Raw genomic sequence first — 61,423 nt, 5'->3', positions numbered from 1 at the left:
ATATAGATATTAAACTGAATTAAAATTGTAAGCTTATGATTTTAGACAAAACAAAAAAACTAAAATTTGGAAATCTAAAATTGGAAAACAAAGCTGAAGCATGTGTCTGTTAAGTAAGTAGATATACACACAAATAAATACTTTTCATTACATAACAAGACCTGAAATTATGCCACACACATGCACCAGTAGTTGAAGAGAGCTCTTACTTCCTCAGAAGGAAAATGCTAGATTAGATATATACAATACTAAGAATCAATAAACATTCTTTTAAAAGACTATTCACCAGTTAGAGTACTACCTACATCATATGAAATTAATAAAAAATGGTTTGCAGCATAATGTCATCTAAGTAGAACTGAAAATTAATGGTGCATTAATAATAAAAATAAGAATAATAATGGTAAAACATGCTTACTTTATCCTAATAAAAACTTTAAAATGAAGAAGTTATTATCCTAATTTTAGAGGTAAGAAAACCAAAGCTTAGATAACCTTCATTAATGTTTCTGTTCAAATTGAGCTACAAAGTTCAGGTGCCTGAAATCAAATCCTTGTCATATTTGGATTTCAGAAGCAACAATGATTTACTTTTATTTATTTCTTATGGTCGATAATATAATCAAATTTAATTATCCAGCACTTACTTTTGCTACAGATGGATGAAATCAATATATTATTAGAAGAGTAATTTGATTAATAATTTTCAAAATACCATTCAGAGGCAAGGAGGTGAACTGGGTACTTATTTCTTCAATTGGAAAAGCTGGATCAGTTACAGATTTCACATGAGTTTTATGACCTGTACAATAAAACAGAATGGTGCCCTAAACCAAGAAACAAACAAAAATGGACCAGCTTTTAGATTAATTGGGCTTCACAGTTCTGTTTGTTTAAAGCTGATATCCTGTGATCTTGAATGGGAGATATGGGAACACTATCTGATGACTTGGCAGAATCCTAGAACATATTGTTTTACAATTTGGCCACATGGAAACACCTAGATTATTTTATGTTCTGAGACATTATATATAGTAACAGTGAAAAGAATTAATTCCTTCTCTTAAGAATGTAGTTGCTTCAATAAAACATACCTATATTTTCAGCAAGATAAGAAAATGTAATATAATTTTATTACATTTTATTACATTTGGTGATTTCGTGGGTTTAAATCAGACAATAGCTCGAATCACCCAGTTTTTCAAAGTTCAAATACTAGTTCCCTCTCACATTTATAAAAGAAATAATAGCTGGGTGAAGTGGCTCATGTTGAGTAGGAAGTGTATGTTAATTACAAAATTAGATACATCTTTAAAGTCTTATTTTTCCTCCCATATTTCTTCTTTACTACACTATAACTAGCTTGTTTACAAACAAAACCAAAATCACTAAATAAATAATATATAGCTGTTAAAATACTTAAGGCTGATCTATTTTTTTCAGGATATTAAATGAACTTTGTATCTTGCTCCTTCCCTTTGCCTGTTTTATGTTCCATCAATAAAATGCAGCTGTTTAAAGAGACCAGACCAGAATAATATTCAAGAGGAAATACGTTGTCAGGAATGTTTGAAGGGAATTGTTTATACAAAAATATTGAACAATAGAATAGGAGAGGAAGCTTGGAAACAGATCTACAAATCTATGAAAAGTTAATGGCTGGCAAAAGTAGCATTACAAATCAGTAGAAAAGATGAACTCTTTGCTGTTATTGGAGTGATTAGCTATTTATATACAATAAAATTAGATATCTACTCATAACATACATTTAAAAAGTTCCAAGTGCAGTAATGACCTGTGTATGAAAAATAAACCTGCAAATCAAAAGAAAAAAATACAAACCTTGAAAAAATTGATAAATATGATGATTTAAAATTTCTCTAGACAACAAAAATATTATTTCACAAATAAAGTGAATTGAAAGCCATATCCTGAGAGAAGATATTTACAATGCATACAAACTTATAAAAGATTTGGTTGCGTAAAAAGAAACTTCTACAAATTAATAAGAAAGTTGACAGCAAACAAATACAAAAATTATTAAAGTATGCAAAAAGATGATTCACATTAGAGGAAACATGAACATCTGATTAACAAATGAAAACATACTCAACCTCACCATTTCATGCAGATGAAAACCAGAATGAGATTCCCAATTAAAAATATTGAAAATTCACCAAAACAAAACATAACCCAACAATACCCGATCTGATGGGGGATGTAAAGCTGTAGTAATTGTCAGACACTGGTGTTCAGATAATAAATTGGTATTATTTATTTGGAGAGCAATATTACAATATTTCATAATGATGTTTAGAACCTTAGAAGCAGCAATTTTACTCATAAGGATAATCATAAGTGCTTTTTTTTTGACATGAGCATAAGGATACATGTACAGAAATATTCACTGAAGTTGATTATAGGGGAAAGTTGGCATATTATTCAAGGTTCTCCAGAGAAAGAGAACCAATAGGAAAAAAAAAAGTGAATGTATATTGTGTAGGTGTGTGTGTGTGTGTGTGTGTGTGTAAACAAAACTTGTTGGAGGTCATTGATTTGGAGTGAGCTCACGCACTAGACTCCAACAAACCAGATTAAACCACAGCAGAGTACTCATGCCAAATGTCACGTAATCATACTGCAACTTGAAGGAAGCAGATAGATCCCAAGCAGACCATTTTTTTCCCCCTGAAAACAGGAAATTTCAATCTGATTGAGTCAGCATAATAAGGAAGTCCCTCTGCTTTAACCCTTACAAAAATGTAACCTGAAGCAATCTAATGTTAACCAATCATTTTTTTTAATTGTTCCATTTCCTTGTTCCCACTTTATAAGGTCCATTGTCCTTTTATTGTCTGGTCAATGAGAATGATGAGAGTTTATTTCTTGGTGACATTTGTAAGTTGGCCTACAATAAGAGGAGTCACATCAGCCTTCAGTTACATTGCTATCCTTTCTGTTTACCAGGAGCCACAGGTCACATGTGGATTGAGTAGCTGGAGAACAAGGAGTCTCAGTTAACATAGATTAGTTGATTATTAAAAAAAAAAAAGAAAAAAAAACTGCATGAGATTTGCATCAAGTATATTCATTGACTCATTTTCTAGTCTGCGACTGCACTGGAACTTACTTCATTTTCAGGAGCCAATGTTTCTATAATAATCATAACAAACTTTTTGCTAGAATAAATTATTTAAGACTGAATTCTGATTCTTTTGATTATTTCAGATTGACAGAGCTAAAGACAATGGAAACAGTATCAATAGAAAGAAAGCTACAGGACTTTTTACAGGCCACAGTACCAGAACATCAAGCTATTTGGCTGCAGATGTGTACTACTCTTCAAGATAAGAAAAAGCAGTAATCCTGAAGGCAATTCAGAGGTCATCAGGTCTGCCTCCTTGGTTTACAGTGGGGGAGAGAGCCATTGCCTTGGTTTCAGCAGGCTAGACAATGGCAACCTAAAGCCTGGAGAATGAGAATTCCACTCAGCTGAGCCTTGGGAGTGGATGTGACTCTCACATTGCAGAGCTTTGAGGGCACAACCCCCACCCAAAAGAGCCTTGCAGGACATGGGTCTCGAAGACAGAGCATCAAACTAAAAAGAATTATTCTTGAGCCTCAAGATCTAATGGCATTTGTTTGCTAGGTTTTGAACTTGGTTTGGACATGTTACTCCTCTCTTCCTCTCAACTTCTCCATTTTGTAATGGGAAAGTCTATTCTATGCCTGTCCCACTATTATAATTTGGAAGTACATAACTTATCTGGTTTCACAGGCTCACAGTGGAAAGAAATTTTGTCTCAGGATAAATTGTACCTTGAGTCTCATTCATATCTGATTTAGATGTTTCTTAAGTGAGACTTTGAAGTTCAGAGTTGAGTTATGGATTTTGGTACTATTGGGATAGAATTAATACATTTTACGTGCAAGAAAGACATGAATGATGGGGGCCAGGGGTGGAATGTTATGAACTAAATGTTTGTGTACCTCTCCTGCCAAATTCATATGTTGAAACTCTCACCCCTAATGTGATGGTATTTGGAGTCAAGGCCTCTGGAAGTTAATTAGATTTATAAAGGTGAGGGTCTCATGATGGGATGAGTGTCCTTATAACAGGAAGAAGAGAAACCAGAGCTTGGACTCTCTGCCATGTGAGAACACAGTAAGAAGCTGGCTGTCTCCAAGACAGAAAGAGGTCCCTCACCAGAAACCAGATCTGCTGGTACTTTGATTTTGAACTTCCCAGGCTCCAGAACTATGAGAATCAAACATCTCCTGTTTAAGACAGCTTATGATATTTTGTTGTAGCAGCCTGTGCCGACTAAGACAAGACTGAAGAGATGTGGGTGTCAATGACTGGTGAGTACACAAAAGGAAGTGAGGAGCATGGTATGTATTTTCTCTAAGAAAATGTTGATCATCTTAGAGAAGATTTACATCAACATGAAGAGACCGATGGTAGAAAAATACAGAATTAAATGCACTGCAGGTGAAGGTTCAGGTGAGTGAGAAAAAAAAAACAAAACTTGTTTTTGGAAACTGGAGGAATGGAGATCTTTTCCGTATCATGGCAGACAGCTCAGCTGAATTGTATCACGCAGTAAATGTAAAGTTACTTACTATTTTATTCTTTTGAAATTAGTAAGTATCTTATAAGAAGCTACTTTGAGACAATGTAAGTAAGTACTGCATACTGCTTTTCCTTAAAGGTTCATCACTAATTTTAGCAGCCACTGATGTTTCCTTGCTGGAATAAAATTATTGTGATGATGACTGTCAAATGGTCATTTCCTACCTTCATCATTTCTTCTATATTTTTTAGTTGACTTCTACTGCAACAAACAAGCAAAATCCCCTTTTCTTTCTTCTTTCCTTTTCATTTAATCCTTCCCTTTCTTCTTTCCTGCTTTCTCCTTTACTTTTTGGAGCAGATAAGTTCTTGAGGGAGCAATGAATCATATCAAAAAAGTGTCATATTATTTTAGCTACTGGATTGATGGTGACTATTGTTTTCCTTGTCAGAAAATAATTACTAAAGAAAGTAAATATAGACACTCTCTTAACTGATCTTAATTTACCCAGCTCCTTGGGTTGACATTTCCCATTCTGTCAGTAAAACCTAATTATTAGCTCAAATTATGCTGAATACGCTTGACAATTACATCAAGAGAGTCCCTATTGATTCTCTAGTTCTAGGGTACATCTACTCTCTCAAAAGTTCTACACCAAATAAAGGTGATTTGTATTTATTTGTAAATCAGTTTATACAAAAGATTATTGTAGTTACAGAAAGTATATATTTTTACTTGCTTTGATTAAATATTAATATAAAAGATTGTTTCTATGTAAATCATAGTAAAAATTTATTGTTTTACACTAAGATACCTTTGAAAGTGTCTTAGAATTACGACTCTATTGAAACAAAAATAAACTGTGTATTTTTCTACAAGAAAGCCAATGCAGAATAGTAGACCCACACTTGGCCCTTGCCCCTACTTAAAAGACTGATAAATAAATAAATGATAATAACAAAATAATAAAATTTACCCTTAATTTATTTTAAGTATATTCATCTTTTTTATGGATATGCTTCTTCATCTTTTATTGACTTTTTTACTTACACAACTAATTACTAATACCAATCTCCTAGATAAATGAACTTTGGTTATTTTGATAGCTTTCAGGACCTGAAACGTATATCAATTCACACTGTAAATTTGAAAGATAGATAATTCAACAATTTTAGGCCATCTACCATGTGTACAAGTTTTTGGTGATGACGGAGATACCAAATCACCATGAGAAAATTTCTGTGTAGATAAAATAACTTTTCCATCTGAAAAGGATATATAGACTAGTTCCTGGAGAATAATCAGGCAAGCCATGCTGCTTGGGGGAAAAAAAAAAAAAAAAAAAAAAAAAGGAGCTTTAGAGAAGTCCGCCACTAGGATTCCTAGAGACTGAGAGAGAGCTATGAGGAGGAAAGGACACTTGATCTTTCCCACCTCAGCCTCTCAAAGTGGGATTACAGGTGTCAACCACCACGTCTGGCCCCAACCTGAACTTCTTAATGTGACTAGGACACTGTATGAGGTAGCCACTCCTCAGATGTCCCACCCCCTGCATGTCTTTCACTCATGAAGGAACACAAAACCAGTGGCCTAACCACATTCAAGACCCCTGAGGTGACTTCTGTTTATGTTCTTTCCTTTGCCTGAAATAATCTTCTCACTTCCCTTTTGTCCAGCAAGCTTTCTTAGTTTAAAAGTTACTTCCCCTAATTTCCTGACCATTAAAACTGAGTTCAGTGTCCCTACTAACCCTCTCCATAGTACTCTGAATCCTATAATCACACATTCCATAGGTATAATTGACCTTAAGCACCTTGTAGAAAATAATTTTTGTTGCTTATTGAGACATCGTACCTAGCATAACTCCTGGCCCAGTGTAGAAGCTCTGTATGTACTTGTTAAATAATTGATGAGCAGTTTCAGTGTCCTTAAATCAATCAACTTTACATTTTTTTATGTTAATTTCAATTATATAGAAAGTTTACAAATACATTTATGTGAATTATTTGAGTGAATCTATCTTATTCATAAAAACCAAAATAGATTTGCAAAAAAAAAAAAAAATTTTGTGAGTAAATTATTTTCTGCTTGTGGCTTGCGATAATGGGGAGATAATTCAGACAGTATGATTTAGCAGAAATGTGCTTAGTAGGTGCCATGGTTTAAAGGCATGTGTCCCCCCAAATTCATTTGTTGGGAACTAAGACCCATTTTGACAGTATTCAGATATGGGATCTTTAGGATGTGATTAAGTCATGAGGGCACCATTCTCACGAATTGGATCGGTGACCTTTTAAAAGGGCTCGGTTGGGTCTCTGTTGACCTTCTGCCTTCCACCATGTGAGAATGCAGCAACAAGGTGCCATCTTGGAAGCAGAGAGCAGCCCTCACTACACACCAGAATCTGTTGGTGACTTGATCTTGGACCCCTCAGCTTCATGAACTATAATTAACAAATTTTAGTCATTTGTAATTACACTGTCCCTGTCTAAGGTGTTTTGGTATAGAAGCCCGAGCGGACCGGGTAGTAGACTAAGATCTAATTAACTCTGTAAAGTCAATATAACTGAGAATTTCTCTAAGATATCTCCAGGTGGTTGCAGTCTATTGGCAATGCCTGATTAAAGCTGAAATTTTTCCTAGCAACTAACTCCTTTGCTGAAATAAATAGGTCAATGTTTGTTCCCTATCACTGCCAGACAGAATAACCTCAATGTGTTAATGATGGAAAACTCCCAGAATCCACAGGTAGAAACAAATTGTCCTTAGTAGGCAAACAGATCAATTTTCCAAATCGAGTCAGAATTCAATGTGGGTAAATTTATAATCTGCATTTTGGCATAAATCTGACGTTTCCTACCATATAAACATTAACAGTAGATTAACGTTAACTTGAATGCTCGGTGTGTGTGTATGTGTCGGGGGTTGTTAAGTGCAGAGCTCTGTGACCAGCTGTACTTGTTGCTTATCATCCTATGGCCCTCTCAGTTTGTAAATCATGAGTTCAAACCCTGTATTGTCAGTGGTTTCATCTGGTTTCAGGGACCCAGATTATTGTTCCTCCCTCTCTCTTTTATTTTCTTGAGAAGCAGTTTCACTCTTGTCACCTAGGCTGGAGTGCAACGGCGTGATCTCGGCTCATTGCAACCTCTGCCTCCCAGGTTCAATCAATTCTCCTGTCTCATCCTCCCCAGTAGCTGGGATTACAGGTGCCCGCCACCATGCCCAGCTCATTTTTGTATTTTTAATAGAGACGGGGTTTCACCATTTTGGCCAGGCTGGTCTTGAACTCCTGACCTCTGACCTCAGGTGATCCACCTGTCTTGGCCTCCCAAAGTGCTGGGTTACAGGCAAGAGCCACTGAGCCCAGCTACTGTCCCTCTCTTAAAATGGCTTGCCACATTTTGACACTATAAGGCTAAGAAAAAAAAAAGACTCTAACGCAGAAGCCAGAGACTGTGTTCGCCCCTGTGCCTTAATTTCCTTTAATCTACACTTCTGTGAGATGAACATCATTCCCTAGCTTGGCATCTTGCATAGACATCTTCTTTTTTTTTTTTTTTTTTTTTTTGAGGAGCTAGTCAGTATTCTTCCTAGGGTTTAAATGAATTTTATTTGCTATTCAAATCATAATACAGAAATTTAATTTAGCCCAAATCTTCCTCATTGGCTTTGAGACACTTCCCTGTGTTTCGAAACCCATTGATCTTTATCAACACATAGCCCTTTTCATTTTTTACACTCTGGTTCTACTGCAGGAACCTGCTCATGTCACTGAACCTGCATTAGAACACTGAATCTTCACATTGACCTTATAAGGTAGATAACATAATCAATTAACAATGATACTATTGATTATTGAGGGAAATGAAGGCACAAGGAGGAACACAGAGCTTGAAGGAGACAGTGCCAGGTGCAGGAACGTGGTCCTAGGAAACTCAGGCAGTGTATGCTGGGCTAGGGACAGGAAAGGAGAGAGGCGGGATATGGAGGGAAACCCTGTACACTTTTCTGGCACTTTAAGCACTCAGAGCACTTCATTGTGCCCAGAGACATTTTAAATCATTCCATTCTTACTGATGGCAGGGATTCTCTACAGAGTCTTTTCTAGTTACCCTAAAGTTACAGTCACTCTTTTTGAGCCCAAATGCAGTTAAAGCTTTAGTACTTATGCCTAGAGTAGCTAGCTAACTTGATGCTGGGAGCCCAGACACCGATTTTCTGGCAATTTAATTGCCTGTGGCTGGTGCTTTTTGTTTTTTCCTCTCCCAGCCTTGTCTCTGCTTTCACTTACACTCCCCTCACTCCTCAACCCTCCCCCAAGAGGTACATAGGAGAGGTACTGACATCCCTTAAATCTTGTCTTCCTCCTCCCTCCCCATTCTCCCCCTTCCTCACTGACCACCTACCTAGAACTTTCTTCCCAAGACCAAAAACACAGCTCCATGCCCCATCCATTGCAGCTTTTCCTCCTCAACATTTTCCCTAGTCAGGGACACGCAGTTTGACTTTCCATTCACTGTTATAACTCATATAGCAGAAATAAAAAATAGGCAACATTTCCTCAAATCTCATTAAGATTACAGTTAAACTTTGAAAAACAATTCCTGGTATTTTCTTAAATATCGAATTTTTCATGTGTGATTATTTTTCTCTATGTAATTATGTGATGAGAAGATATTTGTCTAGTATTTAAGTAGGTTCTGCAGAAAATATGTGGAGTTTTGCTCAGATGTTCTTTGCAGAGTTGAAGAAAAAAATGTTTAGATCAGTTTAGTTTTATTTTACTTAAAGATTCAGAATCCTGTGTAGAGAAAGACAAATAATGAAAGTAAGATGTAGCTGTCACAGAGGTAATGTCAGTACTCTAAGCCTTATTTTGGGTCAGTTTTGGCACATTATGGCCAGTTTGGAAATCCTATTTCCACCCTCTTCTGTAACTGGCATAACAATGCCATTGGGATTCAGCTATGCAAGTACCTCCACTTTTCTTGACATGCTATCTCTACCAAGCACACGCTCTGAGTGAGTTCCATGGGTACACTTCATCATTGGAATTTGGCATCTGGCGATTTGTTGAGGCTTGTGGGAACTCATCTAGACTTGGCTTTTCTTGAAGATCTCCTGCATACTAATATTCTCACCACTTGCCATTTGGAGCTATTGAGGTCTAGGGCACTAACACCATGAGGAGAGCTGCTGTTATAAGAATTCCACATGCCCTTATTGCTTAAGCACACTTTTCCATTGCATGAGGAATACTGTGGGTTGTTCATGTCATCTTTCAACTCAATCTTCATTACAAAAGAGATTACTAAATTCTTATAAGCTTCTGACAGGTGGAAAACCTAGTTTCCAACTCTGGTACAGATTTTACTACAAAGTGTCATGTACTTGCTCCTTTTTGAAGGAGATTTGAAAGGAAAAGGCAGTTAAACATGATGGAGACAGGAGGCAGAGAAATTCTAGGCAGAAAAGGCTGAGTCCCCAGTGAAAACCCTACCCTTAAGCTGAAATGCCTGAAACCCCGGCCCAAAGTGAGAATTTATATCCATGTTTTTCCCCTTGAATGTTGCCTTTTCCTAAACTGCCCATGGCCTTCCCTGCCTGCAATCCTGTGCCTATAAAGACCCCAGACTCAGTCAGAGAGGAGTGGAGACTATGGCTGGACATTGGAGAGAAGCAGCTTGACTTCAGAGGGACAGCTTGACAATGTAACTTCAGAGAAGAATCCAGCTGGAGATGGCCAGACTTCAGGGGAAGATCACCTACCCCACTGTCCCCTTTTCAGCTCCCTTTTTCCACTGAGTCACTTTCCTCAGCAATAAAATCCCCGCATTTACCATCCTTCAGTTGTTTTTGTGACCACATTTTTCCTGGACGCCGGACAAGAGCCTGGGAGCCATGAGAAGATATAAAAGGCACTCACACTCGCTCTTTGCCCTTGCTGGTGGAGGGCAGCTGTCCCACGTGACAAGACAGAGGGCTCACTGAGCTGTTAACACTTAAGCCGTCCATAGACAGCAGAGCTAAAAGAGCACTGTAACACACCTTCTGGGGCTTCAGGAATCGCAGGCAACCGCACCTGGTTGCTACCACAGGGCCTGCACGGAGTTTGCTCTTGCCTGTGCCAAAGGTCAGCCAGTTCCAGTGCTTGTGCACTCCAGTTCCTGCCTTGTTTGCCTGCGCACTCCCTCCCAGGAGGAGTTGAGAGTGGCAGGCTGAGTAAACAAGACACCCCTTCTCGAGTCCCAGGAAGGGGTCAGGGAAATATCCTGCTTCAAATGTACCATCATTTAACTGAATGAGTGTTCAAAATACCATCTGAACATATTTTGTTTAAAAAACAAGTCAAATATACAAAAAAATCAAGTTTTTATTTCAAATATTTGAATCTAATAGATCATTATTTAGGTTTATTTTCTGTGAATATATATATATAATATTATATTTAATTAACATCTGAGTAATCTCAATTACCATTTTCTAGAAAGGATAGAGTATAAAAGCTATACATTTCATATATAAATATTAACTTTCAAAAGTTATAATAGTATGAGTTTTAGAGTGAAAGAGTGTTTAAAATGTGCCTTTCTTTGGACAAGAATCATTTTGTTCTTTACTAACAATAATTTAAAAATTGGTAATTTAATATCTCATGAATATGAATGTATCATTTATGGCACAGCTTAGCTTCTGGGAGAAGTGAAGTGTAGCATAATTTCTTGAAGATTAAAAAAATACATTTAACTTTTTAAAGATAATATACATATTGAATATTATTTGAACATAAGAGTAAAGAAAATTATCTTTGAACTTTTTTGAATATATGGCATTTGCAAAATAACATTAGCTCTTATGCATGAAATAAATTGTAACTAGATTTAAAATATAATTTATATAAAAATTAATAAGGCCTTAGTTAATATTTGGTAGTAAAATGGACAGTGGATCAGAGATCATAATTCAAAGCAGTTTTTCACAGGAAGTTTCATTAATAAATGCAAAAACTCAGATGTCCTTTTTCTCAAATTCACAATAAGTATTAAAAAATGTACAAAAACCTCTATAAACAGTTATACAGATGATAAACTATAATTTGAAAAGCAAAAGTATACAATCAGAGCTACAGGCATTACAGCTTAATTCACACAGGTATGAGTTTAGATAGTCTCAATCAATTTACGGACTTCAGATTTCCTGAGGAGACTTTCACTAATCCACTACCACACTCCTGATTTTTGTTCCTGGCTGCCAGTGCTTTCAAAAAACATGAAATCCTAGATAAAAACAAAAATATACAAATGAATTTTCAGCAACAAAATAGAGATCAATTATCAGATGTAGAAATACTAAGGGATCTAGTGAAACACAATAACATATCTGTTAAAAAATTAAATGTAATAAACACAGAAAAGTTCTATAATTATATAAGTTCTACCTTTAGCTTTCCATTTTAATAATAAATTTTATAATTCTATTAATGTATTGATACCTGTATGAATTTAATTAATCTTCCGGTCATTTTCTCTAAATGTGACTTTTTCTCTATCCCCATAATTCTCATCTTTGGCTGCATATTGGAACCACCTGGAGCAGTATATGAACTTCGAAGTTTGACTCAGTTGAACTGAGGTATGGACTAGTACTTACAGTTTTTAAAGGTCCCTAAGTGATTCTAATGTGAAGACAATTTCAGAATCACTGGTATATCCAATTATCTCCTGCAATTTGGTAGTTAGGTCTACACACTTGAGTGAATGCACACTCTTACTGTAGTTCATACTCCTATATTAGATGGTTTAATTTAATTACTATGAGTCATGGTAAAGTTTCCTTGTTTCACTAAATTTTTTCCACATATGCCCACTTTCAACTTCTTCCTCAAAGTATCTAGGAGATGGCTGATTTAAGGGGAGACTAAAATCTCTCCTTAGTATGCTTCCTTAGTCCCTCTCTTGCCATGTGAATATTCATAGACTCTTCAGAAAGAAACTAGTCACCTGCGACCCCAGAGTGTCAGGATCAAATAGAATTTCAGAGCTAGGATTAAATGGGAATCCTGATTTAAAATCTATAAATTTTAAAATGTCATTTTGAAATATACACTTTACTGGATCATTTCAGAATGAACCTAGAGAAAGCATCTATAATCAAGATTAATAAGAACAGACTTACAATGAGAAAACAGGCACCAATCATTACAGCTTTCATTTTAACATCAAGGTCTAAAGGGAACTGGATTCCAAAGTTATCAGCATCTGTAAATGCCTCTCTCAAAATTCCAGTCCAGTGCTTGGAAATTTTGCCAACCACACACTGTTCATCAAGAGATTTAATCTAAATTGAAAAAATAGTATTACATATTTTTAGGAAACTTATAGCAAAAGTACTTTCAAATTTGAAGATGAAACAAATATGGTATTAAAATTATGTGCCATATGTAACCATGAACATGTAACCCTCATTAGATAACTAGAGGCTCTGGTATCTATTTATAGATATATGAAAAAAACTGTTTCATTATATAGAGAAATTATACGAAAGTAGTTTTTCTGAAATATTTAACAATTTCTATTTTATATTAATAGACATTAATAAATTATTTGAATTGACTCAAAACAAAATTTAAGCAAAAAAGGATATAAATATGAAATGTTTATGTGATGACATTTCTGGAAGCCATCAGGAAGGTAATGAACAAAACTCCTATTAGACTTCTGGTTTAGGAGAAGCACAGTTTACATACACCAAAAGATTAAATATTGATGAAAAGGCTTATTACCACCCACTATGAGTTACAAACAGGAAATGCTAAGCGCCTAGAAAAGATTAGCAGTTTGGAGTAAAGGCAAATACCAGTAAGTAACTTGATGAAATGCCCCATGCCAAGGGCTGAAGTAACAGTGGATAACTAGTGGGGTGTGAATAATAAAAGACGAAGAGTGTATAAACAAATGAGCTCCAAAGTAGCAATTTTCTAATTTTACAATTCTGCCTGAGGAAAGTTCAGGGCCATCATATAGGGTTGAATGGACTGTGCTCAGACTAAGGCAACTTCTCTAGGAGGGCAGGGGGGGACTGAATGTAGCTGAAATTCACAAAACTAGGTATATCTATAGTTGTGTTAACAGAGGAGTGTCCTTTTCAGCTAAATAAATGTGGGGAATCTAAAAACATTTGACTCATTTTATTTTGGTACAAGTGGGTAGTTTGTAAAATACCAGAAATAAACATCGAATATGAAACTGATAGCATAACACTGTTCATCAAATATTCATTTCATTCCCTCTCCTTCTGTATGGCCAGTATACTTCCTGTTCCTTCATAATTAGGCTTGGCCATGTTACTTGTTTGAACAATGGGTGTTAGCAGATATGACATGAGTAGTGTCCTTAAACTGGGCTAAGTGCTTTGGCCTGGCTTATGATCTTCAGTGACAAGCCACTAGAAAAGCATGACTCAGGTAGCTGCTGCTGCCACAGCCACAGAACAAACATACCTGGAGCAGACTGAGGTTAACATGCACCCTAAATCACTGCTTAAGTACATCCACTGAAACACAGCTGACCTGCACACCCCTAAGCAGGAGCATGAACACTTGTTGCAAGCAGCTGAGTTTTAGGGATCATGTGTAATGAAATACTACCATGGTGAAATAAACGAATACAAATCCTTTCTTGTACATGTTAGTATTTTTCTGCTAATAGCTGTCATTGAAGGATTTGAAGCTAGTAATGAAAACTCTGTTTTATTTTTTTAATTCTGAAATTTAAAAAAAATGAAAAACGCAGCTGACAACTTACTAGCCACTGTAAACCCAACACTATACAGATAAAGACATTAACATTTGCCCTTTTTGATTACTACAGCAAGAAATTTAAAGAAGTAGAGAATATATTTTTTTGTGGCAAGGACAAGAAATGCAAATAATGATCTTCAACCAATAACTTATCAGGACTAGATAATTTTTAGCTAAATTGTAGACATTTTGGAATAGAAAATCACTATAATAAAATTTCAACATTTGGAAATAATAAATTGGTATTGTATAATGTTAAACTTTTAAATCCATAAACGTAATACTATTTGGTAAAAGTATTCTATAAAGAAAACCATAGATTCATCTCACAATGCAAATATAAATGCAAAATACTGAAATATGATGACAGCATATAGGATCTAGGTATGTAGCAAAGAAATATAAAAAGTGTATCATGAGTATATTAATAGTAGCTGGTAAGCTATTTTATTTACTTACTAATGATTTATTTATTTACTATTATGCCCAATTTTTATGTAAAAAAACTAAAGCAAAGAGAAGTGAAAAAATTTGTTTAAGGTCACACAGATAAGTGTTGTGAAGATGGGTTTCAAACCTGGGTATCTGGCTCCAGTGTCTATACTCTTGACCATTACGATTGTCTGCTTTTTAAAAACATACTTATTGAATACTAATGAAAATCTAGTTGAGAGGGCAGGAAAAAAAAATCTGTGGGCTGTAGTTGACCATATAGAATTTATCACCACTCAGGATCAGTTTCTGTATTTTGAGATTCCTGAAACACAACAGTGGCAGGAATTCAGATTTCAAGCTCATAGACAGAACTGACTTGGTATATCAGTTTCGTGTGGCCATATTTTTCCCTCTACCAAGAGTCCTTGAAGGAGACAGACTCTCTTGTTATCTATATTGGATAAAAGGTCTACTAGGCTCTCTCTTACTCACCATTGAGATAACCTTCTTAGAGATTCAATTACTATCTGTTTGCTGAAAACTCTCATTCTTTTCCTCTACATAACTAAAATCCAACATGACTGTATTCAAGTCATTAACTTCCCATATATATTTTATATAATCAACTAGAGCCCATTGATTATATTTTACTGATCCCTGACCTAGATGTGTATTAATATTTGATACCTTACTTTTTAAAAAGCAGATTATCATAATGGTCAAGAGGACACAAATCAAGTGTTTTTCCTCCAAGATTCTTAACTTGGCCAATGTAATATCAGAATAATAACACATCAAGTTTATCTCCAAAATTTTTTCATCCTCAATTGACATCAAATCCATGAATTAGTTTCCACATAGTACACCGATAAAATGCCTATTGAGTTATTCTTTGTTTTAGATGACTCCTGCCCCTGCTGTGGAACAGGCTTTTATTTTTTTTATTACTTCAAGTTTCCATGCCCAGTGGCACCCTGGTGGATTTCCTGTTCCTTAGTGGTCCCTCATACAAATAATTTCTGCTTTGAGGTGTCACAGTTTCCATTGTCAGCCCTACGGAAAATTCTTCAAGTGACTATTTCTCAATTCTTTCCATGAGAGTACCTTGATATCATCATTCTGGATAAATAGAAGAAAAGTTAATTTATTACATGGAATGGATGCTTCAAGGTATCCATCAAGAAAGGCTGCTACATGAAACATAAATTCTTTAGTATCAAATATAAGGATTACACAATGCTTATCCAGTGTTTTCATTTATTTACTGAAAGTAAAATTTATGCCAGCCAAACTTCTGTTAATATTGTTCCTTGAATGAGAAATGATTTTTTACTTCTCTGGAGGTAGGATAGAGATTCCATCCCTTACATGAAGAAGTGCTATTATGCATACCCCTATATATAAAATTTTATACATCCATATTATGGACACATATACATACACACACTATACAATCCCTTTACAAGAGCCTTTTTAAAGTTTCTACATCACCTCCTCCTTAGAACTGCAAATCTCTGTCATTAGATTATTAAGTCAATGAGGGAAAGGATTCATCTTTGTATAGCTGAGGTCTGACAGAGTGAATCAAATACCATATGATTAAAGAAGGCAGACAGATCACATAAATGAATGACACTGGATATTGAAAAACCTCAGTAAGGGGTGGAGACAGTGATAAGAGTTCCCATGTCATTATTACAAGGGGCAGCCCCACACGTCTTCAGTAGATTTTTGCCCTTTCTGTGGAAAGGTAGGCCCAGTTAACCCAGTTTTCTGATTTTCCAAGAGAAACAAGAAATCAAGATTAAGTCATAAAACCTTCTGATTTTTAAACATTTGCAATGAAAAAATTTGGATTGTAAAAGTAGACCATCTGTTGTTGAAGAAGTACTGTAATGAAATTCTATATTATAGTAAATATATAAATATTAATATGTTGCAGCTTCCAGTGACCTAATTTAATATAGGGAAAAGGAGAGACCACAGAGAAGCATAATTGGGTAGTATATATTATACTAATTTTCTCAAAACTATCTTTGCATAATTGGGTTTCTTGTAGGAATTCTATTTTTTTTTTTTTTTTTTTTTTTTTTTTTTGAGACGGAGTCTCGCTCTGTCACCCGGGCTGGAGTGCTGTGGCCGGATCTCAGCTCACTGCAAGCTCCGCCTCCCGGGTTCACGCCATTCTCCTGCCTCAGCCTCCCGGGTAGCTGGGACTACAGGCGCCACTACCTCACCCAGGTAGTTTTTTGTAGTTTTTAGTAGAGACGGGGTTTCACCGTGTTAGCCAGGATGGTCTCGATCTCCTGACCTCGTGATCCACCCGTCTCGGCCTCCCAAAGTGCTGGGATTACAGGCTTGAGCCACTGCGCCCGGCCTCTCTTGTAGGAATTCAAAGATGTCAGACATTCTGAACATGGCCTTGAGCACTGGCAGCTGATATTTCAGATTTAAGAAGGATCCATATGCTTTGGCAGTTAGATTTAGATGACAAGGTTAACATTCTGTTTAAAATGGATAACATACAGTGTCATCACACAGAAACCACCACATTTATTTTTATTTAACTACATAGGTCTGCTTCTCTTTTTTCCATTTATCATGACCAACAGTGACCTTTAATCAGAGTGATAACTACCACTTTGACCAAAGTTAAATATATGAGCAAATTATCTTGCTATTGAGACATTGGCACACAATACTTATTTAATGCATTTATAACATCCTGCAAAATTACATTCTTCTTATATTAGGAAAGCAAATCTTATAAACATTATGACATCTCTTACCTCAAAATCAACATCTCCACAACAGCTGCACACAACACATGGACCACTTATTTTTAGTACATCCTCTCTTTTCTCATTTTGAATTGTAAACTTTGGTAGACATGGGTGCCAGGTCTGAATAACATAACCTACTGGTACACCAGGAGGAGCTTGGATTTCTATCTAGAAGGCAAAATAATATATGTAAACGTAATAATCCTAATGCCTATGTTTGATGAAAGGCTCAATGACAGGGTAGAAATTGTTGCTGAACTACTTTACAAAATGCCCTGGTAATTGCTCACATACCTCCTGAAGGCAGCAGGGACAACAACAGCTGCTACATCTTAGTGGTCTCTCCAGAGTTATGACTTCTTGACCCATATTATCAATAATCCTCAAGGTAAAAGGTCTAGATGGCCCACAGCAATTTCGGGTACAGCAATCAGTATCTTCTGCTGCAAAGTAAACCCTCTGTCCAAAGCTGTTCTTAATTTCATATTTGTTATTAGTTTCAAAACCTGTTAAAACTAAAAACATAAAAGACGAAATCATAATCACCTCTATGTTAAAAATATTGAATTTATCCAAAGATATTATAATATCTAGCTATGCCAGTTTTGGATGATACTCCAAGTGGCATAAGGAGAAGGAGAAGAAATGATGCTCAGAGATGATCCAGGCAGAGAAAAATGGCAAAAAAAAGGAGGAGGAGAGATTACCAATGTATAGAGAAATTAAATCCTTATGTGAGACACAGGAAACAAGTTATATTTCCCTAATTCCATAAATGTCTGTCAGAAGAGAGACTTTTCTGCTGTGGGTTGGGACAATACTGTGGGTGGGCACAGTGGTGCTAGGTGCATAGATAAAATGTCCACTAATGCACGATAGTTTTTGTGTAATGTGGAGGGGAATATAAGAGGATTGCTATTTATGTGCTAGGAAATTTTATATTAATTGGTTTGAGACTGTCTTATAAACCATACCTATGTCTTATTTTTTGCAATGCTTTTGAAAGAAGGCAATGTACATGCATAAAAACCGAGGGAGTGAAAATGAAAGGTGAATTAGAATGTCACAGTGGACCCAGGGCATCCTTATTCAACTCAGCAGTAGTTGTTCAGAGGTGGGAGGTGGGTATTAGACAAAGGGTGTTTGGCAACCAACACTTCAACTCACAGAATATCTAGACCATGGGAATCCTAAGTGAACTCTGCACCTTAGCTGGGCTAATCTCTTCATGAGGGAAACAGATGGCTGCAAAATGTTGACGCTCACATGCTTTTGTATCAAGGGCTTTCCATATCTAACCACACACTGGAAACTTCTCCGTATTTAAAGCCAGAAAGGAGCAACAACTGTCCCACTTGTACATAACCCTCAGTAACTGGGGTCATAGATGCCAGAAGCCTGACTAAAATGATGAGTGATTAAAATAAATATATGGAGGAAAAGTCACTCTACAATGCCTATGTGGAAAGACTCTTGAGTCAGAGAAAGATGGCCTTCACAAGTCTTAGCACCATGAACGCCTTTAAGAGTCCTTGGTGGGACACAGACAAACCCTGTACTCTGCATTTATAAGAACCACCTTTGATTTCAACATCTGAAATAGTCAAATGTTTAATGAGAAAAAAGTTAAGCTGATTTTGAGAGGGCATTTATTATCTAATTAATGGTTTCATTAAGTAGCTTAATCTCAAAAATCTCCAGCTTATTTGTAAAACAACATTGCTTTACATAACCTTTAAGTTTCTTTTCATTTACTTAAAAATACAAACAAATTGTTTATGTCTTTATTGTCTTCTGTGTTTTGAACTGAGAAAAAAAACCTATTTTATGCTCAGATTCTAAAAAACTGAGTAATCTTCGTCTTTTTTATACCACTCATGAAAAAATAACATAGACTTTCAATTTTGGAGAAAAAGAAACAAAAAAATCTTGAGACATTTCTTTTTTGAAAAATAAGCATAATTAAAAACTATTAGATTTGGAACTTTCTATTTCATAATTAACACATTATTTAACAAGTATTTATGAAGTCCATAAACCTACAAAAAAAGATAAATCGTGTGCTGTGTAATGTTTGGTTATATCTGTTTGGATTTTATAGCCTTATTCATATATACTATAAAACATTTAAAAATTCAGAATACAAAGCTGTTTTCCAGAGAAAGCTTTGTTTACATACACTAAAAAAAAAAAATCAAGTAAATTATAAATATCTAATAATGTGCTTTATAAATAACTTCAATGTAATAGATGGCAATCATATATTTTAGCCAAATCCATTATTTTGCTTATACAATCCATGTTCTAAGTTTTACCAGTGGAAAGAAACTTTGGAGACAGGTGAAAACGACCTAACAGACATATTCCTAAAAACTGGCAGAGTTTTTATTAAACCTTTTATATCTAGAAGGAAAACACTATTGTTCATAAATCTACCTGGGGTCTTCTTCCCCTGGCAGCCATTATAAAACATTAATTGGCTTCCTAAGTTTATTCCTGCACCTAAGGAGCTCTGGACCCAAGGAAATGCCAGGCCATTCAGCAGGAGCAGGAGTGCTCTTCTATGAAGCCAAGCCTGCAGGCTAGTTGGTCAGCATCCTGCTGACACTGCAGCGTCCTGCATCCGACCTGGTATACAAAGGTTTTATAGAGTTCATCTTAACTCCCAAGAGAAACTATGGGCACAAATGATAATTTTCCCAAACTTTCTCATCCGAATAAAAAAGATAACTTACTTTAAAATGTGGCTCTGTGCCATTCTTAAGCTGATCACAATTACGGATAAAATAGCTTAAGTGGTAGAAGTCAGATAAAAAGTGATGTATGAAGAGAGGAGCAAAATAAGGGTTTTGATTATTTTCCTTCTAAGTTAGTGTCAATATCCTGAGGGTAGGTGCCCAACATAATAGCATTTTACCTTTTGATTCCTAAATTTTAGAAATGAATTGCTGATGTTTATTATTGTAAATAACCGGCTTTACTGTCCCATATAAGTGAGAGTGTTGTATTGGTGGAGGTTGATGTGCCTTTATCTGCATAAACTTCTACTCTGTATAGAAACAGGATTAAAACAATGAATACATACCTTCCAGAAGTTCAATTTGCTGATGAATCAGTACCTGATCTATCTATCACAGGAAAAAAAAAAAAAAAATAAGTGGTAAGTATATGTCAAATGAAGGTTTTTATAAGCTAACCAAATTAAAATTCATCTATTTATATTTTTTAAAGTACATGTAATCAGTTATCAATATTTAATAGCTTATATTACTTCTTAGTATAAAACGGAAGTTAATATTTTTAATTAATAAAAGATTTATTGTGTTCATTATTAATGTGGAAAAATTCAGGTCAAATAAAATTGATTTACACTGGAGTATCTTTAACAATTAGTAAATTGAGGTGGCTCATGCCTGTAATCCCAGCATTTTGGGAGGCCAAAGTGGGCAGATCACGAGGTCAGGAGAGCGAGACCATCCTGGCTGACATAGTGAAACCCTGTCTCTATTAAAAATACAAAAAATGAGCTGGGTGTGGTGGCAGGCGCCTGTAGTCCCAGCTACATGGGAGGCTCAAGCAGGAGAATCACTTGAACCCAGGAGGCAGAGGTTGCAGTGAGCCGAGATTATGCTACTGCACTCCAGCCTGGGCAACAAGAGCGAGACTTCGTCCCAATAAATAAATAAATAAATACATACATACATACATACATACATACATACATAAATTGATACAAATGGCCAGTAAGTTTATGAAAAAATGCTCAACATCACTAATCACCAGAGAAATGAAATCCAAACCACAATGAGATATTATCTTTGTCTAGTTAAGAATGACTATTATCAAAAAGACAAAAAAAAACAAATAATGGTAAAAATGTGGAGAAGGGGAAATCTGTTGGTGCGAAAGTAAATTAGAGCAGCCATTATGGAGAACAGTGAAGAGGTTCCTCAAAAACTAAAATTACAGCCACCATATGATTCAGCAATCCCACTACTGTTTTTTTTAAACAGTATTTTTTCAAATTTTTCAAAATTTTCACAACAAAAATTTTAAAGGACAGGAAATCAATATGTCAAAGAGGTATCTGCAATCTCATGCTTATTGCAGCATTAATAGTCAACATATAGAATCAACCTAAGTGTTCAATAGTTAAAGAACAATTCATTGTTAATACACACAATGGAATAAAAATCAGCCATAAAAATGAATGAAACCCTGTCACTGGCAGCAACATGGATGAGCCTAAGGGACATATTATGTTAAGTGAAATAAGCCAGGCACAGAAAGAAAAATACTGAATGTTCTCACTCATATGTGGAAGCTTTAAAAAATTGATTTCTTAGAAGTACAGAGTAGAGGCTGGGCACGGTGATTCACGCCTGTAATCCCAGCATTTTGGGAGGCCAAGGCAGGTGGATCACAAGGTCAGGAGTTCGCGACCAGCCTGACCAATATGGTGAGACCCCGTCTCTACTAAAAATACAGAAACGAGCTGGGTGTGGTGGCGGGCGCTTGTAGCCCAGGTACTTGGGAGGCTGAGGAAGGAGAATCGCTTGAACCTGGGAGGCGGAGCTTGCAGTGAGCTGAGATCCCGCCACTGCACTCCAGCCTGGGCAACAGGGTGAGACTCCATCCAAACAACAAAAAAAAGTAGATAGTAGAATAGTGGTTACTAGAAACTGTGAAGGGTAGAGAGGAGAGGTATAAAGACAAGTTGGTTAATGAATACAAAATTATATTTAGATAGGAGGAATAAATTCTAGTGTTCTACAGCTATGTAGGCTGACTATAATTAACAACAATTTATTGTATATTTTCAAATAACTAGAAGAGAGGATTTGGAATGTTTTCAACACTAAGAAATGATAAATATTGAAAGTGATAGGTATGCTAACTATCCTCATTTTTCATTACACATAGTACATGGGCAATAAAATGCCAGACTGTACTCTATAAATATGCACAATTATTATGTGTCAAAAACAATTTGAAAAGTAGAAAACAGTCTTCCTTCTAGAGGAGGCTCAAGAAATACTGATAACTTGTTTAGCCATCAAAGAGATTTTTTTACAAGTTTCAAATTTGTATTAAGCATACTTAATATCAACCTTTGTCATATGTGATAACATCCTTTATGTATTTTATGAGACCTTGATTTTTAAAATATCTATTTCTGTGTATTTCTTGCATAATACAATAATGACCAAAAATTCCTATGATTGTGCCACTTAAGTACATTGTGGGAAATTAAGTTACTAAAGAGAGTGCAAGAAAGAAGTGATTTATGAAATGAAAACTGGCTGGACACACGGAGTTTCTTGTTTCTATTTGATCTACCTGATTTCTAACACCACATAAATGTTAAACCTCTTATTGCTGAGATTAATTATAATTTAGTGCAACAAAATCCAGGACTTTTTACTCCTTTATTAATGACATTTATAAAATTGGGTCTTCCAAAGAACAAAAGCAGCATCATAAAAATGCAGTTTTATTAGTTACAATAAAAAGGTGAGTTGTATTACACATAAAATATTAACCCCTTGTTTGGTGCCACTTATTGAAACTCAAAAATAAACTTTATTTAAATTTTCTTTCAAATTATAAAGCAATTATTCAGTATTGAGATTAAAGAGCACTTTGCTCAGTACCAAAGTTTGGGGATTAAGAAAACAGTCTCAACTCTTCAGGTTCTCACCCCAGAGTGAGCTATATAACTTCTCTGGACCTCAGTTTCTTCTTTTGAAAAATGGAGATAACTGTAGCACCTATACATCATAGACTTTCTATAAGGATTAAATGAGTTAACACATGTATCAGGCATACAACAAAGACAGGAAAACAGTGCTAATTAAATGTTTGTTATTGGCCATTATCATAGATTGTATTTAAGATCACACAAAATACAATTTTCTAAGGCATTTGTATTTTGCTTTAAAACTGAACCTGACCTAAAAGAATGAGAGTAATCTCTTAGCAGAAAATATAGTTTTGCCATTTCAGACTTTGGTGAATTATTCATTTGTTAATCTGGTTAAGCAAGCTGGAAGCACAGTTCTGTTTTTTATGAGTATTTTGTGTCTTTGAAATTACCTGACTTAAATATTCTAATCCAGGTGGACAGTTTAATGGAGGTGGTGGTGCTGGCATCCATGGTATCCCTGCAGCTCCACCTGGCTGATTATATACTGGCTGATTATACATTGGCTGATTTGGGACAGGAAAGCCAGCTGGGCCAGGACCTGAATGGCCAGTTGGTGGGGGTGGGTAGCCAACCTGGGGCCCAGGGTAGCCATTATATCCTGGAGGTCCTGAAATACAAACAAGTGAAATGATTTATAACTGCACCAAAAACAGAATCATCAACCATTTTAGGGTTACGCCATCTATCTGTAAGTTGACATTTCAGCATAGAAATCTGTATCTGTGATGTTTAAGATATGCTTTTATCTTTCTGAGATTTTTCAATGAAATATCTGTGGTTGCACATCCACTTCTATTTTGAGGATAGCAGGCAGTGAATAGCCTTACCATTACCATTCAAAACTCAGATGGAAAATATGCTTTAATATCTGAGAAAATGAAAGTAAATAAGCATGATCTACAGTCACCTACATAAAGATTCTGGCAAGCCTCAAGGGAAATAGACACGGCATTGGTAGAAGGCCCAAAATAATGGCTTTGAGTCAGCATTTCTAGGGCCAAAGTATCTTGTGAAAAATGATAATTCTGAAATTCTAGCAAATGACTTATAATATATGTATAGAACTGGGGGTAGTTTTGCCCCCTCTCTGTCAGGGATATTTGACAAGATCTGCAAACTTTTTTTGGTCACAACTGGAGGGGAAGATAATACTGCATCTGGTGGGTAGAGGTCAGGGCTACTGCTACACATCTTCAAAGACCCAGAACAGCTCCATAAAAATGAAGAATTGTCCAGCCCAAAATATTATAGTGCTACTGTTGAAGGTGAAAGCATGTCATTTCTTTCAGTACATTCCAGATATCTGCTTGGGTTAATCCTTTGCGTTACGTTTTAATCCATAATGTATTGCTTTCCTAAGTCCTTCTTCATTAAAATAAAATTTCATTGTAATATTTAGATTAGAAATTTAAATTTCACAATTTAACATCCTTTGGTCTCTGGAAAATATAATTTGAGAAACAAGGATGGCAAAAAATTGTAAGAGGCAGAGTAGAGGCAGAAATTTAATAAGAGTTAAGTGTACTTCATATTCTCTATGAATATGTGATTACGATGAAGATTTATATACCTGTTTGTATGGTCCACAGAGTAGCAATTCCATAGCAGTGGAATATAATTTCAAAAGACTGTGTTTCTCAATATTTTAATGTTAAAGCCTATGCAAAATGCAATACTTAGAATAGGAAATGTATACATTCTTTTAAATGGAACATTTGTGACAAAATTCATTTGCCTTTAAAAAATAAGGCTTAGAAAAACAGATTAAACCTCACAATAATGCATCATAAATATAGTTTTTATAATTTGTTCCTTTATGATGAATGAATATTTACAAATGATCCATAACGTGACTGGCTGAGTTGTAGAATATGAGGACACAAATCTCAAGGAGGCATCCTGCTGCCAGAGAGCTTACAGTCAACTTCTGAGAGAAAGAAAACACATTTAGAACAAAAAAAATTCATATGGATGTGATGGAGAGAATGTATGTCAGGGAGGGCAGGGCATGAGGCAGTTACTTTAGGTAAATATAACTTACATCAAGGTCTAAAAGATGAGAAAAGCTTTATTTGAAGATCTAGTGACAAATGCTTCAGGAGGAAAGAAAGGCAAATAGAATACCTCTGACTTTGTAATGAATTTGACATGCTTGTAAAAGAGAAAGGAATGTCATAAGAAAGAAGACGACTAGGAAAGGCTGTTAGCAAAGTAATAGGAAGCTGTTCATCAAAGGAGGCCTTACTCAGGAGTCTGGATTTGGTTCCAATTATGATCGTCAAGTACTGGAGGATTTTGAGCAGAAGAATGAGTCCCATGGTCTTATTTATATCTTACAAAATTTTCAAGAGTGGAAAAGTATTAGAATTTACAACGGAAAACACAGATGCAATCCCTGTTCATCATTGTTTAATGAGAGAGACAACTTTATATCCCCACTTATTCTAGGGAGCTATAATACCAGAGTAATTAATTGATTAATTAGAATCAGAGATAAATGCTTTCAAGTAAGAAACCACGATTTTATGACTAGAGATGCCAAAGGTTGCTATTGAGATGGGAAGAGAAAAAGGGAAGGAGTAGGAACAGCTGCCCTGAGGGGTCACCTTTATGCTGAGATCTGAAGGATGCACAGGAGTTCAGGAGGCCAGAGTCATAGAAAAAACATTTCAGAGCAACGTCCTGGGACAGTAACTAACATAGGTCTTTAAAAATCTGAAAAATAGCCAGTCTAACTGAATAGCAGCAAGCCAGGCTCAAGAGGAGGTTAAAGAGAGAGCATGGAAAAGGCCATCCTGGGTTTAGTGTTAGCCTTTATTCTAAAAGTAATAGGACACTAATAAAATAGGGGTTATACACTCTCTGTAATATGAGCAGATTTACATTTTTAAAGATCACTGGTGTCAGCACAGAAACCAGACCACAGGCAGACCAGTGGGTATGTGGAGATGTGATTTAATTTCTTACATTTTTAACATCATCATAATTTCCCCCAGACTCTGAAAATATGATCGATTACTCATCAAATGAATGAATTAAGCATAAAGAATTACCTGAAATTTGAACATTAGTATCATTTATGTAAAGAGCAATTGATTTAAAATATTTTAAATATGTTAGCAAATACTTGTCATTTCTTATTTGCAAGCATTGTGCTCAGTGTTTTACATACACTCTCATTTACTCTATAAAGCAACCTACATTGAAAATATCACCCTCATTTATAGATAGGAACACTGAGGCTTCGAGGTACTGCAACTTGTTTAAGACTACCACATAACTATTAGTACAGAAGGCAGAACCTAGTTTACCAGCACATTTACCTATACAAAAATTTTTTTTAAAAAAGCAGGCAGAACCTGAAGCCTGATCCAAACTCCCTATGCCTCAGCTTTCCCACATACACAATGGGGATAACTAACAGTATTTACCTCGTAAGAGTATTCTGAGAATTAAATGTGTTAATCCACATTAATTCCACATTTAAAACAATGACTAAAGCATGGTAAGCTCTCAATTTTAAATTATCCTTACTGTTAGCATCATTGTTATCTTAAGACTTGTGCTATATATAATCCTGGACTTGAGAAACAAAATAAAGCTGTAGAGTGATATATATATATATATCAGCAAACTCTCAAGTCTGATTATATCTGAACTGTATTATTTATGTATATCCACTTTTAATTTAGTGATAGGGTGGATTAAATAATTCTCTTAAGTGCCTTGGATGACTATTATAGACTTACTAATGATTTTCCAAACAGCAATCCTGTAAGAATTTAGAGCAGAGGTTCTCAACCCTGGCTTCACATTAGAATGACTTCAGGTGTTAAAAGATTACTATTCCTTGAGTCCCACCACCAGAAGCTATGATTTAATTTTTCTGGAATAGTGCCTTGGCACTACCATTTTGAAGTGGTTCTGCGTGATGATACTTCAGTGCACACATGGTTGCCATGAGCCACCACCTGAGAGTCTTTGAGCTTATCTAGCTCATATTCTTTTAGTTGCAAACATCTGGGTGAGATCCGGGACCGCAGGGAGGTTTCTTGCTAGGCAATTAAACGTGACTTTCAGCTCCTAAGCACATTTGTTTACTCAGGGAAGAGCATACAGTGGGTACATCCTTCTATCCAACCCACATTCCCTTTGATCTTAAATCCTCAGGATGCTCTTTCAAGATCTGGGTAGCCTGCCTGCTTGTAAATCCGGACATGCCATGGCCTTTGCTATTTTTAAAGTTCTAGTAGTTTGGATAACTGCATTTGCCTAAATGGAAATCTCTGAATTCTTTCAGGCATTGGTTGAAAAGAAAAAATGTACTCAATTACATACGTAGTCAAATGACTCAATTATTTTTCTTAGAAATACAGGGCTGAATCAGTATATATACAAAAATAAAGCTTTCATATATATTATAAAATTAAAATGAGAATTATTCCCAGGTAACTGAATTTCTATTACTTCCAGTTTTAAGCAGTCTTACCATTTTGATGTGACTCTCACTGAACACATGCCAAGCTACTACATGATTCAATTTATCAGAAATAAATTTCCTAAATGTGATTAAATGATCATAATTTTCAGAACAGATGGAGGATCAATAAAATATTTTACTTAACATTTGTGTTTTGGGATGTGCAGTCTTGTATTTCATTTGCTAAATTTAAACCTAATGCTGTTTTTACTAGCTTTCTTTATACCTTTACTGTACTCTATAAATAAAAATTACTTCTATGGAAAATGTATAGCCAAATAAAAATAATCAAGAACTAGGCTGCCAAAATTTCATTAATACAGTTTTTAAAAAAGAATGACTAAAATAAAAACAAATGCACAATTCTCTCTCTCTCTCTAGAGAGAGAGATCAATTAACTTTCATTTTTCTTCTTTAATCAACTACTTTACCTTGGAATGCTGTCGGTGGATACTGAGGAGGATACCCAACTGGCAAGTTTGTTTCCGGGTGAGAAGCATTCATCTGTGTGTCTGCAATTCAAGGAGAGGTAAATAGATGTCTGATTAAATAAAATATATATTAGAAAGAAACAATGTATTGTACTTAGATAATTGTCACTTGTGTGGTCTTATGCTGTACTGAAATAGGGAAAGTAAAATTTTCACTTAACATAAGCTGTGCCTATTATCAGAGCTAATTTGCGATTAGCAAATTTGTTTCAAACAAATTTCCCTCTAGATAAAATGAGACAGCTAAGTTACTGGGGCTGAATTACCAGTTTTTGAAACATCCCTGATGAATGTTCAGTTCCACATTTTGTTGACAGTAAAACAAAGACAGCTTTAAAATTACATATAGACTACGAAGAAAGAGATAAATGAAATTAATAGGATGTGAGGATGGTAGAATTATGGATGATTTTAAAGATATCTATCATCACTGCTATAAGAATTATTATTTTAAATATTTAAAATAATGAATATACTTCAGTATTTATATATTTTATGCTTACTCTGGAACTACATCAATAAAGTTGAACCATATGAAATTCCCCAAATATGACTGGTTTTGACCCACAAAAGTCATAATGTTTAATTACAATACACTAGCATACTAAACTTTGTTACTTGCTAAGAAGGCTTGAGTAACCTTAACATATGCACAAATGGTTCAACCTAAATATTAATATTCATGTCTATCTAGTCATTCAGTTACCTACTGCAGCCAGTCTCTAAATATTTACTGAGCATGTCCTATGTCACCCTTGAATTAGGCTCTGTGGCTACAATGGCTCTGCTTTCATACAGCTTAAGGTGTAGTAGACACTACACTTATCTCCTTATCTGTTTCCTGATGAATTACTAACTCTAAATTCAAAATCTTTTTTTTTTAGAATCATGGAGGCATGGCATCAATATAGAAGAACGTATAGGTCAAACTTTCACTGTAACATTTTTTTGTATGTGTCTCTATTATGAACTTTGAAAGACCACTCAACTTGCTAATCATGTGGTTTTATTAGGAAGATTGGATTGTTCTCCTCACCCCCTGCCCTGGCCTTTCTCCGTCATAAATGGCTTCATCATGACATCAGCAGAATGCAGTCCATGGTGATTGTGTAAAATCAGGCAAAAAAACCGCTCTCCTACTCGTTCAAAACTAGCCTGGCCAACATAATGAAACCCCATTTCTACTAAAAATGCAAACATTAGCCAGGCATGGTGGCGCATGCGTGTAGTCCCAGCAACTCAGGAGGCTGAGGCAGAAGAATCACTTAAACCCGGGAGGTGGAGGTTGCAGTGAGCCAAGATCGTGCCACTGCACTCCAGCCTGGGCGACAGAGGGAGACTCCGTCTCAAATAAATAAACAAACAAACACAAAACAACAACAAAAAACAAATAAGGGCTTTTCCCTGGACAAACGCTGCAACATACCCTTTGATTTCTGAATCATTACAAATCTCTGAAACTTCCCATCATTCTTTCCCATCCATTCTCTTCTATTTCTCAGCATCAAGTGACTGACCTAACTCCCTAGTTCTCTAGCTAATAAGGCCCTGCCTGCAGCCCCTACTCCAAACTTAAGTTGGAAACAACAGCATCAAACTCAGAATAGATTTCAAGAAAATATTCTGCAAGTCTGAAGTAAAGATCTAGCCTTTACAGGTATGTCACATTGTGATACCTCTTAATAAGCAACATTGTTTGAATACTAGAACATAGAACACACACACACACATACACATATCCAGGAGCAGACAGACTCAAGAAATCATGAGCTCACAATCTCTGGGCTTTTGGTACCAAAGCAATGATTCTGATTTCAGGCATTCCAGGGGAAATTCATACAAGGAGAATGAGTGAATGGGCAGGTGTTCAAGTAGAACAAAGAGTATGCTAATTATGGTTTGATTTCTGCATTTTTGAAATGTAACTTAAAATGGCTTATAAATAGTACAAGTCTATCGCATTGTCTTAAAGATATTTTATTTTTATGTCTACATGTATGTATATATACATATATACACATTTATTCACACACATATACACATTTTATTTCTATTTAGGCAAATGCATTCATACATACATACAATTATATACATACAAAACTGAAAAGTTAAAAGTTGACTATGACCATGACCAGATACATTGTTGTAAATTCAGTGCAATCAACTTAAAGCTTGTGGCAAATAAAACAGTGTCATTCTATATAAATTTACATTTAAAAAGCTTTGAGTTTTGTAAGTAAAAAGAAAACCATAAAACTTCACATGGGAAAAGCGAGGAGTCTAGTCCTGGAGATTATTTCATATATCTAATAAGGCTGACACTGTAGCAACAGATAAATATTTTTTTGTTACCTCAACAAAGATGAAAGAGAGAATAAAGAAAAGCATTTCAGAAAAACAGGATTTAATTTTTGAATTTAATTTTCCCTATGTAGTGGGAATTTTGAACATAATTTTCCCTCTGTAGTGGTGTCCCTCTTCAGAACCTTAATATCTTAATAAGACAAAGTTTTTATCACTTGCTTGATAAATATCCATCTTACTTAGAATTTTCTTGAGAGAAAAAAAGCCAGAACATAATGACTGGTATTTATTTAAACATACAAACATGTGTCTGTGATGAAATATACGTTGAGGTGTGTATCTGAGGAGTTTATACAATGAACTGAAATCTTATTATCTGTTGATTAGTATGACTGAATAATCTTTATAAATATAAAATACATAGAGAAAAAAGAATATTGTTCTGGTTTGAATATATGCTACAGAACATATTTCCCAATAAAACTAGCATTCCTTAGCTTTACAAAAGGTTTTCTTATTTTTAATGAAGAACCTAGTGGTAGTGGTATTTTTGTACATCTTCTCTATAGTCAAAATACTGAACTAGACATTGTATTCTGGAGCATAAACAACAGAAAGCAAATTATATACTTTCAGACACTGAATAAAACATTATGACAAATAACAAGTTACCAACAGATTAACATTACAGGGAGGAAAGTAAACATTTAAAATAACTTACTTTGTTTGTCCATGATTAAAACAGTTCTGAAAAAGAAGATCTGATATTAATACACTGTCTACAAGGCCACAAGTCAAATGTAACAGTTGAAACAGGATACTCCAAAACTACAGAGTCACACTCATAGGACATTCCTCTTTATTCATCCAGCCCAGCCTTACCTGGTCATTTAATCCCTTTGTGCTTGACTGCATTCCCCTTGCTGTGTTTCTGAGCAGGAATTTAGAAATTGTTGGTCAGCTCATGATGGTGAACACATTCTAAAGCCTTTTGGGAAGAGGGTCCAGTGAGGCAGAAAGCCATAAAAACACACTATGAGCTAAGACTACAAATAGTAACCAAGCTAATAACATCAACCTTCACAACTTGCACAATCTAAAGGAAATGCGTGGTTCAGTTCCCAGTCTCTGGACTTGGGCCCCAGGAATGTTCTAGCAGGAAAGCAAAAAATGTTAATTATCAGGTTACACTACTGCAATTTAGGTCTTGTGGACCTGTTCTTTGCAAATTTGAGAAGGCCTGAGACTACTCTGTGCATTCGGAGATTTTTATTTTTACTAGAAAAACCCACTCTCAGGAGTCGTCACAGCCATAGCACCTTGACCACCCAAGTGAAACGTTGTACTCGGTATTTATACAGAAACATAAATAGCAGCAAACATTCTACTCAGCATTTCTGCCTTCCAGTGCCTTGATCCGATCCTAGTTTTTCCCAGTACTATTCAGTCATTACTTTCTCCATCTCCTATAGATCCTGATGCCCTTCATCCCTTTTAGCAACAATGCATTTGGCAAAACTGTTACTCAACATTTTTATCTTGGACCCATGCACATTAACACATACTGCCCTTCCTCTTCCCAGGCCCACTCCTGTGCTGGCTACCCTTTAAATTCTCTTACTGTGCAATCCTAAGTGGTTAGTAAGTCAACCGATCCCTTTACATGCTCAACTAAAATCTAGAATTCCCTAGAAGAAATCACCTTCCTCCTTGCTGTTTCAGAATTACTTTTTGGCCAGGTGTGGTGGCTCTTGCCTATAATGCCAGTATTTTGGGAAACTGAGGCAGGAGGATCACTTGAGTCCAGAAGTTTAAGACCAGCCTGGGCAACATGAAGAGACATTGTCTCTACTAAGAAAAAATTAGCCAAGCATGGTGGCATGTGCCTGTAGTCCCAACTACTCAGGAGGTTGAGGTGGGAGGACTGCTTGAGCCTGGGATATTCAGGCTATAATGAAGTATGATGACTTCACTGCATTCCAGCCCGGGTGACAGAGCAAGACTGTGTTTTAAAATAAAAGTTTTTGTTTTGCTTTTATTATTGCCAACATTAAGCACAAAATTTTATAATCAACTTAAAGTCTTAAGAACATTCCAATTATAGTCACCTCTTAATTACACATACTCAAGATGTTCAGCAATGGTTGAATAATTCAAAATGGGTTTATGTGGTCCTGAAATAAATCAAAAGATGTGTTTGTGTTACTGATTTAACTTCCCAGATTTTCTTAGGACAACAGGAATCCCAGTTTGCATTAACCAGTCAGAAATTAATGCTGTAGGCCTCATCAAGCCAGAAAGGTAGAAATATTAAAATTTATACTTTTTTTGCCATTAATCTATAAGGTGAACAATAAGCTAATAAACACATGTAACCAAAGTAGACTAAAAGTTCTGAAGACATTTGTGTTTTAGATTCCATCATAGGAAGAACTGTATAAAGAAGACTAAATTCATACATATAAGAGGATATGATTTTTGTCAACCTCACATTTCCACCATCAAAGACTATACTTTAAAATGCCAATTTTCTTAAAATATGCTAAGAGTACTTTAACAGATATATCAGAAAAGATGAATAATTCTGGATTAGAAATAGGTAGTACCCTCTAATTAACATACTGGACTACACATCTCTAAAATCTTTACCTGCCCCTTACTTCTTATAGGATACCTCTCTTGATAACATGCTTAGCTTAAAAAAAAAAAAAAAAAAAAAAAAAAAAAAAAAAAAAAAAAATTTCTATGGCCTTTAACCAATTTTAACAGAAATTTTAAGAAACTAGTGTTTCAGTTATTCTCACTTTCCCTACAATGTCAGAAAAGCACTAAATAATGTCTAAGGGCAAATCCTAAATAAAATGTACGAGAAGAAACATAGGCAAGTTTTTATTTATTTATTTATCTATCTATTTATTTATTTATTTATTGGCAAACAGACTACTCAACTGAAAAAAATTCATAGTTCTGGACTGCAGATCTATATATCTGAAATAAAAAAATGTTGTCATAATTTTAAAAATAATTTTTCTTAGCATTTAGTTGTTTTAGGCTTTCAAGTCCCATGCAAGCCAGAAATAAAGGATGTGCTGCAAAGACAGGGAATTTATAAACCCACGCTATGTATTCTGGTAAACAGTGGTCCCCAACCTTTTTTGGCACCAGGGACCAGTTTTGTGGAAGACATGGACCGATGGAGTTGGAGATGGTTTGGGGATGATTCAAGCACATTACATTTATTGTGCACTTCATTTCTATTATTATTATATTGTAATATATAACAAAATAATTATACACTTCATTATAAGGTAGAATCAGCAGGAGCCTTGGGGTTGTTTTCCTGCAACTAGACAGTCCCATGTGGGGGTGATGGCAGACAGTGACCAATCATCAGGCATTAGATTATCATAAGGAGCACGTAACCTAGATCCCTCACACACGCAGTTCACGATATGGTTCTTGCTCCTATGACAATCTAATGCTGCTGCGGATCTGACAGGAGGTGGAGCTCAGGCGGTAATGTATGCAAGCGATGTGAAGCAGCTGTCAATACAGATGAAACTTTGCTCACTCACCAGCTGCTCACCTCCTGCTGTGCAAGCCCAATTCCTAACAGGCCATGGACTGGTACTGGTTGGTGATCCAGGGGTTGGGGAGCCCAGCTGTTAAAAATAGGTGGAGGATCTTAAGCAGGGAATTTCAAGTCCTTGCCAAATGAGTACCAACCTTGAATATACATGGTATTTGCCTTTCACAAGGTCAGAGATGATTCTCTTCTTGCACAGAAATACAGGAAAGGAAAAGAAGATTTCAAAACAATGACAATTTCTTCATATTGGCTCTTTTTCTTCCCACTTGCTTACATTGTTCTTCATCTTAAAATATAAGTTAGTGAGGATGAGACCTACTGGCAAAACTACTGCAGTATAAAATCTGGGTCTTTGCTTTACTACAGGTTTTAGAATTTTAGCATTTATGTAATACCTAAAGCATTAAAAAAAGGTATGTAATAAGCTCTGGTGCAAAATGTTAAGTGTTCCTTGTACCTGTACATGTGCCAAGTAGATAAAACACTGTGTGCCAGGTCATTAAAGTCATCCACTATGTGGATGCCTACATTCTTATTTGCTGTTATAATGATCCTTTGGGTTTTCTCAAGGTTAATGAGTCTATTACAAGATACATGTCACTCAGTTTGGGGAATAACTGGGTGTGCCCTGAATAAATTAATTAATGAGTTAATTAATTTAGCATGATAATTCATAAATAATGCCTTCTACCCCACTTATTTTGTTTTTATTTTCAGAAATACGTCAGAGAAAGAGAAAATCTTTATGCTATACCAAAAAATGCATTAAAGTTATATTGCATATTGTACCATTGGAATAATAATTACTCCAGGATGAACACAGAACTTCAAATACAATCTGATTTTTTTCTAACTCTGTTAACTAAGACTTTGGAGGAAACTGAGGCATCATACATTATTTGCATACAAGTACACCTCTTAAAATTTTTCTATCAGAAATCCTAAGTTCTCATTGTTTCTCTGGACTATTTGACAACTGTAACCTCTACTACCATGAAGAGGAAGAAACAGCACAGGGGATTTCCAGTTCTGGCTTCACAATTCATATTACAATGAAACTCTTTTGACCCATCTCTTGAGGTCCTGAAATTTTTGTCTTACTGCTTTCAAAAAGTATTAACGTAAAATCTGGAACCCAAAGGGGAAGCATACTTAATTTTGACAGTTCCTAAAACTAAAATTTGTTTACCCACACCAGATTTGGATTATTTATTTAAATTTACGTGTTAATTGGCTAAGAACAACCTCCTTCCCTCATTCCCTCAAAACAGAGGATAAAGCATTTCACATTCTCTTCAAGTCCCAAGATAGGGATATATGTTTTGAATTATTTTAGCAAAATGCTACTGCCCTGAAAACAATCACAAGAATTCTAGGTCCCTAACTTCCTCCCAATAACTGAGAATACAGATACTAGGCTAGAGGGAAGGGAGGAATTTCAAGTAGGCCAGGAGATTACACAGGTAAGTCATGAATCAAATAACTTTCATGTCATTTGGGTTATGTTTGTATGCAAACTTTGTACATTTAAAAATGTTTAGTTAACATCTAAGAAGGAAAAATATTCATCTTTTGAACTTGGGTTTTGGTAAATGTTAAGCTTAGAAAAAACTGATACATTTAAGCAAATGGGTGGGGCAGGCAGGTGGTGAGGCTTTTGAATATACAGCACATCATACCTGTAAGCTATGGAATGAAACTGAGGTGACTGAGGCTGATTATAAATGTAAAGTACCTTGTAACAAGGAGTCATTCCATAAAAATCCTCTTGCGTATTTTATGCTTAGCAAACAAAATAAATATGCTTAAAACCAGTTTAGGATAGCCTTTTATAGCATTTTATAGTAAACCTTGAATAAAAATGTAGATGATACATCAACTAGGACCAAGTGAGATGGTAGTGATCTACAAAACTAAAAAGTAAAAAAAAAAGAGACAAAGGAAACAGATATTGAATCAGTTATTCTCATTTGATTGCTTTACTACTCTGAAAAGCCTTTCCTGACAACCCAGAGCTCCCTCACAAATTTGAGTTGTTTCCTTTCCTCCTAATAAATGGTGAAACTAAACCCATAGAAATAAAAGTGACTTTAATAAATGTGATACAGCTCACTAACTAGCTGAATTAAGATGATCAATAATTCATATTCTTTGCACCGATGTCTCTAATTCACTGAAAAAAGGAAGACTGACACCTTTCAGTGAAATTTGTTAAAAGACTCTTTTAAGGTATCTTTCTTATATAAGACAGAAAAGGCTTGAATTTCAATTTACTCCTGTACCACTTAGCTTTAACTAGGCCAGGTGCTAAGTTCATGTGTTGGAAACTTAATTTCCAATGCAACTGTGTTGGGAGGTGGGGCCTAATAAAAGATGATTAGTTCATAAGCACTCTACCTTCATGAATAGATTAATGTTGTTATCTTGGGACGGGGTTAATTATTGCCAGAGTAGTTGTTAAGTTCCACTCTCTCTTGCTGTCTTGCCCTTTCACTTTCCACCATGCGATGATGCAGTAAGAAGACCCTCACTAGATGCTGGTGCCTACATACAGTCATGCACCACAACAACAGATCACATATATGATGATGGTCCTGTAAGATTATTTTTACTGTACCCTTTCTATGTTTAGATACATAAATACTTGACATTGTATTATACTTGCCTACAGTATTCAGCACAGTAACATGCTATATAGGTTTCTAGCCTAGGAGCAATACCTTATTCCACACAGTCTAGGTCTAGTAGGCTCACTGGTCATTCCTTTGCTTGAATGAGCCAAGTTTCCCCCAACCCAGGACTTCTACCTGTGAAGTTCCCTCTGTCTATAATGCCCTCCACCACTACACACACACACACACACACACACACACACACACACACACACACACACACGTCTATAGACTAATTGTTTTGAGACTTCCTTCAGCTCTCAGTCTGACTCTCCTCAACACCCCCCACCCCACCACCCCAGCCTAAATAGAAGGCTGGCTATACCATCCAGGATTGTGTAAGTAAATTCTATGATGTTCTCACAGCCACCAAATTGCCTCATGATGCATTTCTCAGAATGTATTCCTGTCCTTAAGCAACACATGATTATGTTGGACTTCCTAGCCTCCAGAACTGTAAGAAATAAATTTCTGTCCTTTATAAATTACCAAGTCTCAGGTATTCTGTTACAGCAGCAGACAACATATGGAGACATCATTTTTTTCTAATGACTTATTAAAAGAACATATGGAAAACTGAAGAGTGCAACTGTTCTGATTAACTAAAGTGTTTTGGCTTTTTAATTTAGCACTATTCAGGGTAGTGCTATAGAGTGTGTATATACACAGATACACACATATACATATAGAAATACTTCCTATATAAATATTCACTAAATATAAAGCTGGTGTGGTTTTTAAGGAATGAATTAAAGGCATAGAGCATGCAAAGCACTATACCAGGCACTAGTGCACAATACCTAGACACTAGGGAGACAGACAATTAAGAATGAAATAGATTATTAGAAACACTCTAAGTGCTATAAATAAAATTAATGTTGCTACAAGAAAGGGTTATGGGATCGAGACCATCCTGGCTAACACGGTGAAACTCTGTCTCTACTAAAAAATACAAAAAACTAGCTGGGCGAGGTGGCGGGAGCCTGTAGTCCCAGCTACACGGGAGGCTGAGGCAGGAGAATGGCATAAACCTGGGAGGCGGAGCTTTCAGTGAGCTGAGATCCTGCCACTGCACTCCAGCCCAGAGTCTGAAAAAAAAAGAAAGAAAGAAAGAAAAGTCAGACAGGGAGCTGAAGGAACTCTCAAATCAACTAGTGTACGGAGGTATGGTGGGTGGGGTGTTGGAGGGCATTATAGAGAGAGGGAACTTCATAGATAGAATTCCTGAGCTGGAGGAACTTGCCTCATTCAAGGAAAGGAAGACCAGTGAGGTTACAGAGCAGAAGAGGGAGACATTCTTAGAGATGAAGATGGAGAAGTACATAAGCGTCTGCTCACACACATTTGATGTCTCTCCACCTGTACTCTAAGCTCCTTTACAGATCTAAAGGCAGTTTGATCTATAAACCAGCTACTTTACATGCCACTTTGGTATCCAACTGCAGAAATCCACTCATTTCCCTTTATATGTCTTTTTCATTTCCCTGCATTTTCTCGTTGTTCAAAGCCCTACTATTGTTGTAAACAGGGTGGCATTAAGGGAAAGGTTTGCTCCCAGGAAAAGTTCAAGAAAGGAGGCCCCAAACTTCCTGACACGTTTAAGTGTCACTTGTAGTAACCATGTATCTCAATGTGATAAGCCAGAAAAAACAAAGACTGCCTATTTCTGGAACTGGGAAGTGGCCATGCCAAGACTTCCAGGAATAACAGTGCATGAATGAAACCACATGGGAACCAGAGAGTCAGCTTGGAGAAGCAGGAACTTTGTCAAATATTTAAAATAATAAAAGCTAACTTTCACTGAGTACTTTCTGTGGTGCCAGGCACTGCTCTAAGAACTTTACATTAACACATATAATACTTTGTGGCTCTTTTAATAGTTACACAATTTCAGAGATGAGGCAATGGAAAGAACATATATTAAGAAAGTGGCTGACAGTCCACAGATGTGAAGCAGTAGGGGCCGAATTTAAAGTCGGGGAGCCTGACTGGAGCTAATGGTCATAGGAACCGTGCCAGATACCGCCGCTATCTTTTCTAAGCTTGTATTGTAGAAGGTTTAGCATAGATGGGGGCTCCAGGCGGACTTCAGTGAATACTTACTGATAAATGACAGCTTGCAGGCTGTATTAACCGTCCCTTCTAACAGCCCCACTATGCTGGCACATGCTCCCGAGCCCAGTCTCTGCCCAGGATTCAGGGCCGCTCCTCTGCCTGTAAAGCAGCGTGGCTAAGGGGAAGCCGAGCCCCGCGAGGCGTTTTCCGGCAGGACACCCTTTGTCATTCAAATGGTTCTGGGTGAGTCCAGGTGCCGCTGGGCCGCCTGGGGCCCCTTGCCGTGCATCTGCTCCACTTACAGGGTCCCTTTCAGAGGCCTCTTGCATTTCTGGCCCCAGCCTTCACCCCACATCCTACACCCCGAGAGCAGCAAACAACCGGCTGGCCCTCGCGCCCGTTCCCCGTAAGTTGGCCTCCACACCTGACCCCGGCCCTGGCCCCAGCGCAGGCTCCGCGCAGTTCCCGCGCCCGAGCCCCCGGGAGGCGGCAGAAAAAGCCGCTCGCGCACCTGTGGCTGCCGCTGTTTCCAGAGAGCCGGGGCCAGGCGGTGGCTTCCTCTCCTGCGCCTCTAGACTACCAGGCACAGCTGCTGCGCAACCTTCTCCGAAGTCAGCCGGAGCAGGGTTTGCGAGTAACCCTTGCGCCAACACCCGCGGCTCCTGGTTTCGTTTCCTGGATCTTACGTACACAACACGGTTTCCTTTTCCTGGTTCCCGCGCTGGCGCCCGGGGACCCGCGGGACTACTGCAGGATGAAGAAACTGGAGGAGGGACTGCACCCACCACCAGGTGTGAGGCCCCTCCCCTACCCTCGACTTGCTTTCTTGCTCATTGGAGAGACTCCAGAGACTTTCGTCCGGTGGTCAAGGAGAGGAACTGGGACTCCGTCACTAACAGGAACTGGAAAGTCATCAGGTGGGGAGTGACCTCCCTCGGGAACTTTCTTTACTCTGACTTTGACCTCCATCCCTCGCAAGCCCGTGACTTTTCAAGGCGAGGGAGCAGAGGCAGCTTAGACTACAAATGAGGAGGGGTCAACACTGTTTTTCTTTATGGTGTCTTTTCTTTCTTGCTGTCTTGCTCTTTCTTTCCTTCTATTAAATTGTGATATTATTATTTTTTATTTTTAAGCAATTATTTGAATGTTTTCAAGAGCTCACCTTATTTTTAAATAAATATTGCTCCTTTTTAAACTAAAATAGCTTTTATTGTCTGTATTTAAGTTATGTGTACGACATATCCATCAACTCCTATAATTACACATTTCTCCCCTTGGGGCAAGAGCAGCTCTAATTTACTCGTTTAGCATAAATCCTGAATACCACTATCATTAACTATAGCTCTCATGTTGTACATTAGGTCTTCCCATTTGTTCATCCTACATGTTTGTAACTTTGTATTCTTTGACCTAAATTTCCCCATATCTCCTGACCCTACTCCAACCTGGATGACCCTGGATAAACCGGTGGTCCCCAACCTTTTTGGCACCAGGGACCAGTTTCACGGAAGAGGATTTTTCCATGGACCAGGGTCGGGTGGCAGACGGTTTCAGGATGATTCAAGCATATTATATGTATTCCACACTTTATTTCTATTATTGTTACATTGTAATATATAATGATGCTGTCAGTGCAGACATATTTGATGACATGGTGGCCTTCAATAATTGCTTCTATGTGTTCTTTGTGTTCATGTTTTCATGGTTTCTGTTTTTTTTTTTTTTAAACAAAACAAAAACTCCAAAGCCTTGTCTTTTAACGCGGGGTGCTTGGTCTCCATGTGGCAAAGCAGTTTTGCAGGTTTTGAGGCTTCATTGGATAGTCGGTCATCACATGTTATGCAAAGCAGGGTTGGAGAATGTGAACCACCTGTTGCAGTGAACCTGTAATTTAAGTAGGACTCTTGGCATTTTCCTTTAAATGTGGCTTTCTTTTTGTTAGCAGTCTTAGAGTCTTCTGTTGTCTCATCATTGGGTTTTTCCCCATTTTCAAAGAAGCTGTCCAGTAATGTTTGTTTTTCACTCATTTTGGCTACGCTTAGCTTGTGGGCTTAGCAAAACTGTGACTAAGACAAGTGCACAGTGTGGGAAAGAGGTGTGGATGGAAGTGGTAAAATAATGGGTGGGCCATGCACGGACTAAAATAAGTGTTGGATTCTGACTGAAAGCCTGCCACCAGATGCAGCTGTACAATTGAAGTACATCAATTTTCCACTATAAAGCCTGCCTCCAGACACGGCTTAATTGTCACTTGTCACCTGCCCCTCACTGATAGGGTTTTGATATGAGTCTGCAATCAATGTATTTATTGTGGTCTCTGTGCAGTCAAAACTCTCTGCTAATGTTAATCTGTATTTGCAGCTGCTGCCCAGTACTAGCATCACTGTCTGAGCTCTACCTAAGATAACCAGGCATTAGATTCTCATAAGGAATATGCACCTAGATCCCTCACATGTGCAGGTCTGTGGCCTGGGGCTTGGGGACCCCTGCTATAAACCGCCGCTGTATATATTTGACCTTTTCTTAATTTCATATAAATGAGAATGTACAAAATTTTTCTTTCTGTGTCTGGTTTATTTCATTTAGCATAATGCCTTCCAGGTCCATCCATGTGATAGCACCTGGCAGAATTTCCTTCTTTTATAAGGCTGAGTAATATTCCATTGTGTGTTTCTGTGTGTGTGTATACACACACAATGGAATATATGTATCTTTCTTCATACATTTGTCCATTGATGGACACCTAGATTATTTCTATTATCTTGACTATTCTGTATAATGCTGCAATGAACATGGGAGTGCAGCTATCTTCAGGAGATGGTGATTTCATTTTCTTTTGGTACATACCCAGAAGAGGGATTTCTGGGTCATATGGTAGTTCTATTTTTAATTTCTGTAGGAACCTCCATACTGTTTTCCATAATGGCTGTACCAGCCTACATTCCCACCAACAGTGTACAAGGATTCTCTTTTCTCTACACCCTTGCCGACACTTGTTATCTCTTGTCTTTTTGATAATAACAATCCTAATAGGTATGACATAGTATCTCATAGTGATTTTGATTTGCATTTTTCTGATGAATAGTGATGTTGGGCACATTTTCATATACCTGTTGACTATTTTTATGTCATTTTTGAAGAAGTATCTATTCAAGTCCATTTCCCATTTTTAAATTGGGCTATGTTTTCTTGCTATTGAGTTGTATAGTTCTTTATAAATCTTAGAAACTAAACCCTTCTCTGACAACATGGTATGCAGATATACTTTTTTCCAAACTATAGGTTGCCATTTCATTTTGTTGATTGTTTCCTTTGCCGTGCAGAAATTTTTGGTTTGATGTAGAAATAATATTGTTAAAATTTTCACGCTACCCAAAGTAATATATAGATTCAATGCAGATTTGTATGAAACCACAAAAGACCTCAAATAGCCAAAGCAATTCTGAGAAAAAAAATTGAAGTCGGAGAAATAACACTTCCTAATTAAAAATTATATTACAAATTTATATAAAACAGAATGGCACTAACATTAAAACAGACATGTAGACCAATGGAACAAAATAGCTCAGAAATAAATCCAAACATACATGGTCAACTAATTTTTCACAAGGGCCCCAAGAGAACACGATGAGGAAAGGATAGTCTCTTGAATAAATGGTGCTGGGAAGACTGGATTTTCACATACAAAACAATGACATTGGACTGTTTTCTTACACCACACAAACAAATCAAAAACAAAACGGATAAAAGACCTACATGTAAGACCTCAAACCATTAAAATCCTGGAAGAAAATATAAGAGAAAAGCTCCTTGACATTTACCTTGGCAAAGATTTCTTGACTATCACACCAAAAGCTCAGGCTACAAAAACAAAAATAAATAACCGGGACTATATCAAATGATATTTTAAATATGTTTTGGAAATCAAACCAACCAGATTTGCTTAGGATGTTTAATTTTCCAGCCCTGCAGCTGGCACAGAGACATGTAATAAATAAATATTTATTGAACTGAAGTAATAATTATTTTCCTTTAAAATTTGTTACTTGCAAAAGTAATGTGATTTTTCAAACAATAAAGCTGCAAATGCAGAAAAGAAGTGAAATCTTGTCCTTTTCACTCCCTAGTTTTATTCCCATTATCTTAAACCCACGTTTGAAGATTTACTAAGAGAAGTGAGAGGAGAGAACAGAAAGGTGGAAAAGAAATTGAGAAAACATGATGGAAAACGGTAGAAGGAAAACTGAACCACCTAGGTTTGATCTCTTTCTCTTCAATTTACCATCCCTGTGACCTCATAAAAGTTACCTGACAGCCTCCATGCCTCTTTACGAAATCTATCAATGAGGGTAGTAATAGTATCTACCTCATAGCATTTTTTGAAGCTCCAGGAAGTTAAAATACATAGAAGGTTTATGGTGGTGCCTGCCACAGGGTAAGCATTGGCTTTGGGTTTACTGATGAACTGCTGCTGCATAAGGGCAGGAGGCTGTAGAATTCCAGTAGCTTTCATTTTCTATATTTTTCAACCTCTCCTTCCCTGATGAATAGTGTATTTTTGACCCAAAACTTTTCTGTCAATTTTACACAGAAGAATTCTCCTATCCTTTGCTTAGGGTGGTACCACATTCTCTTCGTGGAGGTAGTAAGTTAGGCTGGGTGAACTGGCTTGTGAATAGACCTTCAAGCATCCTCGATTTACTTTCTAATTCATAAATTTTTTTTTTTTTATTTGACATCACTAAGTCCTCAACCTCTTTGGATTTCTGTGGTGTTAAGGTGGATCTCCTGAATCTTATGTTCCTTTTTACACACTTTAGGTTGTGATTTTCTGAGTCTTGCAAAATCAGTTTCCACTTTTGCCTCTTCCTTCCATTTTCTCAAATTTTTGCAATCTCACTCATTATAGTAAATTCTCATCTTTTCATAGTCTTTGCGGCATTTACAGCTTTTGGGTTCTTTATTTTGTTTTAACTGTTTTCATTTTCATTTTATTATAGTCTCTGAAGAAAGGTACCATGTTTAATTAGAAAACATCCAGGTACCATATAAGTTATTGTTTGCCTAAATAAAGCTCACTATTTGCTTTGACATAGTAAAATAGTGGTTCTCATATTTTAGCATGCATAAGTAGCACTTGGAAATCTAATTAGAACTAAATTTGCAGAGTCCCATCTTTAGAGTTTCTGATTCAGTGAGCACAGGTTGTGCTTTGAGAATTTGCTTTTCTAACAATTTTCCATATGATGCTGATGATTCTTTTCAACAGACCACATTTTAAGAAGCATTTGCTGAAAGAACTCTATTTTTTTCAGGTATTGTGGAACAATGCATCATAAAAGGAGGGTCATAGCACAAAGGATGAATTTTGAGTAGTAGACAGTCATAGTGATTCTATTCTCCTTTGACTGTAACTTGTATAATTGAGGGCATATAATTTATATTTAGCTAAGGGAAAATCTTCTTGAGGGCTTCTAGGAAAGGGTTTACTGCTTACATTTGTGTGTGTGTGTGTGTGTGTGTGTGTATGTGGAACTACGACAGTTATCTTCAGATGACAGAATATGAGAGAACAAGTCTTAAGGATGGTGGATCCAAGATGTTCTACATATCTTTCTAAGGACACGTGATGCACTGATGACTCACTACACTCATGGAGGACTCACATACTTCAGATGACTCATTACGTGAAAGCTGGCTTGTGGTTATAAACTCTATAGATATTTCTCTTTGCTCTTGACCTGATTTCATATTCAAGCAAGCTTCTTTATTGCTGTTCTCTTCTGCATGGTGGGGTTTCTTTTTAATTTTATTCTATGGTTGTAGTTCTTTGTGATTATGGCTTTTTGTTTGAGCTATCAAAGTTTATTTGTAGTCAAAATCATTGTACTACTGAGGGTTTTAATCGTATACCTTCTGAAATCTTTAGTGCTCTTAACTCTCTTTCTGGCTTAGAATCAATACCTCCAAGACTTCCACAGCTCCAAGGAAGAATTGATATAACAGAGCTTTATGGGAAACAGCAGCAGAAGGAAAATTTCACTTTGAATCACTGGTCCTGACAACTGGGTGCCTGAATGTCACCCAAATTACACAAAATCTTCCTTTTTTTTTTTCTTGCAGAGTCTTGCTCCATCACCAGGCTGGAATGCAGTGGTGCTATCTCGGCTCACAGCAACCTCCACCTCCCAGGTTCAACTGATTCTCCTGCCTCAGCCTCCTGAGTAGCTGGGATTCCAGGCACACGCCACCATGCCCAGCTAATTTTTGTGTTTTTAGTAGAGATGGGGTTTCACCACGTTGGCCAGGATGGTCTTGATCTCCTGACCTCGTGATCCACCCGTCTCAGCCTCCCAATTTTTTGTTAATCAACATTGGGCCATATTATATTGGGTAATGCTGGGGACATTACCATCAACCCCAAGACTTTAATAACAAATAAAATTTTAAAATTAGGCTATAAAACAATTATGTAGAAATGTTCCTCTTTGTAAGTGGAGGACTGTGCTTCACAGCGTCATTTAGGAATCCAGGTTAATGAAAACTCTGGCATCTTTAATATATGGCTTCCCAGGTGGCTCTGGGCTTTGACATTGAGTCTGTAGTCAGAAGATGGGAGAAAAGGGTTGTATATGGGAGATTTTTATGAACCACACATGAGATTGACACATATTACTTCTGGTTCCATTGTATTGGTCTGAAGTCAGTTGGATAGCAGCCACACTTCATGGAAAAGGAAGCTGGAGGATGCTGTCTCATATCTGCCCAGAAATACAAGGAAATATGTTTGTGATTAATTAAGAAATATTTACATCATCTTCTGAAGATTTTCACTAAAGAATAAGGCCAAAATAAAAGGCCCTCTTTAACAAACTGCAGCCAGATATATGATCACAAGTATTTATAAAATCTTAAATCCTAGTGCTGTAACAAAAACACTTCCAGAAGTTTGTAATAACCATCATTTTTAGTAAGCCAGATTTTCAATACTCATGTTTTTCAGGTCCCGCTGAGAAAGAGAAAATGGACATTTTAGAATAATAATGTATAGACATTACAATTGAACCTATCAAGATTTTCCAATGACCTTATTGCAAGAGAAAAATATAGAATACATAAGGAGGGTATTAATGCAAAAATAACATTTCTGTGCTGATCTTGTGAAGGAAAAGTCTTCTCAGCTAAGTTTTGAAAGAAGAGTAGAAGATATTCACAAGCAAAAGACAGCAACATAAGCAAAGGAAGGCCATGGGGTATTTTAAGAATACAAGCAGTCAGGTATGACTATAGTGCAAGATGGAGCAAGGTATGGAATTTACAAAGACTCTGGATCTTGAGGAAGAGACAATTAACTGTGGATCAAAATTAGTGTTCTCTCTTTCATGGAATAGAATTGTTGCTGAGAAGTGGCTGTCTAGCCTGGGACTGTATTTCCTTGCATAGAGGTGTGGCCACATGACTGAATTCTAGCCAATTAGAATGTGAGAAGAAACAAGGCTTTAAGTTCTAAACAAGAATTTTTAATAGGTGAGCCTTCACTGCTATTTTCCATCCGTTGGTGTGATGCAGAAGATGATGAGCTCTTAAGGGGTGGCTGAACTGCAAAACAAAGAATCCCTCCACCCTGAAATTCCACATGAATAGAAGTTGTCCATTAGCCAGAAACTCTCACCTTGATAGTCATATAAGGGATAAATAAGTTCTGTTGGAAAATTTGTTATAGCAACTAGCACTATCCAAACTAATAATCCTGGAAAGATTGAGAAGGAGTCACTGGTATAAGGCCGTATACCATAGAGAGGACATTGGCTTTTATCTTGGAGGATAGATTGAAAAATGATATAATTTTAAGTATCATAAAGACACTATTAAGCTCTTGTTTTAAAAAGACTAAATTAGTGACAGTGTGAAGAATGATTTGTATGATAGGAGAAACAAACAGCAAGATCATTTTAGTTACAACTCAAAATCAAAATAATGTAATCCTGAATTAAAATAGTGAGGTGGTGTTAAGTAAAATTAAAAAGGAGGGAGGTCTCTAAGGAATTTTTAAAAAAGAATAGACAATGCTTGGCCACTCAATCGATTTGGGGGAGAGGAAGGAAGAGAATTATCTTAAGAATGTTTCCACCTTGGGCAATTGATAGTACCCATATATATATGAGGGATTGCAGAAGCGGATTTGGGGAAACAGTCTGGTTACATTAATTTAGTTTGAGAGGCTTATGGGACATCAAAGTGGGAAAAACTGATAGCTTGTTCAGATAATCTTGCTTACCTCTTAGGAGTGAAACAGCTATATGCACAGTAATTGAACCCATGGATTAGATAGATCAACACTGCTGAAATGTTATTGCATGAAGAGGAAGTTCAAGTATGGGAAATGGGGACACTCATGTTTAAAGACCATGGGTTTGTTAATCTTTCCTAAAGCAAACTGAAAGGGAAGACCAAGAAAGATGTGTAAGACGGCAGTGTGGTTTTTCTGAAACTAAAACGTGACAGACTTACATAAGGAAGGGATGAATGCTGTCACAAATTGAAAGGAAATAAAATAAATTGCAGCTGTGGTCGTCAAGTCCTGCCTCACAGTTCACATAGTATCATGTCCTTTTGTTTGCACCTAGTGACAGTGAAAGAGTGCTTACATATACCTTGTAGTAAAACACAATGTCTAATTGACTATGCTCCCCATCCCCCCAGTTCCATAAAGAAAAAATTGTCCATAATCAGAAGATATATCCCACAATGTTATGCCACAATCTGAAGCCTACTGGGCAGATGCTATCGGAATGGAAAGAAAGCAGGATCTCACTGTGCAGTTTCTGGTTTTACTAACGTAGTTGTCATGTTTTCTTTAGGCAGGGGAGAGAAAGAGAGCATTCTTTTAGCCAGCAGGAAGGGAGTGAGCATGCTGCTGCCTCAGGTTTCTCTGGGAGGAGGCACAGGCTGAATCTATCTATGAGGCTGGACAGTTGCAGCTATGGTTTTATCAGGCACCACCTGATGAACTTGACTGCTTCATTTATTCACTTTGCAAACAATTTATCACTTACCACAAATCCAAACCTCCCAAACCAAACAAAATGGTTAGATTTATGGCCTAAAGGTTTCTACTTATTTAGCCAATTGTTGAGTGACCATCTTAAGAGACAAATATTATAGAAATTGAAGCACACACAGAAAAGAATTTTTATAGATTTCTCCTCACTTTTAGTTCAATATTTAAAAGTTTACTTGAGCTCTAACAATTAAAAGGCCATTACCAATTACAGAAAGGTCAATTTTATTTAAATGGTGGGGGTAGAAACTATATTTCAGTGGTTTGCAGAATAAAAGGGAAGATAATGAAATACAGACAATACATTTAGATTTTTTTTTAAAGTTACTTCAATTACTGTTAACCAAGCTTACTCAAAAGACATTATAGGCAAATATCATGATCACTAACCATAATATGTAATGAAAACCTAAACTTCACCATGAATCCATTGAACTCTACATTTATTAATTGGAAACATAAATTTTCCTGGAGGTATCACAAGCAAAAACAAGGAAAGAGACATTTTAATATAAAGTTCTGAGACTACTTTGAAACCCTATTAACTGAAGATCCTAAGATTCAGATATAAGGTGTATTTGTCAGGGCTCTTCAGAGAATCAGGACCAACAGGAAGCATACAGGTGATAGAAAGGATTTATTGTGAGGGATTGGCTCCTAGGATTATGGAGTCTGAGAAGCTCCATAATTTGCCACCTGGAAGCTGGAGACACAAAAAAGCCAGTAGTGTAGTTCCGATCCAAGCCTGAAGGCCTAAGAATCAAGGAAGCCAGTGGTGTGGGTTCCAGAGTCTAAATGCCTGAGAACCACAAATGCTGAGGTCTGAGGGCAGGGGAAGATGGATGCCCTAGCAGAAGAAGAGAGGGCAAAAGCATCTCTTCCTTTGCCTTTTTCTTCGATTTCGTCTGTCCTTCAGTGGATTGGATATTGCCTACTCACTTTGGTGAGACAAACCTTTACTCAGTCTGCTAATGCAAACAATAATCTCTTTGGGGGACACCCTCACAGTCTATAAGAGATAGAAAAAAACAATTTGTTTTTCCTATTCTCACACACTACTCAGCACTCACTTTCTGACAATGGATGTTTATGTATTTTTCTTCACATGCCAAAAGGACATCAACTGGGTGTTCCTATAATTCAATGTAGGTGTTCCTGTAATTCAATGTAGTTCTTACACTGTCTACCTGGAGTTAGAGTCAGATCCTACAGGTTAAGGGATCAGTCCCCAAAAAATGCCGCCCCCACTTCTCGTGCCAATCACGAGGAATAAGTTGTCACTTATACTTCTTACCAACAGGCTATAAATCGGGTTCTCATGACCCACTCCTAGGTTTGACTAATTTGCTAGGATGGCTCACAAAACTCAGGGAAATACTGGCATTTACTGATTTATTACAGAAATGAAGGATATGATAAAGGATACAGATGAACATATGAAGAGATGCACAGGGTGAGGTCTGGGGTAGGGAGAATGGAGTTCCCATAACCTCTCTGAGTATGTTACCCTCTAGGTTCCTACATGGATTCAGCAGTCCTGAAGCTCCCCAAACCCAGTCCTTTTTTTAGTGGCTTCATTATGTAGGCATGATTCACTAAATCATAGGCTGTTGCTTATCTACCCAACTTTCAGCCTCTCTCCCTGTGTTCCCAGGGGTTGGGACTTTAAAGTTCCTACCTTCTAATCACATGGTTGTCTCTCTTGATAACCGCTTCCTCCTGAGGCTATCTGGGAGCTCATCAACAGTTATCTCACTAGAACATGAAATATTCCTATCATACAGTAAATTCCAAGGGATTAATGAGGGTGTCTGCATCAAGAACCTGGATCAAAGACCAAAAATCTAGCAACAGATGCACCTAACACTCCCATCGTTTAAGAAATTAAGAGAGTTTTAGGAGTTCTGTGCTGAGATTTAGGGACAGAAACCAAATATATATTTCTTTTACCTCACAATATCACAAATCACACCCAGAAATAATGTTCAACAAGCTATTGGGCATTTCTTGGCCCAGTCAGTTTGACACATATAATTAACCATCACAAAAGGGTTCATACTTCTGAAGTACAAACATTTGCTTACTCAGTCAGAGGCTGAGGTTGGATGTGAAATTCATACTCCTTTATGAATGCTAAATTTAAACAAAGCAAAGTAAAATATCACAAAAACCCAAAAAGGGTCAATAATGCCCTTAGTTCTTTAAAATCATTATGAATCTGTCATATATAAATCTAACCTGAGTTCAATATAGGTAACATATTACATAAGGTCTATAGATAAACATCACAATTACTTACACTCTATCTTGTTTGCCCTTTGCTTGCTGTGTCCTCTGATCACTTTACTCTTTATTTGTAACACCTACACCCAGGTCACCAGTGGAATCAAAATTGAAAACAAACAGTAACATGTGGCAACCACATATGGTTTGTTAGATGTTAACTCTCCTTTCACAAGTTTGGTACTGGTGGTTGTCCAAAATTTTATCTATATTTTAGAAGGGTAATATTTTAATCTTGAATTTTCCAGTAATGATAGCTGCTAGTTATTTCTTTTGTGATATAAGAAAGTAATTACTAATGTTTATTGCAGGTTTGAAAATGCAGATGGTGACCTGAATTCATCTGCAAACTAATATAATACAAATTTATACCTGAGCAGGAATTTCATTTATAGATTGAGTCATTTATCTGCAAAGAGATAATCATAAAAAAAATTTTTCATAGCTAGCTTGATAAATATAATGTTACTTCAAAGAAAGTAACTTTCACTTGTTAGTCTGGCAAGCAGATTAAAACCTTTCCTTCACTGAGTACTGAATGTCTAATTCATTCCTTTGCAAATTGGAGTATTACCAGGTTAAATTTAGTCTGGGCTATAGTAGTTGAGAAATTCAACAATTCACGATAGATGGTTATAGATTTCATAATGCTCATCATTGTAATAAAATTTTAAAAACGGAAATAAATATCCATCATTTTTCTGTTTTTTTAACTTCTGAATCATTTCATGAAGATAAATTTCCTGGTGGGTTTCTGGGTCATAGTGCTTGAACATTTTGATACTCTTTATCATCTTGTCAAAATGCTTTCCAAAAGAATTTTATCAGATTTGCTTTTACATGAACATTGATTTATATATCTACTTCTAGGATAATATACATGAAAAATAAGATGTTTTTATTCATGAAGGCTGATATGTGCTTAGATTATTAAGCTTTAAATTAGATGGCTAAAATGATTTTGAAGAATTAAAATAGTTTTGATAAATATAGTCTCTCTTAATGTATTTGTAAACACATCTATATAATATTTTAAATAATGAACTTAATTTAAAAATTCTTCCTTACAAACATGAGGGCAAGGAACAAACACTTGGCCCACCCAGGGTGGGGAACTACTTAAGGCGTTCTTAAACCACAAACAATAGCATGAGCAATCTGTGCCTTAAGGACATGCTCCTGCTGCAGATAACTAGCCCAACCCATCCCTTTATTTTGGCCCATCCGTTTGTTTCCCGTAAGGAATACTTTTAGTAGATCTTATGACTAGCTTGCTGTCAATAAATACGTGAGTAAATCTCTGAGGCTGTCAGCTCTGAAGGCTGTGACACCCCTGATTTCCCACTCCACACTCTATATTTCTCTGTGTGTCTTTAATTCCTCTAGCACCACTGGGTTAGGGTCTCCACGACCGAGCTGGTCTTGGCATACAAATATTATTTTCATATGTATAATATTAATGCCAGGAAATAATAATAGCATGAAGAATTTGAAAAGGAAAATCACAAATAAACTACTCTATATAGACGTCATTTACATAACATGTTACTTAAAGTGAGAAATTAAGATAGCAACTTTCCAATGATTTGCCTTCTAGTTTGTACTGTCTTAACATACTCAAAATGAAGTAGTAGGATGAAAAATAAAGAAGACTTTATTTATTGTGACTTAGTAGAAGACTCACATTCAGTGTTCAGAATATGTTAATGCTTGTAATATGTAATATAGGTAACATATTACATAAGGTCTATAGATAAACATCACAATTACTTACACTCTATCTTGTTTGCCCTTCGCTTGCTGTGTCCTCTGATCACTTTACTCTTTATTTGTAACACCTACACCCAGGTCAGTACAATAGTGACATGAAGGACAGAAACAGCAAGCTGCCAAATCGAGGTGATGATTGTGGGGCAATATATCATACACTTAAGCTTTTCTTGAAGCTGCTTGCTATAGTTTGGATGTTTTTCCCCCAAAACTCATGTTAAAATTTAATCTCTAATGTTGGAGGTGGGGCCAAAAGGAGGTGCTTGGGTCATGGCAGTTGATCCTATGTGAATGGGCTTTGTGCCATCCTTGCAGTAATGAGTGAATTCTCACTCTGCACTTCCCTCCTCTCTCTCTTGCTTCTTCTCTCATCATGTGAGCTCTAGAAACACTGGCTCCCCTTCCCCTTCTGCCACGAGTGGCAGCAGCCTGTTGTCCTCACCAGAAACAGACGCTGGCACCATGCTTTTTTTTGCAACCTGCAGAACAGTAAGACAAATAAACATTTTTTTAAATATATAAATTACTCAGTCTCAAGTATTCTTTCATAGCCATGCAGTGGACTAAGTGATTTCTAAATCTGGATATTTCTAGAATGTTTGTGTTCAAACCGATGCTAGGCCTTTTAGGTCATTTTTATTTTTAAATTGCAAAATTGTTAATTTGGCAAGGAAATATGTAGAGTTAGTGATATATATATAAATAGAAGGCTAATTCTACAGATTATTGTCTTCTTAATTACCTTTTTTATTTTATAAAAGTTCTATATATTACAAAGTAATAATAAAGATAACTTTTATAAAATACACAAATAATAAGTATTTCTAAAACCTTACCACATATTAACAACCTCTCAAACATAATGTTCTTCTTTCCAGTCTTCTCTGTGTGTGCAGTTCTATTTGTATTTTTAATAAAATCGCTTCAGACTGTTGATACAATTTACTTTCCTACTTTCCAATTATACATGACAATTGGATCCCTACAAATGTATTTCAAGGTTTGCATATTATTTCTTCTAATAATTATATCATAATATATTTAAACATTATTATTATATATAACATGGTGAGCAACCTTATACATCAAATATATGAGCATCTAGAATTATTTGGGTGAGTTAAAGTCCTAGGAATAAAATTATTAGGTAATCAGTCCTATTTGTTGTTCCTAACAAGTAGTGGTTGAAAATGGAACTAGTATACATGGAGAATGAGGAGTCTGGTATCTATTTTATCCATACAGGCTTGCAGATAGAATGCAGAAATAAATACGCAACAAACAAGCTTTCTGTAATTCATCAGTTAGTTTGGCAGTACAAAAGTTGTCAGCATCAAAATGGAATCAGTAATGATTCTATTAGGAAAATCCTGACAAATAAAGCCTGGAAAGGCCATGAAGAGAAGGTTCTCATGCTTACATGCCTGATAGGAAAAAAGACTCTACAAAACCACAACCTTGCACAAAGGCCACCACAACCTTACATAAAAAGTCCTTCTGCAAGAACATCTGCCCAGCAACTGCCTGTACAACCTCAGATTGGTATCACCCATCTTATTGATCTTTGTAGCCAATGATAATTTTTAAAAAATAATTATATAATCCTAATTTTTTCTGTTAAAAACCTTTGTCTTTCTTTATATTCCTGAATATGAGCATGGTGTACTACGGTAGGGATACTCTAATTGTAATGCTGTATTCTCAAATAAACATCTTGTCTTTTAGAGAGCCTCTCTCTTTGCTATTTATGTTGACAGCAGTGCTACTAGTTTTAGGTAAAGTATTTTATGGCATAGTCTGGGCTGATATTTAACAGTTATGTGCCTGCATGCAAGTTATACAAATTGGTTGACACTTATATTAGTGTTTTTTTTTTTTTTTTTTTTTTTTCTGTCATTTGTATTGCTGCTCTAACAAATTACCACAGATTTAGCAGCATGTAACAACACAAATTTGTTGCCTCACACTTCTGTATGTCAGAAATCTGGGTAGGCTTCAGTGGTGTATTAGTCAGGGTTCTCTAGAGGGACAGATCTAATAGGGTATATGTATATATATGAGAGGGACTTTATTGAGATGAATTGACTCACATGATAACAAAGTAAAGTCCCATGATAGGTTGTCTGCAAGTTAAGGAGTAAGGAAACCATTGGTGGATCAGTCCGAGTCCCAAAATCTCAAACATAAGGAAGCTGATAGTGCAGCCTTCAGTCCTTGGCCAATGACCCGAAAGCTCCTGGAAAACCATTGGTATAAGCCAAAGAGTCCAAAAGCTGAAGAACTTGGAGCCTGAAGCTCGAGGGCAGTCCGATGCATCCAGCACAGGAGAAAGACGAAAGCTGGAAGACTCAGCAAGTCTGCTCTTCCATCTTCTCCTTCCTGCTTTATTCTAGTTGTGCTGGCAGCTGATTAGATGGTGCTTACCCAGATTGAGGGTGGGTCTGCCTCTCCCAGTCCACTGACTCAAAAGTTAATCTCCTTTGGCAACACCCTCACAGACACACTCAGGAACAATACTTTGCATCCTTCAATACAATGAAGTTGACACTCAATATTAACCATCACAAGTGGGTTCTCTGATTTGGGTCACATGAGATTGAAAGCAGGTGTTGGTCAATTGGGCTCTTAATAGTGGGAAGCCCTGGAAAGAATCCACTTCCAAACTCCTTTAGGTTGTTGGCAGAATCCATTACCTTGAGTATGTAGAACTGAGGTCCTGGCTTCCTTGCTGGTTATCAGCTGGGGAACCACCCTTAGGTCCACAGGGGCCCCTGCATCTCAGGGCCAGCGATTTGTCTGACCTCCATCTCTGATGCAACTTTTTGACTGCCTCATCTGCTGTTTAGGTCTCATGTGATTACATTAAATCCCCCCTGGATAATCCGGAATGCTATTCCCATCTTAAGGTCAACTGATTGGTAGCCTTAGTTAAATCTAGACTAATGTTTGATCAAATAACCAGGGTAAAGAAAACTTGAGGAGAAATCTTTATAATTCCATCATTCACAGCATGTATTCTAATTGCTCAGCTCCTATGCCATCCCAGTCATACTTTTGGTTATCATTCCTGAATATAATATTTTCCTGATAGCAGTAAGATATGTCGGAACCTTGGTTGTCAGCACTATTCCTCTATTCAGCATTCATGCTTGTGGGAGAACCAGTTGTAATCTTGGTATGACTAGGTATTGAACTCCATTGCAATTGCAGCTGTTTTATCATATAGATGGTTCTGAGTCACTCTCAGCATTCTATCAGAAGTTCTGCAAGCTAACTCCCTATCTGGGAGGCCAGGCCCTCAAGAATCAATCAAGTTAAACTTTACCATCTGTCCTGCCCATAAAAATGCTTGTTTGAAGTTCCAAGATTTGGAAAAATGGTGGTTTTTTGGTGCTTAACGTCGTGCTCATAGGTAATAATTTGGTACAGGTCCACAGTAGTTCCAAATGACCCCAAAAGCTGTCAGTGTCGTATGCTGTGGAAATACTTACTTTGGATTAGAGTTTGTGAAAATTCAAAGTCCATTTTTTGGAGAAGACTTGAGATCTTAAAACATCTAATGTACCCCATAAATATACCTACTATGTACCCACACACACACACAAAAAAAACCCTTGAGTCCTGGAATAACCATAGGATATGAGTTTCAGAGGGACCTCTCAAAAGAAGTGCATTTTCTCCCATTACAATAGAGCTGAATCACCTTTGCAGAGTACTTCAAGAACTCTGTATTAGTCCATTTTCACACTGCTATAAAGAACTGCTCAAGACAGAGTAATATATAAAGGGAAGAGGTTTAATTGACTCACAGTTCTGCATGGCGAGGGAGGACTCAGGAAACTTACAATCATGGAGGAAAGTAAAAGGGAAGCAAGGCATCTTGTTCACAAGGTGGCAGGAAGGAAAATGAATGCAAGAGGAACTACCAAACACTTATAAAACCATCAGATCTTGTGAGAACTCACTCATTATCATGAGAACAGTATGGGGGCAACGGCCCCCATGGCACTATTACCTCCACCTGGTCTCTCCCTTGTCATGTGGGGATTATGTGGTTTATGGAGTTCACAATTCAAGATGAGGTTTTGGCTGGGGATACAGCTAAACCGTATCATTCTACCCTTGATTCTGACCCCTCTCATATCTCATGTCCTCACATTTCAAAACACAATCACGCCTTTTCAACACTCCCGCAGAGTCTTAACTTATTCCAGCATTAACCCAAAAGATCCAAGTCCAAAGTCTCATATGAGACAAGGCAAATTCCTTCTACTTATGAGCCTGTAAAATCAAAAGCAAGTTAGTTACTTCCTAGATACAATGGGGATACAGGTATTGGGTAAATACACCCTTTTCAAATGGGAGCAACTGGCCAAAATAAAGGGGCTAGAGACTGCACGCAAGTCCCAAATCCAGAGGGGCAGTCAAATCTTAAAAGCTTCAAAGTGATCTCCTTTGATTCCATGTCTCACATCCAGGTCATGCTGATGCAAGAAGGAGATATTCACAGCCTTGGGCAGCTACACCTTTGTGGCTTTGCAGGGTACAGCCTCCCTGACAGCTACTTTCACAGGCTGGCATTGACTGCCTGTGACTTTTCCAGGTGGACAGTGCAAGTTGTCAGTAGATCTACCATTCTGGGGTCTGGAGGACAGTGGCCCTCTTCTCACAGCTCCCCTAGGCAGTGCCCCAGTTGGGGCTCTTTGTGGGGACTCCAACTCCCTTTTTTTTTTTCATACTGCCCTGGCAGAAGTATTCCATGAGGGCTCAACCCCTGCAGCAAACTTTTGCCTAGATATCCAGGTGTTTCCATACATCCTTAGAAATCTAGGTGGAGGTTCCCAAACCTCAATTCTTGACTTCTGTGTACCTGCAGGACCAACACCACATGTAAGCTTCCAAGGCTTGGGGCTTGTACTCTCTGAAGCAATGGCCTCAACTGTATGTTGGCCCCTTTTAGCTGCAGCTGGGACACAGGTAACCAGGTTTTGAGACTCCACAAAGCAGTAAGGTTCTGGGCCTGGCCCATGAAATGACTTTTTCCTCCTATTCCTCCAGACCTATGAAGGGAGTGGCTGTCATGAAAACCCTTAACATGTCCTGGAGACATTTTCACCTCTGTCTTGGTGATTAACATTTGTCTTCTTGCTACTTATGCAAATTTCTGCAGTCTGCTTAAATTTCTTCCCAGAATATGTTTTTTTTTTTTTTTCTATTGTATGATTGGTCTGCAAATTTTCCAGACTTTTATGCTCTGCTTCTTTTTTAAACATAAGTTCAATTCCAAATCATCTTTTTGTGAATGCTTGAAACTGAATGATTTTAACAGCACCCATGTCACATCTCAAACCCTTTACTGCTTAGAAGTTTCTTCTGCCAGATACCCTATATCATCCCTCTCAAATTCAAAGTACCATGGATCTCTAGGGCAGAAGCAAAATGCCACCAATCTCTTTGCTAAAGCATAGCAAGAATCACCTTTATTCCAGTTCCCAACAAGTTCCTCATCTCCATCTAAGAGCACATCAGTCTGGACTTCATTTTCCATAGCATCAGCATTTTGGTCAAAGCCATTCCACAAGTCTCTAGGAAGTTCCAAAGTTTTCAACATCTTTCTGTCTTCTGAGCCCTGCAAACTGTTTCAACCTCTGCCTATTATCCAGTTCCAAAGTTGCTTCCACATTTTCAGGTATCTTTAAGCAGTACCCCACTCCCTATGGGTACCAATTTACTGTATTAGCACATTTTCACACTTCTATAAAGAACTGTCCAAGACTAAGTAATTTATAAAATAAAGAGGTTTAATGGACTTACAGTTCTGCATAGCTTGGGAGGCTTCAAGAAACTTACAATCATGGCAGAAGCATAAAGGGGAAGCAAGATACCTTTATCACAAGGCAGCAGAAAGGAGAATGAATCCAGGAGGAACTACTAAACACTTATAAAACCATCAGATCTCATGAGATCAGGACAACAGCATAAGGCAAACTTATTCTATCAGGGAAACAGCATAAGGAAAACTGCCTTCATGATTCAATTACCTCCAACTGGTCTCTCCCTTGACATGTGGAAATTATCGGGATTACAATTCAAGATGAGATTTTGAGTGGGGACACAGCCAAATTGTATCAAACTCTTTTACAAATTATATATAGTTTTTTTTTTTTTTTTTTTTTTTTTTTTTGACAAAATCTCACTGTGTTGCCAGGCTAGAGTGCAGTGGCATGATCATGGCTCATTACAGACTCAATCTCTCAGGCTAACTAATCCTTCTACCTTAGGCTACCAATACCTGGGACTAAAGATGTGGTCCATCATGCCCATCTAATTTTTATATTTTTGGCAGAGATGGGGTTTCGTCATGTTGCCCAGGCTGGTCTCAATCTCCTGGGCTCAAGAGTTCTACTCACCTTGGCTTCTCAAAGTTCTGGGATTACAGACAGGAGTCAACCACACCCAGTGTATAATTCTTTTTCGTAGAAGAAATGAAATATTTTATTTTGAAAAAGAGTGCAATTGTCTCTTGGAATCCTTGGGGGAGTTGTTCCAGAATCCCCCTCAGATATCCCAATCTGTGGATGCTTAAGTCCCATATGAAATGGTCTTGTATTTGCATGTGATCTACAAACTTTTTCCTCTATACTTTAAATAATCTCTAGATTATTTACAATGTCTATTAAAATCCACACATTTTACTTCATTTGTGTGGATTCAACATAGTACTCAGCAAAGCAAATTCAAGTTTTGGTTTTTGAAGTTCTGTTTATTTTTTTCTGAATATTTTTGATTTGCACTTGGTTGAATCCACAGATGCAAAACCCAGGAATCCAGAGGGAAAATTGCCTTCATGAAATATGAAACAGCATAAAAACTACCAAGATTAGCGTCTTCTGAATCATAGTAGTATGGCATTTTAGTGAGTACAACTTTGCTTGCAATGGTTATTTCTCTTTTTACTGACCAGGGTAAACCCATGGCCATCTTACAATAGGATATTTAAATTTAATTTTAACTTTTATTCCCATTCTTTCTCTCTTCCTCCCTATCCCTTTCATTTCTTTTCTTCCTTCTTTTTCTTTTTTTTTTGTTTGTTTGTTTGTTTGTTTTTCTTTTTTTTAATTTCTGGCAGTTTTTCTCAATTTATCTTTCTGACCTAAGTTAATTTTAAATTTTAGTTTCCTATTTTCAACTCCTCCTGCCTCCCCCAAATATCCTTTAAAAAAAAAAGTTTCAGCCAGGCACAGTGGCTCAGGCTTGTAATCCCAGCACTTTGGGAGGCCAAGGTGGGCAGAGCATGAGGTCAAGAGATCGAGACTATCCTGGTCAACATGGTGAAGCCCTGTTCTCTACTAAAATTACAAAAATTAGCTAAGCATGGTGGCGTGCGCCTGTAGTCCTGGCTACCTGGGAGACTGAGGCAGGAGAATGGCTTGAACCCAGGAGGTGGAGGTTGCAGTGAGCCAAGATTACGCCACTGCACTGCAGCCTGGCAACAGAGGGAGACTTTGTCTCAAAAAAAAAAAAAAAAAGTTTCTTATTCTTGTTAGGTAGTTTTTTTTTAATATTCCACAAGATATTAATTATTAATTGGGATTTTTCCCTATTATTTCTCTTGCTACTCGCAATGTCTCTGTTTCTTTTATGCTTTGATTTTTGTTTTTCTGAGATATTTCTTAAATGTCTGGGGATTTTCAGATAGTATATTTATATTTATGCCAGAAGAAGTAAAATAGCAGATCTCGGGAGCAGGGCTTGTCCATCAATTTTCCACACTATATGGTGATTTGTTTAAAATATGATTCTGTGAGGTATTCCCAACATTTGTAGAGGTTTCTTTTTGCTCTTTAACTATTTAATTTCTCCATAGAACTTTTTTTTATGTTCTATTACCAATTTTTTTGTCTCCTAGAAATATCATCAGAATAGTGAATATGTATTGTTTAGTCCTCCCATGTGTCAATCAATGAATAATCTGTTTATCTATTGAGTAGACATAAAATTGGGCAGTTAACACATCTTAAGATTTTGTTCTTAAGTTACTGAGTGACACTCATATTTTAATATTGCCCAAACCCATTTTATGTTTTATAATATATGTTATATTTATGTGTTCCAAATTCTAAAGCTACAGTTTAGATATTTTACTACTGAAGTAAAAATAATAATAGTGCTTGTAACAACCAAGATGTAATATCATTGGATTAGTCTGTTTTCACACTGTTAATAAAGGCATAACTGAGGCTAGGTAATTTATAAAGGAAAGAAGTTTAATGGACTCACAGTTCCACATGGCTGGGGAGGCCTCACAATTATGGCAGAAGACAAAGGAAGAGCAAAGACACATCTTACATGGTGGTGGACAAGATACCTTGTGCAGGTGAACTTTCGTTTATAAAACCATCAGATCTCATGAAACTTATTCACTACCATGAGAACAATATGGGGGAAACCACCGCTGTGATTCAATTATTTCCACCTGGCCCTGCCCTTGACACCTGGAGATTATTATAATTCAAGATGAGATGTGGGTGGGGACACAGCCAAACCATATCACTCTGCCCTAGCCCCTCCAATATCTCATGTTCTCACGTTTCAAAACCAATCATGCTTCCCAACAGTCACCCAACATCTTGATTTATTTCAGCATTAACTCAAAAGTCCACAGTCCAGAGTCTCATTTGAGACAAGGCAAGTTCCTTTGCCTATGAGCCTGTAAAATCAAAAGCAAGTTAGCTACTTCCTAGATACAACGGGAGTACAGACATTGGGTAATTACATGCATTTCAAATGGCAGAAATTGGCAAAAACGAAGAGGTTACAGGCCCCACACAAGTCAGAAATCCAGTGAGGCAGTAAAATCTGAAAGGTCCAAAATGATCTCCTTTGACTCCATGTCTCACATCCAGGTTATACTGATGCAAGAGGTGGCTCCCATGGTCTTGGGAACTCTGCCCTTGTGACTTTGCAGGGTAAAGCCCCCCTTCCGCTGCTTTCCTGGGTTGGCTTTGACTCAGCTTTTCCAGAAGCATGGTACAAGCTGTCAGTGGATCTACCATTCTGGGGTTTGGAGGACAGTGGCCCTCTTCTCACAGCTCCACTAGACAGTGCCCCAGTGGGGACGCAGTGTGGGGGCTCCCACCCCACATTTCCCTTCCACACTGCCCTAGCAGTGAGGGCTCCACTCTCGCAGCAAACTTCCACCTCAACATCCAGGCATTTATATACATCCTCTGAAGTCTAGATGGAGGTTCCTAAACCTCAATTCTCGACTTTCATGTCCCTGCAGGCCCAACACTGTATGTAAGCCACCAAGGCTTAGGGCTTGCACCCTCTGAAGCAACGGCCTCAGCTCTATGTTGGCCCCTTTTAGCCACAGCTGGGATGCAAGGAACCAATTCCTGAGACTGTATAAAGCAA

The 61,423-nt window shown here is 37.0% G+C and overlaps 1 protein-coding gene across 15 annotated transcripts; it reads right to left on the bottom strand.

The window, feature by feature from the left end:
- Positions 1 to 10,932: 10,932 nt before the first annotated feature.
- On the bottom strand, positions 10,933 to 39,715 carry PLSCR1 (phospholipid scramblase 1). Of its 15 annotated transcripts, XM_030929165.1 has the most exons (12): positions 39,404 to 39,576; positions 37,869 to 37,925; positions 34,152 to 34,238; positions 31,459 to 31,507; positions 31,298 to 31,323; positions 28,213 to 28,293; positions 23,691 to 23,908; positions 20,680 to 20,722; positions 17,889 to 18,109; positions 17,601 to 17,762; positions 12,753 to 12,914; positions 10,933 to 11,854 (listed from the first exon to the last, which is right to left on the bottom strand). In XM_030929165.1, the coding sequence occupies exons 4-12, from the start codon at positions 31,464 to 31,466 to the stop codon at positions 11,798 to 11,800; spliced, it is 978 nt and encodes a 325-aa protein (XP_030785025.1). In that variant the 5' UTR covers positions 31,467 to 31,507; positions 34,152 to 34,238; positions 37,869 to 37,925; positions 39,404 to 39,576; the 3' UTR covers positions 10,933 to 11,797. The 15 variants fall into 15 exon arrangements, with proteins under 15 accessions (XP_030785025.1, XP_030785046.1, XP_030785002.1 ...); XM_030929186.1 differs by lacking the exon at positions 31,459 to 31,507; XM_030929142.1 differs by lacking the exon at positions 37,869 to 37,925 and having other exon boundaries at positions 31,459 to 31,564.
- Between the last annotated feature and the right edge of the window lie 21,708 nt (positions 39,716 to 61,423).

This window comes from Rhinopithecus roxellana, chromosome 1 (assembly GCF_007565055.1).
Source record: "Rhinopithecus roxellana isolate Shanxi Qingling chromosome 1, ASM756505v1, whole genome shotgun sequence".
Lineage (NCBI taxonomy): Eukaryota > Metazoa > Chordata > Mammalia > Primates > Cercopithecidae > Rhinopithecus > Rhinopithecus roxellana.
Note: the sequence above shows the minus strand (reverse complement) of the source record. Positions and strands in the feature narration are given on the sequence as shown.

What these genes read in the sequence shown, in the direction of transcription:
- PLSCR1 (XM_010363389.2), bottom strand. An exon ending in GATTAGAATATTTAAGTCAG is followed by an intron (nt 20,723 to 23,690) that starts GTAATTTCAAAG and finishes TTCCTGTGATAG; the next exon opens with ATAGATCAGGTACTGATTCA. An exon ending in TTGGTGCCTGTTTTCTCATT is followed by an intron (nt 11,855 to 12,752) that starts GTAAGTCTGTTC and finishes GTTTTTATCTAG; the next exon opens with GATTTCATGTTTTTTGAAAG.